General features: G+C 43.0%; 6 protein-coding genes, 1 long non-coding RNA gene and 1 pseudogene across 7 annotated transcripts; 5 read left to right on the top strand and 3 right to left on the bottom strand.

Annotated features, from left to right (window-relative positions):
* The first annotated feature begins 8448 nt into the window (after positions 1–8448).
* On the top strand, positions 8449–10991 carry LOC4340880 (BTB/POZ domain-containing protein At2g04740). Its single transcript, XM_015788803.3, has 5 exons — positions 8449–9009; positions 9351–10095; positions 10178–10214; positions 10311–10444; positions 10526–10991. The coding sequence occupies exons 1-5, from the start codon at positions 8496–8498 to the stop codon at positions 10851–10853; spliced, it is 1758 nt and encodes a 585-aa protein (XP_015644289.1). The 5' UTR covers positions 8449–8495; the 3' UTR covers positions 10854–10991.
* A 1894-nt stretch (positions 10992–12885) lies between these two features.
* Positions 12886–16062, bottom strand: LOC4340881 (rho GDP-dissociation inhibitor 1). Its single transcript, XM_015788804.3, has 5 exons — positions 15648–16062; positions 15418–15484; positions 13713–13934; positions 13421–13545; positions 12886–13313 (listed from the first exon to the last, which is right to left on the bottom strand). The coding sequence occupies exons 1-5, from the start codon at positions 15963–15965 to the stop codon at positions 13233–13235; spliced, it is 813 nt and encodes a 270-aa protein (XP_015644290.1). The 5' UTR covers positions 15966–16062; the 3' UTR covers positions 12886–13232.
* Positions 16063–19097: 3035 nt separating this feature from the next.
* On the bottom strand, positions 19098–22256 carry LOC107277278 (uncharacterized; annotated as a pseudogene).
* Positions 22257–23241: 985 nt separating this feature from the next.
* Positions 23242–27575, top strand: LOC9270505 (sodium/hydrogen exchanger 4). Its single transcript, XM_015786289.3, has 14 exons — positions 23242–23463; positions 24469–24587; positions 24740–24837; positions 25036–25095; positions 25169–25215; positions 25307–25501; positions 25620–25666; positions 25757–25823; positions 25914–26014; positions 26239–26340; positions 26407–26548; positions 26657–26719; positions 26803–26886; positions 26985–27575. The coding sequence occupies exons 1-14, from the start codon at positions 23284–23286 to the stop codon at positions 27303–27305; spliced, it is 1626 nt and encodes a 541-aa protein (XP_015641775.1). The 5' UTR covers positions 23242–23283; the 3' UTR covers positions 27306–27575.
* Positions 27576–36049: 8474 nt separating this feature from the next.
* LOC4340883 (carboxyl-terminal-processing peptidase 3, chloroplastic) lies at positions 36050–40269 on the top strand. The gene is made up of 12 exons (XM_015788098.3): positions 36050–36455; positions 36560–36641; positions 36766–36896; positions 36995–37081; positions 37163–37241; positions 37889–37977; positions 38134–38175; positions 38399–38518; positions 39017–39103; positions 39188–39337; positions 39435–39542; positions 39662–40269. Exons 1-12 carry the CDS (start codon positions 36108–36110, stop codon positions 39908–39910), a joined length of 1572 nt encoding a protein of 523 aa, XP_015643584.1. The 5' UTR covers positions 36050–36107; the 3' UTR covers positions 39911–40269.
* A 1444-nt stretch (positions 40270–41713) lies between these two features.
* LOC107281422 (uncharacterized) lies at positions 41714–42483 on the bottom strand. Its single transcript, XR_001546882.3, has 2 exons — positions 42149–42483; positions 41714–42042 (listed from the first exon to the last, which is right to left on the bottom strand). It is a non-coding gene; the product is annotated as an uncharacterized lncRNA (long non-coding RNA).
* Positions 42484–42505: 22 nt separating this feature from the next.
* LOC4340884 (E3 ubiquitin-protein ligase makorin-like) lies at positions 42506–48464 on the top strand. The gene is made up of 7 exons (NM_001421594.1): positions 42506–42804; positions 44079–44166; positions 44265–45076; positions 45310–45379; positions 46838–46926; positions 47002–47062; positions 47659–48464. The coding sequence occupies exons 1-6, from the start codon at positions 42791–42793 to the stop codon at positions 47033–47035; spliced, it is 1107 nt and encodes a 368-aa protein (NP_001408523.1). The 5' UTR covers positions 42506–42790; the 3' UTR covers positions 47036–47062; positions 47659–48464.
* Positions 48465–56621: 8157 nt separating this feature from the next.
* Positions 56622–57216, top strand: LOC9269432 (arabinogalactan protein 23). Its single transcript, XM_015786615.3, has one exon. It carries the CDS (start codon positions 56760–56762, stop codon positions 56937–56939), a length of 180 nt encoding a protein of 59 aa, XP_015642101.1. The 5' UTR covers positions 56622–56759; the 3' UTR covers positions 56940–57216.
* The last annotated feature ends 12885 nt before the right edge of the window (positions 57217–70101 follow it).

Consider the following 70101-nt stretch of genomic DNA (forward strand, 5'->3'; position numbering starts at 1 on the left):
TCTGCTCCTTCAGCCCCTCCTGCTCAAGATCGTCATGCACAATCTTACGATGTGCAGTTGCAGTACGACACGGATTTTGGGGAGGACCGAACGGAGGCCGACAGCAAGGCGATTCATGAACCCCCACCGATGAAGAAGAGCAGGAAGGCACACTCTTCCCCTCAGAGAATTACTCTCGATAAACCCGAAGCAAAGGGGAGAGGAAGAGGAGGAAAGGTGCGGGCCTCGCTTCTAGCTCCAAGAAAGCTAGATCTGGGCAAGGGCCAGAAAGAGACTAAGGGCAAAGAGGTCAAGAAGAAATACGTCGCTCCACAGGAGTTCCAATTAGGCATGCCATTGGTTGGAGATGACGTGCTTGCCGCAATGGGCACCGCTTGCAAGGACCTTCACTTATACTACATGGAGAAATCTAACGCCAGGAAGCCAAGTAAAGCTACCGATATCCTTGGACAGCACGATGGAAAGCCATTCCTTGGTCCAACAAATTATATCGTGGTCGACTTCAAGGATCTTTTCGACCTCTACAGGCTTCGAGCGGTGGACACAAGCCTCCTTAAGTGCTACTCCTTGTAAGTATTGTCGCCCAACTCATTCTGGTAATAACAATCGGTTTAACTTGCTTACAAGATCGTTGATCCTGTGTGTAGGTTAAGTTGGCAATGGTGTCAGAAGCATGCACCGGAAGTTGCCTTCCTTGATCCACAAGTGGTCACTGTCACAAATCTCCAAAATGACCGTCAAGGAATGGTCAACTACATCTACGACACCTTGTGGTCCCGCCGAGATAAGAAGTACATTATGTGTGCTTATAATCAATAGTAAGTGTGTTAACTAAATATACACAACAGCATGACACATTCCTTGAGTACTTAATTAACTTTCACTATATTAATGCCGCAGTGCCCATTGGATCCTTCTGGTCATAACACCTAAATGGAGTACATGTCATTACCTAAACTTCAGAATTGATAAGAACGCATATGATTGGACCCCAATTCAACTAGCGATAGATGAAGCATGGGCCCAATACGTGCAAAGAAGAGGCCTCAGGAAGACAGGACATGACACCCTCATCCACAAAAAAGACTTCCCGGTGAAGCAACAAATAGGTGACCAGTGCGGATTCCATGTGTGCCACAACATGCGACTTCTGTATAGAGAAAAGGTGAGACTTTGGCTGAGTTTGAGGTCGGTGGTCTCAATTGTGATAGACTAACTACATTTTAGTACTTATATATGATCGATCAACTAATCTGGAATTATGACAATGTAGAGCACAATAACCAAGTCTCTGACTACCAGCTTTGAGGAGGTTCACGAGGAGATAGCCAGCTTCATCCTCCGTGAAATAATTAACCCCAAAGGAATGTTTAGGCTTAAACTAAAATGATGAACAATGTTGAACTTCTATGTTTAGGCAATGATGAACACTTATTATGCAACTGTGGTGATGTAACTGTGATGCTTATATTTATGTATATATTTCATATGTTTATGTTAAGACTTGCTAAATAAATATTTGATCCAATTAACTCGGTTTTGCAGGTGAAATATGATAAATATTTGAATGGATGTGAAATATGTGAATGGATGTGAAATATGAGATGGCTGTGAATGTGTGGTTGTGTGAAATATGTTGATGTGTGTGTATGTGAATGCATATGTATGAATGGGTGATGCTGGGGAGCTGGGATATTGGATATCTGTGTTTGTTTCTGTCATTTTTGTAGCAGGCATGGCTAGCAAAGGCCTGAGGCTAGCCAAAAAATAAAATTTATTTCTTTTGTGGATTATAGTCATCTGTGACGGGCCATAACTAAATGCCCGATTGAGATGAGATCATCTGTGACGGGCTCTAGCTTAGGCCCGATTGAGGTCACTAGTCATCTGTGACGGGCTCTAGTTTAGACCCGATTAAGGTCAGCAGTCATCTGTGACGGGCTCTAGTTTAGGCCCGATTGAGGTCATCAGTCATCTATGACGGGCTATAGTTTAGGCCCGATTGAGATGAGTATCATCTGTGACGGGCTCTAGTTTAGGCCCGATAAAGGTTAGTAGTCATCTGTGATGGGCGCTAGTTGTGGCCCGATAGAGATAGGTCATCTGTGACGGGCTGTAGTTTAACTGGTCGTCTGGGTCAAAGCTATCGGTGACGGGCTTTACTTAGGGCCCGATTGAGATATATTCATTCGTGACGGCCGTTTGCCCGATTGAGATAACTCTTCACATCAGTGACTTCTAGCCTGTGACGGACGCTGTGCCCGATTGAGATGGGGCTTACCGCCCGATTGAGATGAGGGTATCCGTTCTAGTTTATTCAGATATCAGATATATATATATATGTATATATATATATATATGTATATATATATATATATATGGCTGTCAAGCTTCTGCTTGCTGTTGTCCTGGTCTCCCTGCTTCTTGTCTCTCAGGATGCAGCTGCTGCCAGAGATCAGTTTATCAATGACAATGGTTTGTTCTCTCTCTCTCTCTCTCTCTCTCTCGCCATACATCCATCGATATGTCACCTGCTTTCTGTGCTAATTAACAGGCAATCCCTAGCTTGTATATCGTTTTGATCGCACATACAAATATAGGTCAAAATGTGTGTCATTATTTGGCCAACATCTTGTGCTGATCTTCGACCAAAGTAAATAATGTTTGCCATTTTTTAGTCCTCGAGGTGTGATTTCGGCCATATTTTTTATTAGAATAATATTACAAAATCAATTAAGCTTACGAGATTACAAAATTACTTTTCATGACTAATCTACGTTCCGTTTTTATGCCTGAAGCTAAGTATTCTAAAATTTATTTGTAGTCAAAGTTTCAAAAGTTTGTTCAGCTCTTGTAAAAAAAGTGTCATATATTTATGAATAGAGGGAGTATAAGTTAAAATTATGGCTCCATATACAGGGGTATGACCCAATTTTTAACTTAAATATTTGTATGATTGTAATTTCTATGGATAAGTGGGTGAATTCAATGATAGAAGTTGACAAATGGGCTAGGCACTACACGGTCTTAAAAAAACTTGATTGCTAAAACTTGCTTGATTAATTACTTGCAGAGGTCCAGTTAAAGAACATGAAGTATGAAAATGGGGCTGGCTTCACGGATGAGAAATTGGGATATGGCGGCGGTGGTTATGGTGGTGGGTACGGTGGTGGATTTGGTGGTGGCTATGGCGGGTATGTACCTGGTCGTGGCTGGTAACGACCTGGTACGGGGGTGGATATGGCGGTTACCCTGGCTATGGTGGTGGGTATGGTCATGGTGGAGGTGCACGGTATGCTGGCGGATATGGTGTAGGTGCTGGCTATGGTGGTGGATATGGGGGATACGGCAATAATGGTGGTGGTGGTGGAGGTGGTGGTGATGGCTGGCACTAGGAAAAACAAATGTGATTTGTCTTCGCATAGCATACCATACATACATGGTAGTCATTAATGAGAAGAACTAGATATGTTTTATCACTTTCATGTATTAAAATGTTGTATATCCTCATGTTGCTACAACAGAAGAATCATTTCAGATCTTAATGTGACATATGAAAATAATTGAAGATTTCCTTAAGAAGATGTTATTTTATATCTCTTCATGCCACATTATCCAGTAAATAAGAACCGCTAGATTAAATATTGATCCAACATCAACTAATGCACAACCATTCAAATTGATATTTTGTTTCCTTAAGAAGTTTTAAAAATTATCTTACATACTCAGTTCTAATCATATCCTTGAGTTAATTTGTGTTTTGTCATCACTACCATATGATTAAAAAAATGCCATATAAACTTGTATAGGACAACTTTACTAAGTTTATCACAATACTTTTATTTTGCAAGTACCCCTTATCTTCCCTTAAAAATAACTTGTAATTTTTTTTCAATGCTTCTTAACAATTATTATCTAGTTTAGTTACTCTTGCCTACAGCTTTTCACAGGACTCAACTTTCGTTCTCTGAAACACCTAAGGTGCGGACAATTAATTTGTAATGGATCTACTGAAAATAGCCACCGTTCAAAAAACTTACATATAGACACCAGCAAACAAATCTTTTTGCATAATAAAAAGAACCTCTAAAAAGGTGAATTGGTTTTATAGCATCGAAAGTTTTTGTTTTGTTTTTGTTTCACTGAAAATTTATGGTTTATTTTAATGGCACCCAAAGTTAATTATCTCTGTTCTCTAATTTAGCATTCCATCCAACCTTCTGTTAGATTTCCTTTTCTTTAAATCCTTTTTCTTAATAAAATGAGATAATATACCAATACTACTCTATTCCTCCTCCTACCATCGTTCCCCTCCCTATGTGAGCTCAGACAATCGGCCATGCCACAGCCCTGGTGCACCTCCATTCTTGAGCCTGAAAACCAGCCACACCTCGAGTTCGCCTGGACGAGCCCGGGAACTCGTCAGCCGGTTCCGTCGAGCTTGCACACCGCACCGCCCTCGGAGCTCGCTGACTCTGCCGTCCTCAAGCTCAATGGCTCTACTGTCCTCCAGCTTGTCTGCCTGCGCCATTGAGCACGCATGCCGTGCAGCCATCGACCTCGTCCGCCGGCTCCATTTGAGTTTGCTCAGCATGCTGCCCTAGATCCCATCCGCCGACACCGTCGAGCCTTCCTACTTCATCACAATGGGTCCGCCGGCACCGTCTAGCTCGCGAGCTCGCGCTGTCCTCGAGTTGTTCTGTCACGCAGCCTTTCAGTTCATCTGGATGTGTTGCTGTCAAGTAGGGGTGGACAGGAAGCTCGTGGCTCGTTAGCTCGCTCGGCTCATGACAAGCTCGGCTCATCTCGGCTCGTTTGATTTTCCTAACGAGCCGAGCTGGCATTTTAGCTCGTTAGAGATAACGAACCAGCTCGAGCTAGCTCGCGAGCTGCTTGCGAGCCTTAACGAGCCAGCAGTCCAACAGCCAACAGCAAAGGCCCAGCAGCCCAAGACAACACCAAGGCGGCAAGGCCCAAGCCCAAGACAATAGTCAACAACCGAACAACAAAACCCTAGGCGCACCGCGCACACACGGAGCCACGTTCACGCTGCATCTCTCTCTCTCGCGGTCTTCTCTCTCGCGAATCGTCACGCCGCATCCCCTTCTGCCCTTCCGCTATTTGCTTGTTCCGCATCCATCCCCCGCCACCAGCTAGGGACGCCGCCGCCGCCGCCAGCCGCTAGGGCCACCGCCGCCGCTAGGGCCGCCGCCGCCGCTAGCTAGGGACGCCGCCGGACCTCCCCTCCTCGGCTCCTCCTCTACAAGCTACGAGCCTGCGTCTACGATGGAGCGCGCGAGCATGACGCTGGCCTCGTCGAAAGCAGCGGCGGCGAAGGCGGGAGCAGCACGATCATCTTGTTGTCTTGTTGGTTTGGATCGCGAGCCTAACGAACTAGCTCGAGCTTTCAAACGAGCCGAGCCGAGCCGGGTTTCAAGCTCGTTAGGATAACGAGCCGAGCCAATCCAACTCGTTATCCTAATGAGCTAGACCGAGCCGAGCCGGCTCGCTATCCGCCCCTACTCTCGAGCTCATTGTCCAATGCGGCGATGTGTCAATCTCACTTGGAGGTCCGTTGCCTTGTTATGTTGGGTGTGGATCCGGAAGACGGGGAGTGGAAGAAGAAGACATTGGTAGGCTGGGGAGACATGTAACAACAATATTGATAGAATGCTGAAAGAAGTAACAGACGTAACTTTGGGGTTCTATTAGAGTGAACTGCGAATTTAAGGTGCTACAAAACCAAAAATGAGAACTTTCGATACTATAGAACCAATTTTGCCCTCAAAATAGTATTAACCTAATAGAGATCTGATCTAACCGACATTGCAAAACGGTTCCACCGCTAGTAAACAGTCAGTCTGATTACTGATAATATCTCACTTTGACCGCTTGTACACCTCTAGTCTGAACACAACTTAACATGTACAACTCTTCACAAGATGTCAACTTTAATGCATTAAGAGGTGTTTGCAAAGTGCATCCAAAGCATTCCTCACACAACTTTCAAACACAAATCAGAATGCAAGGCTAAACCCTAATTTTTCTCTCTAAAAAAACATTTCGCACCTAAGCTTCAACCTCTATCTATTTAAACCCATAGGTGGATGCTCGAAATTCAATAATCCTACTTGAATTAGGAGTTCTATCCCATAGGAAACCATCTAAACAAGGAATACAAATATCCCTTTACAAATTTAGGCGTAAATCCTACTCAACTTAGATACCCTCCAAATTTGACTCATTTTCCATACCCGCAGTACACTTCTCATGTATGCCATATGAAAACTTTACATCCAAGTGTACTGTTATTTAGCCCCGCGATCTCCTTAATTGACTAGACATCAACATCCCCCAATTCAACTGTCGATCCATTACTAACAACAATCCCATGACCTCAAACAACGCCTACACATGAACAAACAAGCAGTTTGAGCATAAGTTCTTTCCCAACTTAACTCACATTTGCATAAGCGCATCATATGATACACATATGAAACAATTAGAAGAGATAACCATTGAAGAATTAACGTGAAAACAAAATACACTTTGAAACCAACTCCCCTCAGTGTTGTGTCAGCCTAACCATCATGATGTCTGATTGTTCCCATGCCATAGATTAGACTGCAATGCACGCTGCGCCAACCCACCATGTACCGCCAGTTTGAATAGCAAAGCTCCTAGTCAAAATGCCAGTGCGCTGACACATAACCAACAAAAAAACGCCACACAGCGACAAACATATTAACAATCACCATAGCCAACTGTTCATCATAAAATAATAATCATGACAATGATTTTATAGAGACCTTATGAATTTTGTAAAATTTATTCTTCTAGATTCGATTCTTAACTGCCGAATATATTGTTATATAATAATCATCCATCCAGAAAACAAGAGTAAGAATACTCTCATAACATGGTTATAGTTTGAATTTTAAGTTTTCAATTACTTTAGACTATATTTGTAAGTGCGAAGGGAAGCTCGTATTTGCAATTTGGTTGGTCCACAGAAAATACTTTTTGAATAATTATCCTTAACAAAGCATTATAATAGGGCTTGCATAGTTCAACTATATTTAACTTTCTGAAGAAAATGTTCTCATATACATATAAAAGTCTATTACTATATATTTCATTAACAATTAGTCAAACTACATATTTCATTAATAAAGATCACACCAATGGGTCCATATTTCAAAATACTTTTGCACAATTTTGATTCCATAAATATTAAAAAATTGTGAAAAGTCGATGGTTGTATCACAGTGAATCAAAACCCTCGAACTTGCAAGGCCTTCTCTATAATGATACTCCAGTCTCCTTCCTCCTCCAACTCCAGTGTAGTGACGAGGGGATGGGGTCTATCTCTCATTCTATCAAGCATTTAGGGTATTAGACTTGTTAGGTATTATCTTTAATCTATGGAGTTAGTTTTGTTTATGTCTTTGTTAGTGACTAACTAACTACTTTGTTTGAGCTTATCAATAAAGCCCTAGAAAGGCATGTCTGTTGGGTTGCCAATGTTCCAATTGGTGTTGTCATCTTTGGGTTACCAACTTGTTTTGATGTTGGATTACTAGGAATGAAAAATGGTGTCTGATGTGTTTCTTCATATGATTTTGTGTATGCCGAGTTTGGTCAATGTTATAGTTGTGCTTGCCTGTTATATCTCTTGTATTACAACAATCTAATATGTGGGGATGTCTATGTATCATATTTTATATTCTTAAATTCATATAACAACAGGTTATAACATTTTCTCTTATATATTTAGCTCTATTTTAGAAAAAAGATCAGCGGTGACCATTTAATCTCAAACAAATTACACAAGGAAATTAATAGTTACATAAAAATCAACGTATACAATACAATTCAATTTAAATTTTTACTACCTTTGTCTCAAATATATAGGAAAAAATATGTTATGAGACTGAGAGTATTACAAAGAGCCATAGGGTGGCTTTGATACTCTCTCTTTCTAATCTCTATCATATCATCTTTTGTGAGCACGCTTTCCGAACAATTAAATGATGTGTTATATTTTAATTAAAACTATTATAATACACAATACGTCAATGAGCCACCTATTTTAATGTGCTTGAAGAAGTTCCCAACCCTAAACACAGCATTGGATGTGCTCAGTACCACTGGTCGAAAACTTTTCACCTCCGCACGGAAATGAGGCTTATTAACACATGGTGAATTAAGTATTAACTATTTTATTTTTTTTTACAACAACATACCTGTAGAAAAAATTTAGAAAAATCCAACAGTTCGGAAGCGTGCTAAGAGGCAATAAACGAGAAAAGTTGAGAAACTTCGAGTTCCGAACACTGGACCGGGGCCCGCGGACTCGTGGACTACCCAAGCCCCACGAAGCCCTGAACCCATCCAAATCCCGCACAGGGAGATATTTTCCGCGAACCCATTCCCATTCCCATTCCCACTCTCCCTCCCTCCGCCGCCAAATTCGCCGGAGAAACAAAAAAAAAATGGACCGCCCGCGGCAGCAGCACGAGCCGGAGCATCTCGGCGGCGGCGGCATCGACGTCGAGGTCGAGCTCGACCCGGAGGACCTCCAGCCGTCGGTGCCCCTCAAGAAGGTCCCCGCGGGGGACCTCTTCGAGGCGGCCCGCGCGGGGGACTGCGCCCGCCTCGCCCTCCTCCTCGGCGGCGGCGCCAACGTCAACGAGCGCGACCGCTGGGACTCCGTCGCGCTCTACTACGCCTGCCTCGCCGGCCACGCCGACGCCGCCCGGATGCTGCTCGAGGCCGGGGCCGTCTGCGCCGAGCGCACCTTCGACGGCGACCGCTGCCACTACGCCGCGCTCAACCTCCGCCTCCGGAGGCTGCTCAAGGCGTTCGAGGCCAGGCCCCCGCCGCTGCCGCCGCTCCCCGCCGCGCTCAGGGCCACGTTCCTCGCCTGCCCCGCCAACCGCGCCGCCTTCCTCGAGATGCTCCAGTGGACCGCCGGCTCCGAAGCCGCCGCCCTCGCCGCTGCTGCTGGTGAGTGCGTCTCCTTGGATCGCTTATGCTGATTGGATGTTTGGGTGCAATTTTTATCTATCGGTGACATGGGATTGAAAGTTGAAGCTCCTTGTGGAATGATTTATCATGAATGCCAGCATTGGATGATTGAGTGGTGAAAATACATGGAGTTTGGTAGCTATACTGTGATTTCAATCGAACCTATGAATTCACATATCGTACTAATATCGATTTAACATTTGAAATGCACAATCGCAATTGGTTCGTCCATCTATGTGATACATCAAGATACTATGATATACAAGCCAAAGGTTATTTGGTTGATAAGTGTTGTATTCCCATATTTTCTGACTAAGCAGGATTTGGGCCAACGGACAATCCATCAAGTACTAGCCTATTCCCTCCGGACATTACATTCTACGTGGATGGAAAACCAATTGAAGCTCATCGGGTCATTCTTTGTGCCCGGTCATCCTTCTTTCGGAGGAAATTCAATACAGACTGGAAAGACAGGAAGGAAGTGAGATTTTCTAGCCAGAAGTTATCTTTTGGTGCCTTGTACAGCCTTGTCCATTTCTTCTATTCTGATAGACTCGAAGTGGATGTGGATGATATGGAAAATTTGGCGCGGGCGTGCAAAGTTTGTAAGTGTGAGGGTTTGCAAAAGATATTGATTAAAGAAGCTACTCTCCAGAGATATGCAGAACACAAGTCACCGAGAGATTTGGACAGTTCACAGAAGAGGTTCATTTTACATGGGCAATCCTTGCCAGAGGAGGATCGCCTTCCATCAGCCCTGCGGCATATTTTTGAGGAATGTCTAGCTAACTCAAGAGAACAAGAATGTTATAACGATGAATCAAATGAAATGAGCAGAGACTCTGGTGTAGATGCTGCTGCTGATCTTTATATAAAAGTATGTGATAAGGTTTTCCATTGCCATCAGGTGATTTTAGCCTCAAGATCAGAGTACTTTAAAGCTAGGCTATCTAGAAACATGGATTTTCTTGAAGTCAAGAGTGGGCTTCAATCAACTCAGAGCCTTCCTTTTCTTGAAGAGCATGACATGAGTACAGAAGCATTTGAAAAGGTGCTTGAATACATGTAAGATCCCTTTCTCTACTTCTTTGACCATCATGTTACTATTATTATGCTCTTATTTGTTGCTTGCTTATGTCAACTTTAGGTATACTGATAACCTAGAGCATATGGATCCTAATCAGGTGAGATGTGCAAAAGAGAAATATATTATGTCTTGTAAAAAGGTTCAAGTGGGTTTGTTTTGTTATGAAACTGATTTTCATGTACAACTTTGCCAGGCTGAAGAACTATTTGATATTGCTTCGAGATACCTGCTATTCCCCCTTAAACGAGTTGTGGCAGATATACTTTTGCCTTATCTGGAGCATGTTTCACCTGCAGAACTATGCCACTGGCTAATGTTATCAGACATGTATGTGTGATTACCATTTCATCTATGCAAAGATTATTTACTGTATCATATAAGGTCAATACATTTGTTTTCCAAATGCAGTTATGATGTTGTGAAAATAAGGGAGTATTGCTTGGATATCATCGCTTGCAATTTTGAGATGTTTGCGGACACAAGAGAGTTCAGGGCATTGCTTTTGACACTTCCACCACCATCTGGAGATGACTCACTGCGAACAACTCGTCCCAGTGAACCTGGTACTGCAGGCAACACTGACCAAGGCAACCTTCTTGATGATTTGCGTGAGAAATGGTTAGAAGCAGAGGCTGCTGAGCTAGACGAGAGAGATGAGAGTGCAAAGCTGTTTGACAACCGATTGGAAATGCTTATGCTTGTAGCAGAACAAGAAGCCAATGATGGCAATGTTTGACTCCACTGAGAATTTGCACTGTACCTTCTCGTGTAGCTCTGTTTTTGAAGTCTTCACTGAAGGTGCTTTACTGTTTCTCAGTTTATGAACTTGCAGTCTTCACTAAAGGGTTATATAGTTGTTTTTGAATTATGAATCTATCTTTTGTCGCCCAACATGAAACTGACACTTCAACTGGTATGGGTAGAATAATGAATATTAGTGCAAATTTAGCATGCCTGCTCTTTGTTGCATAAAATCTCACTGCATATACACTGTAAAATACAAAGGAGTCCTTGATTGCTTAAAATGGTGCAATCCTGCTGTTGGAACCACCATGGCCCATGGGATGAGTATTGTTCATCTTTTTAAATATCTAATATTTTTCGCATAGGAAACTTAAATGGATAAATCCACACAAGAAGAAAGAAGTAAACCACATTTCTGGAAAAGAATAACCTTTTTAACATACACAATTCATGGCCCCTGTTATGACACTACAAATTCACCTTATGTAGTACATCATAAAGATCAAATTTAATGAACAGATATTAGATATCTATATATATATATATATATATATATATATATATATATATATATATATGTGTGTGTGTGTGTGTGTGTGTGTGTGTGTGTGTGTGTGTGTTTTCATCTCGTGCTTATTGTCAATTGAGACTTGTACTAGCATGGTAACCCTATGTAATGCTGGACACAGAGATACTAAATCCTATAAAAACTGGGCTTCTCCTTGGTTGTAATAACTTTATGTGTGAAAAGGTACTGATATCCTGAAACATCATACTGCAGCCATAATATCACCACTGTGTGCCTGATGTAGCATCATTTGTGTTTAAGTTGGACATACTGTCAGCCAAAGAATTCACAAATGAAGAATCCTAAGTAAATCATCTGTGGTCATCGGGAGGACACGCCATCAGGCAGCCTTGTTCCCCCTCTGAATTTTCTGCTGTTGAACCATGATCCTCTGAAGCGATTTCAGAGGCAACATGTGAAGCCATAGTTGATGATTCTGATGATTCAGAGGCTGTGGCTGTTTCTGCATACTCCAATACATGATGATGACTCTGGCTGTTTCTGCTGAATCCAATCCATGATGCCAGTCAGCGTTAGGATCGGACCTTTGGGCTAAGGTACAAGGCAAGAAAAAGTGTTCATTTATAGGATAATACTGTTGTGATACAATGAGTTCCAAGTAAAATAATTTGGTAGTATCTGAAATAATTTGGATGATACAGAGGGTAATAATTTGGTAAGGTCTGAAGTTAAGATTCTGGAAAAAAAAAATTGTAGGATCATGATCATAACATCCTTCCAAAATCTACTGGTTATGTATACTTGAGTATAAAGAGGAGGATAGCAAATGTCCTTTTATTATTAGGCTGCCTTGGAAACCCAATTTTAGCTTAGAAACCCTCGACATTATAATCTGTACACAAATTATGTCCATTGTATTGCTAGCCTGCGATAAACAACCTTAGAATAGGAGACTGTAACCAGTGTCAGATGATTAAGCAAAACTGCAACCAGGACAGAATCACAAATTCAGAAATGGACCAAAAACAACACTGTCTTCAGCCTTGGTTACAGCCTCCCAGTTCAGAGCCCTTGGCCCGTTGGCCGTACTCTACTTAAAAGTTCATGGAGATCACCTCATTTATTACACCTCATTAGCGCAATTTCTTAATCGATCAATGGCTTTCGCGTTTCAGATATGATGGGGCCGATGAGGATGTGGTGGCAACGGAAATCATGCCCATCTGAAACTCTTGAATTGGAAACTTGGGGACTGTTTAACCACGCTACTTACATGTGGTCACTGAATTTCAGAGGTATCCTTTGGATTGGCACAGGATGAAATGAGCGATTTCGTATGAACTTTGTGGATTCCAATTGCTAATTTCTGTTCTTTTCTTAGAAATTTCAACACTTTTTTAATGTTAAAAGTGTGCTCTTGTACAGATCCAATTTATAGCTTCCTTTTAATTCTTTTTATTCTGATATACCTGTTATTTTGTACCACATTTGCATGTACCTGATAATTTGGATTCAATTTTCTGAGAACTCAAAACCTGTAACGTTGCCATTTGCCTATCGTTGTACACAACGAGGCAATTCAACCTGCAACCGTTGCTTGAAAACGGAGCTAGTAGTACAATTCTCTGAACACCCAGCATTCCAAGTTTACAACTGAGCTCGAGCGACAGGCACAGATTAACAATGCTGACCTGACAAATGAATCTACTATGTGTCTACAAACAATCGCTGTAACCAATCATCCTTACACTCTGAAAAGATCAGAGCAGACAGGGACAGGGCAGCCTGAACATGCCTCTTTCACAGATGCCTGCCATCCTCTTCTGCTTGGTGTCCAGCTTCTCAGGACTTGCAGGGCCAGTCCCGGCGGATGTCGAAGGTGTAGTTGATCTCCAGGTAGCACTTCCGGTCATCATCGACGAACTGGTGATGGAGCGAAATCGAAACTTGATTCAGTTCAGTGGGCGCGGGAAGCAGTGATCGACATTCTGGTTTTCTCAGAGGTGTATCACGGTATCAGATTTCATTACCTTTGTTTTTGCAGAGTATGATCCCCGAGCAAATACTCCCGAGGGGGTCGTCTCCTCAGGCGTCACGTAAGTGTACGGCTCCAGCTGAGGGCTGAACGTGCCAAGCATCTCCTTGGTTTTGTCCACTGCAATGAGCAACATTAATTTCAAACAAATCAAACTCAGGAAATCTTGCAGGAAAGAAGAAAAGAACAGGAGTGAATTCAAAGGCCATATGTTGCAGGAACTCTACGACAACACAATGAAGCAGTTCTGCAGAAGAAAGCGGACAATGAGGATGGTGATGGTGCACCTCGGATGCCGGCCTTCCATACGGTGTTGGTGTAGCGGAGGCCAGAGACGATGTTGCTGCTGACAGAGAAGGTGAACTTGAGCCTGTACGTGCTGCCTTCCTTGAGGGTGAACCATGGTTCCTTGGAGTTGCTCGGCTCCACGGGCAGCGGCAGAAGGACGTCCGGCCGCCCCGGTGACAGGATGCACAGGCTTGTGATCCTCACGTCTGGCTCCAGTGACTCTGCCACATGAAAACTTCCCATTAAACTGCGTGCATTGCTTCATTTCCTTCTCTTGCACCTCCCATCAAGAATTCAAGATGATGCAGATTAATGTGCTCCCTTCATTCAGAGCACAAGACGACAGTTTACTACAGTCATACAGGCAAGAATCATCGTTTCTTTTCTTTCCTTTTTTTAGCAGGGAAGAATCACCCCATCATTTCTATATTAACTATAGGGATGCATCACCTCAGATTGTGCTTAGTGTTGCGTGCTCTGTTTTAGGAAGACACTGTATCATTGCCCTTATCAACTTTTTGACCACTGCTTTCTTTTGTGCATGAGAATCCTAGGCATATGCACTAGAATGGGAGACTGCACCAGCAAAGTGCCGACCAAAAGCATTTGCACAAGCTCAGACCTGCAATCTTCCGTTTTACAATTTAGAAATGATTTGTTCGCATGAAAAGATGGCAACTTCACTGCACACCATGCACCATGACTTTTTTTTCTCTTTTCTGGCAAAACGCACCTTTCCCTTGGCGGGGCCTAGATGTACAGACTGGAACATGTTCCAGGAACCCACCATGGAATTGTGGAGATTATTCCAAAAATCACATGCAACAGTTTCCAGAACTTCTCCCACAATCTCATATGTAGTATAGAGGAGATGATGCTATACAGCCATTTAAAATCTAGGGGCCAAACTGGATTTAATTCGTGCAAGATATGCATTTGACAAACTGCAAACAAATATCAGGATGAACAGTGTTTTGAACTAAAAAAATGTATTATTGTTCCTTGCATGTAATTTAATGCCTTTAATTTTGCATTGCAGCATCACCTCCTGTGCATATAAGATTTGTTTACGAACTTGTAAAACTTCACCAAATAGGTGAAGTTCCTATGGTAAATCTCTACTTCTAGAGTGCACCAGTGAGATTGTCATGCAGAAATTTAACGCAAAATTAGCTGGCACTAATTATAGAGTGCACAGTGAGCCCACTGAGCAACCTAATCAATGTGGTAAAAAATCGTGTGTCGCACTTAAAGTTGAAAACTATATAAATTGACAGTGATAGAACCAAATATAAATTGACACTACAGTGATAGAACCACATAATTTCTAACTCAATGAATGAGCTCCTTTACACCGCTGAAACATATCCAATCAAAGATTATTAAAAATTTACTCTCCAGAAAAGATGCTCCCTTTTTGACCGTGTGGTTGCTGGCATTGCAAGCACTGCAGTACAGTACAGCAGCATCAAACAACCACCACCCAGGATCACACAGTAAAACGGCGGAAACCAAACCAACAAAAGAATCCGATTGATTAAAATTGATTGGGCGCGGTTTTTGGAAAGGGAGCACAGAAGAGATCAAATCCAAAATCCTCAACCAGATTAAGATGGTGCGGGTACCTAAATTAAGGGGGCGAAATGGATGCGATTTGGTGTGGATTATAATTGGAAACCATCTACTGTTGATAAAAAAATTTACCTCCGACTGAGTTCAAATCGACGCTGCCAAGAAGCTGCTCCTTCCATCTCCGAAGGCTCTCATCCTCCTTCCAAGTTGCAATCAGCAGAGATCACCATGTGAGGAACAAATAATTATCGAGCACTAGTGGTAAATAATAATTAACTAAGCTACCAACAAGCAAAAAAAATCTTGAGAAGGGATAAGAAAAAAAGAAATTGGAGCGAGAAATCGGGGGAAGGAATGGAGACCTTGTCCATCTCGAGCTGCTCCTTGATGCTGACCCTGGGGCCGAGGTCGATGGCCTCCGCCACCTTCCCCTCATCTTCCTCGTCATCGTCCTCCTCATCCTCCACCACCTCCTCCTCCTCCTCAGCCTCAGCGGCGCGCGAGGACCCCTCCGTGAGCTTCTCGGGGCGCGCGGCGGCGGCGGGCTCCTCTTCCTCGACTCGCCGCAGCTCCTTCCCCTCCAGAGACGGCGGTGGCTTCTCGTCGTCGTTGGAGGAGGAGCAAGAGATGGCGGCGGCGGCGGCGGAGGAGGAGGAGGGTTCACCGGCCGCCGAAGACATTGGTGGCGGCGGAAGAGGGGGCGGGGGCGGAGGCGGAGGCGGTGGAGGTGGTGGCGACGGATGGAGATGCAGGAGCGTGCGAATGTGCGAGAAGAATAGGTGGTATAGTGTTAAACGAAAATGTTATACACACGACTGCGACGTACGACTCTTGTCCGACTAGCTTTTAAGCTGAGAAGCTGGTCTACGTGGAGCGAAACGCTTGGCAGGTGAGGTTGGGTCGGATGGGAGTCGAACGAGGGAGTCGGACGTATAGCAGTGCTGCGAAAATGCTATACACACGACTGTGACGTACGACTCTTATCCGACTAGCTCTTAGCTGCTAATTGCCCTGGCCCACATAGAGAGAAGCTGGTCTGCGTGGAGCGAAACGATTGGCAGATGAGGTTGGGTCGAATGGGAGTCGGACGAGGGAGTCGGACGTATAGCAGTGTTGTTAAATAAAGCGTGACGAGTGGCGAATCAAGGGGCGTTGTCAGCTGTGGACAAAGCAAGACGGAAGAGCAGTGTAGTAGGCTGTGTATGTTGGCTCCTTTCAAATTTTAAGGAGTTCTACGGCTTAGAGCAGGTACGATAGCCTGGCTTAGCCGGCTCCAAAATAGTATCACATCATACGTGGAGTAAGAAGAATGGTACGAGGATATATGTATAAGCCTTTCGATTGAAATATATAGAATTTTGTTCAGTAAATCAGCTAGGGATTGAAAATATTATATTGGAGGGGTAGGAAATTTTCCTTTCGATAGATTCCTTTAAAACGAATGGCGGTTTAGTGATGTTGCATCTTACTGTTCTCTTTTTTTACGATTCCTTTAAAACGAATGGGCATCTTATAAACTGGATCAAACTTATAAATACAAAGTGATAGTAGATTGGGATAGGAAAGCTCCGCCTTTATGAAGCTCTATTATTATTTAGCAACATTCGGTTCGGTTCAACTCCAGCTCCAATAACCAAAGGATCTAGGAGCTCACATCCTGCCAAATACATGCCCTTAAAATTTTTCTCTCGCTCGGATTGGCTATCCAGCTTGGGCCGTTAGCATGTTCGCTTCTAAACTATAATAACTAATGGATTTATCATACAATTACATGGAGATGTCATATAAAACTATTGCTTTTAGGTAACTCACCATAGTCATCCTTCGTCGCTTGTAATTATATTTACTTGTAACTTTTATCGATTAATCTACACGGTTATATCTTAAATGACCCACCACAATTAAATAGTGCGCATCTTTCTCTCTTTTTCTTTTTCATTAATGAGGAGATATTTAAGTTTTCTAAGCTAATGTGATGGCTAGACTTTCCTTAATAATATACTCTGCAATAGACAAAAGTTCAAATAACCCATTAAACTTTACCTAACATACCATCTAACATATTGAACTACATATTAAACTAAGTATAGTGAGTCAGCGGCAAAGGCAGCTCCCGGGTAGGTCGGGCGACTCCCGGGCTTAGTCGCTGCCACCTTCACTATGGATTGCAGAATCGGTAGATCACTAAGAAACACCACTAGCTGCCTAGGTTCGACGGCGTGGCTGGCTCCGCCAAAATATTGAGCCCTTCAAACTTTATCATTTGGTACAAATAACCCCATGAGTGAATTTATAAAGTGGTTTTCATTGTGAAATACTACTCAACAATTTGTTTTTGCCAAGTCAACATACTTGTTAGGGTACGTGATAATGAATACATAATGAGCATGCGCACCTTAAAAAATAACTGTTAGTAAGTAAAATTGAAGCATCATCTCTACAATTTTTGCTACTAGTTTTTTTTATTTCGTAGTGGTATAAGCATATTGCCATGATGGTAAAACCATAAAGTTAAAATGTCAACATGGTGAAACCATTGAATCAACGCACAGGAGGTTGAGTAAACTAAAAAGTTTAGATAAATGGTTTAATAGTTTATGGCTCGTTCGATTTGCGGGATTTTTAACACGTATGAATAAGGAAAAGCATAGGGATAGTATGAGAATACTTGGGCAAACCTAAGGATTGAAAAATATAGGAAACTTTGTGCCGCAAACAATTCAATGGATTAAAAACAACTTGTATTAAGTTGCATGCACCAGCCAGTTGCACCTAAAAGCCTAAGCTGATAGGGAAAGGCGGGCAATTCACTTTATACACTCCAACACTCTCCCTCATGTGAGACCCCCTCAAGTCTCAAGCGTGGAATATTGGAGTGGGCTGCAATTATTTTATTTAATTGCGTGCCAGCCAGGATTCGAACTCGAGACCTCTGGCTCTGATACCATATTAATTGCATGCACCAGCCAGTTACACTTAAAAACCTAAACTGATATGGAAAGGCGGGCAATTCACTTTATACACTCCAATAACTTGGACTGTTTTTTTCCTTCGTTTCTCCCCAAAAGTAGAGGGGTAGGAATATTTCCTTCGATGGATTCCTTTCAAACGAATCACAGTTTAGTGACCATTTGAAAGGATTACATATTATTGTACTTTTCCTTTACAATTCTTTTGAAAAGCCCTTAGGTGTTAGGCGGACTGAGGTAAAGTTCAGACTACACAGCTTGTGGCCTCTTGATAAGAGACCTAAGTCTTTCCATAACTAGTATCTCTAGTATACAAGTATGCAACAATAAGAAAAGATACTCCTAATAACTAAACTTTAAATAAACTTTTCTTTCAAATTACATCTCCGATCTATAATCTGATTATACCATTTAATTCGTTGTAATTAAATCTTTAAAATTAACAAGATCTTACACGATTATATTCTGACGAAAAAATATATATGTTGTAAATTACTTTTATTATATATGTAAGTTACTTTTATCATATATATAAATTACTTTTAGATTTGATTAAATTACTTTTTTACATTCAGTGAACAATTTACTTTATGGTTAATTCTATAATATGTTGATTAAATTTAATTTGGCAAAATTTGCCGTGGGACATCCAAAAAACGTGTAATTAGCTGGGAGACACCATAAAAACGCTTATTTGCTATAGGACACCACAAAAAACTGGTAATTAGCTGTTGGACACCCGCGAGATTATTTTATTATATCCGGAGAAATTGGAGAGAGAAACAGCTGTGTAAGTACGATTCTACCCTTTGAATTCTTTTTCTTTTTTTTCTCTATCCTTCTCTACTCCTCCTTATTATTCTCTCTCTCATTCTTTCTCTCTTTAGCCCGAGGGAGCGCCGGTGACCGGCGCGGGCCAGTGCGGACACCTCGGTTGGGGCGGCGTTGCGCGGGCACCTTGGTCCACCGGAACGTCGCCGAGTTGTAGATGAAGACGGTGGAGCGCTTCGCGTACGACAGCCTGAAACGCGACCGCGTGCTACGGAGGTCACCGGCACCGGCGCTGGAGTCGGGCCCCGTGAACATCCACATCACGGCGGTCAGCGGCGGCCCAATGAGCAGCCCATCGGCGCCGAACTGCGGCCCGCGCGTAATTGAACAGCGTCGCCCGCTCCCGCCCACCTTTGGCAGCACCACCACCGCCGTCGCTGCGGCGTCCGTGTCCGTGTCCGGCCAGTAGAAGAGGAAGGCGTCGAGCGTGTCGTAGTAGTCGTCCGTGCTTCGGTACCCCTGTAGGCTGAACCCACCGAACATGACCCCGCCGGTGGCAGCGGCGGTGGCCGTGCGGCCAATGACAGTGGAAGTCCGTCGCGCTGAAGCCGTCCACGTTGGCCTTGTAGTAGCATCTCAGCTCACGACCTGCACACGGAAATTAATAATTAACCAAGAATTACTTACTAATCAGTAATTGAGCAAGAATTAAATCATCATCAAGAAAAGATGATTTTGGTTTTGCCTCTGAGGTGGGTGTTGGCGACGAGGGACATGGGGAACGGCGGAGCGACGTCGTGGTACTGGAACTCCGGTGGCGGCGGCGCACTTCTGCCGCAGTTGAAGAGGCTGCGCGGGGTGACGAATCTCGCCCCCGGCCAGCAGCTGCAGGTCGGACTCGAACTTGGAGAAACCACCGTTTGGATTCCTTTGAGCCAAGGGCAAACTTGTCTTTAATGATTTTTTTCTCTCCCCAATTTCTCCAGATATAATAAAATAATCCCGCGGTGTCCAGCAGCTAATTACCAGTTTTTTGTGATGTCCTATAGCAAATAAGCATTTTTGCGGTGTCTCCCAGCTAATTACACGTTTTTTGGATGTCCCGTAGCAAATTTTGCCATTTAATTTCTAGACAAACTTATGTTTTTTCTCCTACAATAGATTTGCTTTTAATGACGTGACAAGTTAATTTCCTTTTAAGTTACTTCTATAATATATGTAAATTACTTTTAGAATTTATTGAATTTAATTTTTATATGTCTAAAAAGTAATCTAATGAAGTCTAAAAGTAATTTAGATATGTTATAAAAGTAATTTATAATTTTAAAAATAATATATAATTATGTGAGATCTTGTTATAATAGTTTAATTGTTACGAACACAACGGTGTAATTAAATCGTAGATCGGATGAGTAGTTTAAGAGAAAATTTTATTTAAAACATAGGTGGTAGGAATATTTCTCTACTTGCTTCATGGACTATTACTATAGTTAGATACCAGATAAGTGTTGAGGTGTCTCTCGTTAGCACTAAAATAAGAGGCCTCGTGATTTAGATTTTGTCATTTGAATTCTTTTTCCTAATATAATACATATAGATGTGATGAAAAATTTAAATAGGTAATTTTAAACAAAACTCAATACCTGGTATATCTTGTAGAGTTATAAGCCTGACACCAACTCTACCATGATCTTTTTTTTTCCTGTAATTCAAGTATAGGCGGGACTGTACTTTGAGTAACAATAATAACTTGACTGTATTTACTCATTTATCGTCAACACTCGTTTAATTTATAGATATGCATAGGTACGCATATATGATGGAAAATACAGAGAAACCTTGATTCTCTATATGGATGGAGCCACGGACGGGAGAACGCGCGTGAGTCAATCCACTATACTTCCCACGTTCGCTCCAAAGGATTTATATAGAAAAATAAGCATCCAAGGCATAAGCCAAACTCTAAACTTAATAATAATACTAGCTTACTTTGCCAGGGTGATATTAAAAAAACTCATTATCCCGAATGATTAGGTCGACTGATTAGTTTAAACATAGTTTGGCCCGTATATATGGACTAGCACACGAGAGTGTCATTGTTTCACAGCACTCTCTAGGAACTCTGACAGGCGAGAGCGGCCGGCCATATTTCAATTCGGCTGGGCATGCGTTGTACTGCATAGTAGGTGATTTCTCGTGCTTTGCTGTGGAAATTACTAAGGAATTCTCAATATATATTCTTTTACAATTAAACTAGGAGTAAAAAGAAAAAATAATAAAACATTAGGGTTTATTTATCAAATGATACATGTGTTTTAGTGTGAAACATATTGATATGTTAAATATTATAAAAGTGTGAGATAGATTTATTAAAATATTGTGCAAATGATATGAATGGTGATGATTGGATATGCATGCATTTTAATTTGTAGAATTAAATAAAGTGTAGATCATGTTGTATGCTTACATGAGATTAAATATGCTAGTGGGTGATGATGTGGCATGGTTGCATGTTGAGCTTTAGATTTAGTGGGCTTTAATTTTATAGAAATCATAGATTTGAAATACTACCTCCGTACGATATCATACAAATGACTTTTTTATATAATAGATGAAGAAATTCCATTATATTCCTAGACAAAGGTAGTAGTGACAACTATAACGTAAAGAGGATCTGAAGAAGCAAATTATGGTTCTCGATGTGCCTGACTACCACGGGTAGAACGTTGGTACCTTTTGTGCCCTCAAAAATTAATGAAAGGTCATGCTTCAAAAGAACTTTACATCTAACTAAACAAACAAAATCCAGTAACTCAATAGACACAGTCAACCAAACAACACGATTGTATCTCCCTATAGCGTAGAGCTAAATTTAGCTTGCTAAGACACAAGTTTTTACAGTTAGGATAAATACGTGCAGGCAAGGGTAAACCTACTTATTAGACAGGGTGGATCAACCGGCCTAGCTATCACCTGTATGATCCCATACCCTAGAACCCTTATAGTATCGGGCCATCCATATAGTCATCACCCATCAACCTATAAACAACCCAAATAAGACATATTAGGCGGTCAATCATTGTTTCATCTTCTAACTTGTGATCACATGCCCCTTCACCCTAAGCCTTTGACCATTCATCTTCATTGCCTCCCGCTCGAGGTTTATCCTCTTCATCACGTCGTTGACTATGTCAACCGCCGGTGCTACTCTACGTACCGTCGACGAGCCATGCGCAGTGGCCCTGAGGACGCGTCCGGCACTTTGCTAGTCTACCTTGCAGCTTGCAATGTGGTGTCCGACTATGGATGTCCCTAGCCAGTAGCCGGCTAGGGTTAGGTGATTTTAGAATTGTACTCCATTTTAAATGTTTGGATGTTCTTTTTTTGTCTTTACTTATTGATTGTGCTATTTTTTATGTGATTAAAATATAAATAAGGTACGATACATGATACGTTATCTTTTCCTGAGCATCCTGCTCCATCTTTATTTTAGAGTCGCATCCGTCGAGGTATATAGATAATCAAATATACATCCCAAGTTAGTATAGAAAAGAACATACGTTATAAGGCTGTGTTCGGTTTGGAGAGTTGGAAACTCTCCCCCTACACGTAAAATAGAGCGATCCATTATTGCATGATTAATTAAGTATTATTTTTTAGAAAAACAAAAGATCAATATGATTTTCATAAAGCAACTCTCGTATATAAATCTTTTACAAAAGTCATACCATTTAAGCAGTTTGGGAGACGGGCGCATTTGATTCGAAAAAGATAAATCGGGAAAGCTACTAATAATCAGTTAAAAACGAGTAATTAAATTAATAATAATTTACCTCTACCTACCTGGTAGAACCGAAAATTCTCCGCCGAAAGCAGAGTCCGTAGTTCTTAAAAAAAAAAAGAAAAAGCAGAGTCCGTGAAGCATTTACGCGTGGTCTCTGAAGTATATAACGGTCTGTCAAATGTGCACTGCAAGTCTGCAACACGTCTGCGCGTTGCGCACCGAGCATGAATACCAAAATAAGCATGCCAGCATCAGCATATATCCCGTGCATACCCATATACGTGGCACCATCTGACGCCGCCAGCTCACCCTGACACGCACGCCACGTGCGCCACCGCCGTCCCCGAGGCGCCCCCCTCCCCCCCCCCCCCCCCCCCCCCCCCCCCGGCCCCCGGCCTCGCGCCAAAATCCCCCGTCACGCCGCTTCACCGCAGCGATACACGCAGCAGAGAGAACAGAGAGGGGAATGCGAGGATGGCGTGGTGGTGGTGGTGGTCGGAGGCGGTGGTGGTGGGCGGAGGGACGGGCGGCGGGAGCAGCGGCACGGTGGTGTCCATCTGCGTGTTCACGGCGGTGCTGTGCGTGTGCCTCGTCGCCGGCCACCTCCTCGAGGAGAACAAGTGGGTCAACGAGTCCATCACCGCCCTCCTCATCGTACGTCCTAGTACCTCATCACCCCTCCTGATAATTACCCCCAACCACACGTACACAACACATGCATATATATATATATGCATATTGCATAACCTGTCTACGACTCCCTCATCAAGCAATTAATTAAGCCGTTCGAGCTCTCTCTTTTGATCATTCATAACCTCAACTCAACCGCGCCGTACGCGCGCGTTGCTAGCTGTTTGTTCCACAGATACTCTCTATCCTAAAAGAAACCAACATAGGTGAGGATGATATGACCATATCCAGATTCATTGTATAAAGCTAGCTACATCGTATTTTCATCTAGGTTGGTCTTTTGCCAACTTCGCGTGGCGATTCACAGATACGATTCAATAATTGTGGTTTCTTTATCTTGTAGTGTTGGTATTCATTAGTGTGTGTTTGCTTAATGTATGGTTAGAGTGTGGTTGTGAACTCGCTCTTCTGAGAACATTTTTGGGCGTTTTTGGGTGATTTTTTGTAATAATTGGCTATACCTCTTTCAATAAAAGCCGGAATGATATTACATTATCTAAAAAAAATTAGGATGGATTGAGCGGTCCGTTGTCGCATGTTCAGACTTCGGAACGACTTTTCTTTTTCTGGGGATTCTACTTGATTTTCCAGCTAGCTAAATGTGCTTCACTGAAACTGCAGTTTTGTTTAACTAATGTTTAATTAATACGATATATTTCTAAGAACTTGGTAGCACATCAGAGGTGACAAAAAAAGTGGAGTGCTCTTCCTTAATTAAGAAAACAAACAGTATTTACTCCAAGGACTGCTGGTGAGAACATTTATTCAGTGCCTTCCTTTTTATTATGCTTGCAAAGGTATCAACAGCTACTACTACTGGTACTATTTATAATTTGCGCAGGACCAGTTCCAATTATTTTAGTACTATTTCATTCAATTCCTAGTAGCTTATTAGCTCCTGTTACATTCCAATGATGGTACGATTAAGGACTCCAGTTATTAAAAAGTGTGTGTGGAATACTCTTGCAGGGTTGTGTTGTAGGTGCTATCATATTTCTGTTGAGTGAAGGCAAGAACTCGCGAATCCTGAGGTTCGACGAGCAGCTCTTCTTCATCTATGTACTTCCTCCCATAATCTTCAATGCAGGGTATGTGTGCGAGTATGACATAGTACTAGAAATCAAATTCTTGCTTTTGGGTTTACAGGTAGTCAACACTCAACAAGAGATAGTTCTTTCAGATTTCTCCCATTGAGTGTTCATGCATGCATGACATATTGACATTACTTTTGCCTTTTCAGCTTCCAGGTCAAGAAGAAGCAGTTCTTTCACAATTTTCTCACCATAATGTCCTTTGGGATATTCGGCGTGTTCATCTCAGTTGCGATAGTTTCAACAGGTAGTTTGTTAATTTATAAACCTTTATGCATGTACACACTGCTAAAAATAACCATTTTTTTATCTTTAAGATATGTCAACTGTAATTTTGAGTCTAACTGCCTAAATAATTTTATTTCACCATTTGTCAATTTTATTTGTAAATGATGGAATACTTTCAATTAAAAAGAAATAATGATGGGATACTTCTTGATACCAGGTTGCTACTGGCTCTTCCCAAAAGTTGGTTTTGGGGACCTTGGCGCGGTAGATTATCTAGGTGTGTCTTTATGTTTTGCAATTTGTTTACGTTCTCCTTTTTACTTCAGATCTAATCTTATTTACAACTACAGCTTTGGGAGCAATATTTTCCTCAACAGATACTGTCTGCACATTGCAGGTTCGTTATACAGTTGTGTTACAAATTTTGAATACATTTTGTTTATTCTAACTTAGCTGTTGCAAATAAAATCATCCGATCTCAAATTCAGGTCATCAGCCAGGATGAGACACCTAGATTGTACAGTTTGGTGTTTGGGGAAGGAGTGGTCAATGATGCAACCTCAGTTGTGCTTTTCAACGCTATAAAGAATCTGGATATCACTCAGCTCAAAGGCGGGGTTGCGCTAAAAGTCATTTCAGATTTTCTCTACCTGTTCTTCACTAGCACTATGCTTGGAGTTACAGTAAGCAAACATCTTTCAGATATCAGGTTTTTCAGTATAACAATGCTGTTACTCTGTTTTTCTCAGAATTAAGGTGACCAATAACTTTTATTACTTCTGTTTTACTACTAATTATCAGATTGGGCTATCAACTGCTTATGCTCTCAAAGCTCTGTATTTTGGTAGGTAAGTATAGCAAGCCATTGGATCATGATCCAACTTTGAAGTCATCTTGTTGCACTGTTTAAATTTGAATATCTCCTCTTATTTCTGTAGGCACTCCACTGATAGGGAAGTAGCTTTGATGGCTCTCATGGCTTATTTGTCATATATGCTGGCAGAGGTAAGGGTGCCTTGAGATAATTGTTGGCATTTTAACATTTGCTCTGATAATGTGCCTGAAGGGTAAGGTGTGTACTATCTTTTTGAGCAGTTTCTTGATCTGAGTGGGATTTTGATGGTGTTCTTTTGTGGAATTGTTATGTCCCATTACGCATGGCATAATGTGACGGAAAGCTCAAGAATCACAACCAGGTATTATGAAGTCAGTACCACATTTGTGAAAGACTAGTATTAATTTTTAGAGAAATTTATAGCTGTGTTAAGCATTATATTTGAGCAATTTTACGGTCGTTGAGAAGGTACTATGAGGTACCAAAAATTTAGTGTAAAATTTGTTACCTCATAGTACCTAGGTTGTAAATTAAGATTATGAAGTAAATTAAATGACTCATTTGGTGTAATGGATGCAATCATAGGCACATATTTGCAACGCTGTCATTTATCGCCGAGACATTCATCTTTCTTTATGTTGGAATGGATGCACTTGACATTGATAAGTGGAAAACATCAGAGACAAGGTAATCACCGAAATGCACATTTGTTACAAAATGGAAGGAGTAAACATCATATTATCATTTTGGCAGCTTTAAAACATCACTCGGTATCTTTGGAATCATCATATCGCTCGTTTTATTGGGAAGAGCTGCATTCGTTTTCCCTCTATCCATTATGTCAAATTACATGAGTGGGAGTTCTGAAAAAGCGCCAATCACATTCAATCACCAGGTTTCTTCTCAGCCGTTGGTTTCAATTTCATACAGTAACTCTTGAATTGACTTGTAGGGAATTCACAACGAATTAAAATATGTACTCTAAATTCCTCAAACATTCAAGGTAGTGATTTGGTGGGCGGGCCTCATGAGAGGAGCTGTTTCGATCGCACTAGCATATAATCAGGTACGATTCATATTCAGTGTCAGGATATACATATCTGACAAGAAGTTGATATACATTGATTTGTCAAACTTGCATGCTTTCAGTTCACCTTTTCAGGTGTAACTTTGGATCCAGTTCATGCAACCATCATCACCAGTACAATCATTGTAGTATTTTTCACCACTCTGGTATAAACCTTTAACACTGACGGCTCTGCATATGATGTAATCTAATCCATAAAATGTTCAGACATGAGGCATCTGAGACATCTCCATAATTTCATCAGGTGTTTGGCTTCTTGACAAGGCCACTCATAAGTGCCATACTCCCGCATCAACACCGGCAATCAACGACACCGGGGACCGGAGGAGGAGGCCGTAGCACGGGCAGCAACTCCCCGAAGGACGACTTCATCATGCCGTTCCTCTCGCCTGATGAAGAGGCGTCAGGGAGCGGCAGTGGGTTCCTCCAGGCCAAGAGGAGCATCTCCATGCTCCTGGAGAGGCCAGTCCACACGGTGCACATCTACTGGAGGAAGTTCGACGACAGGTTCATGAGGCCCATCTTCGGTGGACCGATGGAGCGCGATCGCGGTAACTGTTACTGATCGAGCAGAAATAGTTGGCACATTGCCACTGGAGGTGGAAGATCAAGTGCAGGAAGAATGGGTGTTTTGTTCATGTTCAGTTCTTCAATAGCTCCAGTGAGCATATATACCTAAGAGATTCTACTGATAAGACCTGTGAGACAATCTCTGAAAATCTGAAATTCTGAATTCTTCTGTCGTTTAAGCTTTGTTACCGTAAGTGTAAAAATGGTATGGTTGGAACAATTTCAAGCAATTTCAGGCCACTCTTTATCCTGATACTTAACATCAGCTAATATCGCAGTTCCAGAGTGAACTGATGGAAGTAGAAGTGGAAGAACCAGACAAAGTGCGTTTTGTTGTGGGTTGAAAAATACTAGTACAAATGCTCCAGCCGTCGTGATCACTTGAGCTGTATTCCTTGAATTACTCTCTGATTTGAGCGGTTGTTTCACACCATACTTATTCCCAAAGACGAGCTGCAGCAAGTGATCATAGCCGGCAAGCAAGGGTCTCTGCCTGACGGTAGTCTCCCAAAATCTCTATTTTCCTTAAACAGTGCAGATTGTTATTCATGTAAAATCAAAAGTGTTTTTAATTATTATTCTGTGATGAACAATTGGCATCGGAGATTATTAGTTCTGTTATTTCGAATTTATTTGCGAAGTGGTTTTGGAGATGATTGGTTTTCACAGGTAATCTACAGATACTGTTGTCTGTTGGACCGGTCAGACCGGGCAGGTGTTGCCGGTCAGACCGGCGTGTATCGCGTGGTCAGACCGGCGCAGCTCGCGGTCTGATCGGTTGACTCTGTGTCGGTTTCGGTTTCGGATTGTTTGTTTGGATATCCGTGATTGTTCATGATTATGGCTTCTAGATGGATACTATGCGTATGTAATACTGTTGTTTGCTACTAATGAGTCAAGTTAGGGATAGCTTAGTCTCGGAATATGGTTTCTTTGTTTGTTTTATGTGTAGGTGACTCGAGATGCCGGGAGAGTATTTGCGGTGATGGACTGGGAGTCGGCTTGGGGATAAGACGACGTCCGTGGTGGTCAGAGATCATGCGGGATACTAAGGCCAGAGTTCAATACACGTGGTTGGTGAAGATTCCATATGGCATACGATGGAGGTATTGTGTGCGTATGGGATGCAGAGTCGAATTTGGAAGGAGTCCAAATTTGGTATGAATGGTTATGTAAAGTTTGTTTCTTGTACTAGATGGTTTCCTAGGGGGATTAGGACTTCTAGTATGAGTTTGGTTCGTGGCTTTAGGCTGCCTACCTTGGGTATAAATAGAGAGGGAGCGTGAGGCTTCCCGGTATCGCTTTTGAGAGCAATTGAGTTGATGGTTGAGTTAAGGTTTCGAGTTTAGTCGAGATTTTTGTAAGGAGTATTGTTGGTGCACTTTGTAAACACATAGAGAATCAGTAAAGTCGTCATCCACTTTAAGAGTTCTTCGATTTGTGTTTTACCGGGTTTCGGCGGTCTAACCGGAGACACACTGGCAGTCAGACCGGCGGCATCGCAACAATCAGACCGGCGGCGTAAGGGCGGTCAGACCGTCGGCGGCGACAGGCGCAGGCAGGCGATTTCGGTGGTTCGACCGATCGATCTACAACGATCAGACCGACGTGTTCCAGGCGGTCAGACCGGCGTAGCTACTTCGGTCAGACCGCGATCCGTCGAATTTGAGGGTAACTTTTATTTTCGCTAAAAGTTTTGGTTTTTGGCATACCAAGCATTCACCTCCCCCTCTGGTTGGCTTAGTTGTTGTGTTTCGATCCTACAATTCAGATTATAAAACTAGATTGTTATTCAGATTATAAAATTAAATTCGGTGGTAGTAGCTAACTAGAAGCTAGAAACTTTCTAAAACAGATCTTTTTTTAGAACAAACTGAGGCTACAGCCTCAGATTAGAAATTTATTAAGCAAGTTGAGAGTACAGCAAGTCTTACAGGGAGACCCCTGACAGATGGCCAAATTACATTTTAACCCTGAAATATGCAAGGAAGGACCTAGAAAGAAACAGAAAAAGCAATCGGGTCCTTCTCTTTGCCATGTCCACAACAACGAAGGCCAGATCGACGCATTGAACGACGACAGGAGCTGATAATCCATGGCTAGCTGCATATAATGATGCCTGGATGTGAACCCAAAAGGGGCCTCTCTATGGAGGTTGAAGCATCTAAGGCAAACGGAGAAACACATCAGCCGCACCTTGTAAAGCTAACGCCAAAGACGAGTAAGAAGACCAACATAGATGCAGAAAGCTCGCCGGAGAAGAAGCAAGTGGCCAGCGCTACCTTCTTTTGGGCAAACCCATCGTGCTCTTAGCTTCGGGCGTTAATGGTGAACCTGGAAAATGATTGATAGGGAATCTTCACCGGAGAAAAAGCCGACGAGGACATCCATGGCAGAAGCAACCAAGACGAAGGAGCCGGACGCCGACGACCCCTTCGAGCTGTACAAAAAGGGATTAACCCAACAACGGGAGATACCCGAGAAGTCTAAACCTAAGCTTACTAGTGAAGGAAGGAACTAGACCCCCTCCCACCCCCCCCCCCCTACCCCCTTGCCGACGGCTGGGAAGCCGCCGGGGATGGAAGGGAAGGGGCCGGAAAGGAGGGGATAATTTTTTCGCCTGAGAAGTTCCTCGAGACTTTGAGAGACGAAGGAAGCTCCTAAAACAGTTCAGATTCTCACCCAAATTCTAATAATTAGTAGTTAGTAACTATGGAATCTAGAATGTGAAAGTTTCTAGATTCTAGTTCAAATTCTTGATATCGACGATCGAACCAACAACACCAGGATCCGGTAGGGGTGGCAAGGGGATCAGAGACGGAGGCATCACGGACAACTGGAGCCAAAGCCGATCGACGTAGTCCCTGCCTGATTGCTACTCCATTGAGGTTGAGCGGATCCGGCAACTTCCACTGCCCCGGCCAACTCCACCGGCTCAACTGCTCCCTCAACCGTCCCCCACTTTCATCTCTGTTGAATAGTAGAGGAGGAGAATACTGCGTGTAACCGGATGATTGTATTGAGTTTCAGAGGCGGTGTATATAGAGAGTACAAGAGATAAGGAAGAGGATCTACAGATAATTAAGAAAAGACTCTAAACAAATCAATCCTATCATAATAATCATCTAACTACCATATACTCTAACATTCCCCCATAGTCCAAGAGTGAGCAGAGCGGACGCTTGGTCTAAAGAAGACACCGATAAAAGAACTCAACAATGATAGCCCTTTGTGTCGTTATTGAGGTAGCCAAAGCATGGGACACGATGGTGATCAAGGTAATCGTACGTAGAGTAGCCATGGTCGATGTAGCCGAAGTCACGGTACTAGTGTCGAGGTAGCCAAGCCACATGGCGTGCAAGGGGCGGCAAGGAGTGGTCATGGACGCACTGAAGGGCATCATGGACCGAGGTGCACAGCGATACGCTGAAGACGAAGATGGTGACGCAATCGTGGCAGTCGTTGGAGAAGATGGCATCGAATAGCTGATGTTGTCGAATCGTGGAGGACGAGACATCACACCGGGTTTGTCAAGCTTGAGGACGACTTGGGACGAATGTGCGTAGTGATGTTACCAATACCTCACAAGGCGAAGGTAAACGAAGACGAGGCAGCGGGACCAACGGCCTGGAACGATGACATCAGTAACCCACGCAGGGTCGGCTGGACCACTGGCCTGGGGCAGCAATAGTGATAGCTTGGAGATGTGGTGGTGATGCTCGAAGTAGACGAAGAAGACCTTGACGGTTGATGACGACAAGTGCAGATGACGAGGGTGTCGATGCACGAACGGCGATGAAAACAACGAGAGCGGTGATGTTGCGGCCCGAGGAAGGCGACACAATGGCAACTCCAAGCCAATGCAGCGGCAAGTGACCATGAGCAACGACATTGTGGTCCAGGGGAAATGACAGAGTGGCAATCCAAAGTTTGGAGTGGTAGACATGCTCCATCCCATAAAGGCTTGTCGCAGACGGGCGCTCGATCGAGTGATCAGGCCAATCGTGCGTAGTGTGACGCAACAGTGAATGATGTTGCGTAGATCGGAGTCGAGGACAACGATGTTTGGGAAGATCGGAGCAGTGTAGATGACGACGAACGACGATGGGCGATGCAAACCTGTTCTCTAATGGGAAAAAAATACAATCAGCAACAGTACGTAGCAGTCTTGATCCCGATTCTCCACGGGAATGAACAGCAGTGACCAAGTCAACAACTAGCTTGTAGCACCCATCTCATCTCTGTCTACTCCCTTGCATGTTTGAGGATGCTGTTTTTAGTTCTGGTTTTCTCAACAAACAAAGTTTTCATGAAGTATTGCGATACAAATGACATCTATGGTATGCTATCGTTTAAATGTTAGTTTTGAACTGTAGAGTAGAATAACTTAAAATCATAGCTGGAAGGGGTTTATTCCGATGAAGGGATGGGAAAAATCTATGTGCTTTTGAGAAGGCATCGAGTTCTCTTCTCCTAGCTGAATTCTTTTCTTTCATCCAGAGGGGTTTTGGCTACTAGTTTGAAATCCTGTTTACGCTCACTTAACGGTGAGTACACATGTTTCTTTTGCCTACTTAATCCTTTTTTTAACTCTTTTTTTATGTAAATCATGACCAGGGCTTTGCCCAGTATTTATACATTAAAATAAAAAGAGTTATTTACAAAGGGAGGGAGGAGAGAGAGGGCGGAGGGGGCGGCGGCTGAGGGCGGCAGAGGACGGCAGGAAGCACTGCAACCGCGAGCTCGCCAACGCGCAGCTCCGCACCGAGGCTGAGGATGGCACGCCGCCCGTGGCCGTGCAGGCCTCGTCCGCCTCACCAACGCGCAGCTCCGCGCCGAGGCCGCCGCCCTCAGCCGCCGCCCCCGCCGCCTCCGCCTCCACATCGTCGTCCGCCGCCGCCGTAGCTCCGCGCCGAGGCTGCCGCCCTCAGCCACCGCCCTCAGCCGCCGCCTCCGCGTCACCGTCCGACGTCGCCGCAGCTCCGTGCCGAGGCTGCCGCCCTCAGCCACCGCCCTCAGCCGCCGCCTCCGCGTCACCGTCCGACGTCGCCGCAGCTCCGCGCCGAGGCCGCCGCCCCCGCCTGCCGATGACCATGAGAGAGAGAGGGGAAGAGTGAGAGATAGAGGAAGGGTGTATGACAGGTGGGTCCCACAATTTTATATATATATATATATATATATATATATATATATATATATATATATATATATATATATATATATATATATATATATATATATATATATATATATATATATATATATATATATATATATATATATATATATATATATATATATATATATATATATATATATATATATATATATATATATAATGCTGACTGGACTGCCACGCGTACGCCACGTAGACCAAAACCACCGCGGATTGGATCGAGGGGGGTAATTCGTCCGGTTTGTATAGTTGGGGTGAAGAATGTCCGGTTTTATGGTTCAGAGGGGTAATTCGGACGACCGCGATAGTTTAGGAGGGTAATTTGTACTTTTTCCTAACTTAAAATCATAGCTGGAAGGGGTTTATTCCGATGAAGGGATGGGAAAAATCTATGTGCTTTTGAGAAGGCATCGAGTTCTCTTCTCCTAGCTGAATTCTTTTCTTTCATCTAGAGGGGTTTTGGCTACTAGTTTGAAATCCTGTTTGTGCTCACTTAACGGTGAGTACACATGTTTCTTTTGCCTACTTAATCCTTTTTTAACTTTTTTTATGTAAATCATGACCAGGGCTTTGCCCAGTATTTATATATTAAAATAAAAAAGAGTTATTTACAAAGGAAAAAAGAAAAAAAAACAAAAAACCCCTTGAAAATTACAAGCCTTGAAACCAGCTAATTAAGAATGGATGAGCTAAGAGATACTTTTTTTTTAATTCTTACTTTAGGGCCCCTTTAAATCGCAGGATTAAGAAAACGTAGGAATAGGAAAAACGTAGGATTTTGATAGGAATGTAAGCGTAAAACGGAGGACTGCAAAACGCAGCAAAAACACATGAATGGCCGTTTGATTGAACCATAGGAAAAACACATGAATTGGATGAGAGAGAGACTCAAAAGAAAGTTACCAAGAGGTTGAAGCTCATGCTAAAATTTCCTCTAAAATCTCTATAGGATTGTCTATTCCATAGAAATTTCAAATGATTGGATAAGATTTAATATTTTGTTTCAAAGGGCTTTATAGGAAATTTTCCTATAGGATTGAAATCCTCCAAAATTCCTATGTTTTCTTGCACGATCAAATTAAATTAACAACAATGTTTATGCTTTTAAGATTAACCAATTATGTGTCCTGAGCTCACTGCTATATGTCTTAACCCTTTTCACCATCATTGTGGATATGTTGTTTATTTCTAGCTTCACCAGAAATCCATATATGGAATCCAATGTCGTTTACTTTGACTCTTGAAAAAGTATATGTCACTCCAATTTCAGATAATGCAGTTTCCCTAATTTGAGATGGGTTCCCTTTTTCAATCTAAAAGTGGATTAGAGTTTCCGTTCTTTCCTTGGGTGGAAGTCCATGTAAGACATTGATGGATGCCAATTCAATTGTAGGTCTATAATCTATGTATATTTTAACTATCTGGTCTTTTAAGATTAATATTGTGATCAATGAAAAATATAAAGGTGGTTTTAATAACCTTCTGATCCAATGCACATCAAAACAATTTTTATTGGCTTATGTGCATATTTAACAAGTATCTCCCACTTAAGCGGTCAAATGACTTTCTAGATTTGACACTTAAAATTGCTAATAACGGAATAGCAAAGATGTAGGACTATTTAAACTAATCCTATATAAGCAGGAAAACAATTTGAACATGTTAACTGAATTTTACTCAATAAAGTCCGTACTTGATATTCATAGTTTCACTTAACGCTTCCAGCCTTTTCACACTTGTCATCACATTTTTTACTTCAATTAAGGCAACTACTTCCTCCGATTCATATTATAAGACTTTATATAGCATTGCCCACATTCATATATATGTTAATGAATTTAGACATATATGTGTGCCTAGATTTATTAGCATCTATATAAATGTGGACAATGCTATAAAGTTTTATAACCTGAAACAGAAGTAGTATATGTTTAGGATTATTCTAAAATATTATTGTGAGACGATCTTCTGGAAGTGAACGAGATTATAAACTTCCATGGTTTGTAGACCATATAAACTTCTATGTATCAGATGACAGGAGATATAAATTCATTGCTGACCATGTAAATGCTTCTCTCTCCATCCCAAAATATTTAACGCCGTTGACTTTTTTAAAAATGTCATCCCAAAATATTTGACGCCGTTGACTTTTTTAAAAATGTTTGACCGTTCGTCTTATTCAAAAAATTTAAGTAATTATTAATTTTTTTCCTATCATTTGATTTATTGTGAAATATACTTTTATGTATACATATAGTTTTACATATTTTACAAAAGTTTTTTTTGAATAAGACGAACGGTCAAACATGTTTAAAAAAGTCAATGGCGTCAAACATTTAGGGAAGGAGGGAGTATTTTAATTGCAGATCAAAGGGACATATCTAATTAATTGTGCGTGAAGGAAAGCTATTATGTAATATTGATGTCTTGCATTCAGCTTTTCAAATATTTATCAAGATATGACAAAACTATATATTTGGTGCCGTTGGCTGTTTTGCTTATTCAAAGCAAGTGTGTAAAAGGGAGTTGTAAAGATAAGATTACGTCATATTGGATATAACGTGCTTTGTGATATACATTATGGGAAAATTGGTACAGTAATTTTTTTAAGCGTGTTTCATATAATTTGGAAAACGTCCATTACACATGAATGATTACTAAGTAGAATTTAAAAGTTAGAGTAGATGGAAAACTCATCTTTTCCATATTGTCACAAACTACAAACCAACCTACTAGCTAGGTTTCAAAACAGAATCTCATAGATCATTTAAAACCTAGGAATTTCAAAGGTTCTTTTTTACGTAAATTGGTTGAAGTCTTCAAAATCTCAACGAAAATTCCTCCGTTCCAAAAGAAGCTCAAGAGGAAAACTTCTAAAACTGAAGAGATAAAAGTAATCATCAACTACAATTCAACTTTAAAAGCTAATCTGTACAACTTCAATGAAAATGATTGGTAATCAATCAATTATTATCATATACTCGCACTGTCTTTTTAATAGATTAAGTCATTAACTTCTGAATTAACCATTTATCTTATTAAAAAATTATACAAATACATAAGATATAAATTATATTTAAAATACTTTTAGTAATAAAGCAAGCCCACGATAAAGTAAATAATAACTACTTCCTCCATTTCATATTATAAGACTTTCTAGTATTGTTAATATTCATATAAATGTTAATGAATGTAGACATATATGTGTATAGATTCATTAATATATATATATATATGAATGTGGGCAATGTTAGAAAGTTTTATAATATAAAACGGAAAAAGTATATAAAATTTTCAAATAAAATAAAGTAGTAACAACACCATCTATTAAAAACATTTTCAATAGAGTAAAAGAGAGAGCAAACTTTTGGGTGGACAGGGTGACCATGCAAATGCAGTGGAGTGTAGCCTACTCCGACATAACGGGGGATACGTGGACGAGCGCGCATCCGCGACGTGGACGCGCCAGGAGAAGATCCCTCCACACGGATCTCCTCCTGTCCACCAGCGCCATCGCCGCCAACCCCCACCAGGAGATTCCTCCCCTCGACTCGACTCGACTCGATTCCGCCCACTTGTATATCTCCCGCGCGCCACCACCACCATCGCGCCATCGCGTCCATGGAGATGGTGGAGTGCTCGCTGCCCGCCGCCCGGGCCCCGCGCCCACTGCCCCGCCGCCTCCCGCCGCTCCCCGGCGGCAGGCCGGCTCTTGGCGCCGCCGGGAGGAGCGGCAGCCGGCTCCGGGTGCGGTCGGAGCGGACGAGGAGGAGGGACAGCCCGACGATGCCGACGGCTGCGTCGGAGCGCGACGGCGGCGGCCGTGCCGCGCTGGGCAAGGCGGCAGCGGGGCTCGCCGCGGCGGCCGTGGTGTCGCTGACCGGGCTCGCCGCGGAGCCCCTCTCGCCGCCGCCGCCGGCGCGGGCCGAGTCGCTCACCGTCGCGTTCCCTGTCTCCAAGGCCCGCGAGGTGGGTGGGTCCCGACTCCCGGGGCCGCGGCCGCCGTGTTGTTCATGGTGATTTTGTTTTTTTCTCTTCCACCTCGTATGAATCTCTCTTCCTGTTCTTCGCAGGTGAACCGGGTGCAGAGGACGCTGGTGGAGGCGTGGGGGCTGATCCGTGAGACCTTCGTGGATCCCACCTTCAATCACCAAGGTACACACAATCTGGGACGAGTTGTTTTGAATCCATTCATAAAATTCTAATTTGGGGGGAAATGATTTTGAAATGCAGTGAAATTTGCTAACTTACTTACCCCTCAATATGTGAGATTATGCAGATTGGGACATGAGACTGCAGCAGACCATGGTGGAGATGTTCCCGCTGAAATCGGAGGATGCCGCCTATGGTAAGATCAGCGGGATGCTGTCCACACTCGGCGATCCGTTCACCAAGATCATCAGCCCCAAGGTGTGTGTATGCCTGAGGATTGTGTCATTCTGCCGGGATGGCGCATACGAACCCAATCTGCGTGTGCGCTGATGTATACTTGGTGAGAGCTGTTGCAGGAATATCAGAGTTTCAGGATTGGAAGCGATGGGAGTGTCCAAGGGGTTGGGGTGTTCATAAACAAGGAGCCTAGCTCTGGACGCTTGGTAAGTTAGAAATTCGCTGTCAAATAGGCAATCATATAAGGTAGTGTCACTATTGTTTATATAGCTCCATGACTCTTCCAGCTTGTTATGGACTGCATTGAAGGTGGCCCAGCAGATCGAGCAGGCCTGCATGGAGGCGATGAACTAGTTGAGATCGATGGTATTTTACTCGTTTTCTGTTGTAATATTATGTCTTTGTGAAATATACGGTGCAAACGTTACGGTCTTCTTATGAATTCAACTTTATCTAAAGCACACCTGTAGTGTAACCTTTTGTTTTACCTGTTTGCTGCACAACAATTTTCAGCATTAGTGCATTTGTCCCCAACAGAAGTTCTTTGGGGGCTACCGCACGAATTTAAGAGCTTTTCTGCGGTCCTTGAATGATACTGCACCTTTTAGTTTTCTTTTGTACTTCTTTAATACTAGGAAAAGCGATGGCTCTTCGAAAATTGAGAAGGAACTTCAAAATTTAAAGGTCATGAAAAGCTAGTCAGCTAGACTTCAAGGTTTTTTTCTATTCCCTTTGTATCAGCCAACGTTTCTGAAGCTAACAGAGGTGTGATATGGACATTGGACAAGCCATATGATCCAAATGTGTGCTTCATAAAATTTGAAGCCACAACCAAGAATCTGTTTAAAAATTATCACAAGCAAGTTCCCCTTATTCTATCATAACTGATAGTGTGTAAACTTTGCATCATTGAATCTTCATGAGCTCTTCTTCCGTCTTTGGAAAATGAAGTCATTGAGGAATCAGATTTCATGCCCAAGAGGCATTGATCATCGTATGTTCTGTTTGTGTAGGGAAGAGTGTTTCTGGGTTGGATGGAGAAGCTGCAGCTCAGAGACTTAGAGGTCGTGTTGGAACAACTGTGAAAGTGAAAGTGTTGGATGTATGCACTCATCCTCTGCTTCAATTTGAAGTATTATTTAGAGTTTTTGACATATTACAATTACAACCCCGTGATTTTATTTTGTCATTCAAAAGAAAACATGTTCATATCCTTTTATTGTATTTTCTTTTCTAACTGACACCACAATATCTCCAGGGCACTGAAAACGAAAGGAATGGTAGGATAAGACAAAAGGAGGTACAATTTTTCTCTGAATAACATGCAATGCCAACCTTTTCCCTCTATGCTGCTTGGAGAGTAATGTCTAACTTATGTCTGTCTGATTTGAATAAGCTTGTTACATTCGGTTAAATGCCTAAAAAGCATAATGGTTCACATTAACCAGAAGGAGAATTGTTGTCCTCTTAAGAATATGATCTTCTTTGTATCTAATGACAACTACAACTTTTCTTTTCAAAAGGTCCAGCTATCTCGTGAGGTTATCAATCTTTCACCTCTATCAACAGCAATTATCTCTCATAGGTCGGACGATGGCCGTGAGTGCAAAACTGGGTATGTTAGGCTAGCTGCATTCTCTCAGGTAAATACCAGTATTTTATATGTTTTGGTTCTCAATTTTGCAGGCGAGTTTCATGGTACTAAGAAAAGTTGGAATAATTGATCTCAGTAACAAACTGTGTTATTCAATATTGCTTTCTGTACGAATTGATTAAATTGAATGTTTACAAGTATTTTGAGGATTCCAGCATTCAGTAATACTGAAAATGGAAGAATATTCTAAGTGAAGATATTTCCTGTTCAATATTGTTTTTACCAAAGGATCGGCCATCTAAATAATTTGATCGTTTACCATGTGTCCATATACAACTGCAATATACTGCTAAAACCACCAAGAGCACAAAGCAATAATATTTCAACTTCAGATTTCAAGGTAGGATTGAAAAAACTGCCTAATTTTCCCTCGAATAAATTTGCCTACTTGCTTTTTCTTGTTTCAAAGAAGGTGAAAAATTATCGATATAACACGTATGAGTTATTTTGGTTCTTCATATCATTCTCCTTTCTCCTTTCAAACCAGACTGCTGCAGCTGAAATGGAAAGTGCCATTAAGAAGATGGAGGATGAGGGTGTCCAGTCATATATTTTAGATCTGCGAAATAATCCTGTCAGTGTACTTTTCTGACAATTGGTCTGTATAACTTCAACAAAAAAAATATTTTCTTGTAGTGATCTTGTTATTTTGCTACAGGGTGGTCTAGTAAAAGCAGGTCTTGACGTGGCTCAAATGTGGTTGGATGGAAATGAAACTCTTGTCAACACTGTTGACCGTGAGGGAAATGTCCTACCAATAAATATGGCCCGGGGCCATTCTTTAACACATGATCCCCTTGTCGTACTTGTGAGTCTCAACTCTACATCTACTATGTGCTTGATTTTGATTCTTTATAGGTACAATTTTTCCTAGACAATCATAATTATGTTGTATGCACATATAGGTCAATGAAGGAAGTGCAAGTGCAAGTGAAATCTTGGCAGGAGCATTACATGACAATGGTCGTGCTATTTTGGTCGGCCACAGAACTTTTGGAAAAGGAAAAATACAGGCATGGACAATTTCTCTATACGCACATTCTGCTTTTTGGTGTAAAATGCTTGACTTTTTGCATGCTTCTGAAATATTTAAATTAGTACTAAATATGATCCCCAATATTCCCTGGAACAGAGTGTGACTGAATTGGATGATGGATCTGCTCTGTTTATCACGGTCGCAAAATATCTCTCTCCAGCACTGCATGAAATCGACCAAGTAGGCATCCAACCTGACATACAATGCACCCCTGAAATGTTATCTTTGCCAAGAGCACCTTCGCTAAAAGAGGACGACAAAGCCACAAATCTGGAGATGGATTCATGTATCATGGTGGCAGAGCAAGCATTGGAAATTGAGAAATCAAAGGGATCTGCTTCGTAGGTACTTCTGTAAGCCAGAATCCTTTGTATGTCCACATTTAGTTGGTCAGGTTCATAGTGGCATCTGCAGATGAAATTCAGCATAGCTCCATGTATAATATTGTAATCTACCGTAGGTTGTATAGTTAGTATAGGCTGTAATGATAATATATATAGGCTGATAACTGTGATGTTAGATTGTAGGCAAAGAAGCACCAGAAATTAGTTATCTCGTCTTCAGGGGCCAAATGCCCTTGTCATTGATTCGAGATGTGTCAATAGGAATTTGTAATTGTCACTTGTTAATCATTGCATATTGTCTACCAATGCCAGTACAACATATTGCTTCAACAGTTAATTGTAAGTGAGATTCCTCAAAAAGGCACTAGTCATTACATGCATGAGATGATCATACCCATTTGGAAGGCATTTGATGCCGCAGTTATATGTTTTTTTATGTTTTCTGAATTCCAGTGCAGATTTCATTTGTTTTCTTTGATGTGCCGATGCTCATGACCAGTGCAGATTGGCACTTTGCTGCCAGGATGATGTCAGATGTCGAAATGAAGTTGAACTTGAACCCCGAGAGTACGCAATTGAATCCACTGACCACTGTATTAGTTCCAGTATGGAAGTTTTCAGACAAATGAAGCTTTTAGTGCTAGTATGAAATATGGGAAAAAACTTCAAATATATCTATACTCCTTTAAAAAAAAACTCTTAATGATGATGGTGAATGATAAATTTGTCACCACTGCCATGAGGTCCCCAAACCTGTAAGGTAGGTGGACTTCTGCCCCTTCCAAATCCCAAACCATCAAACAGGAAAAAAAAATTAAATGTGGCATTGACAAAGTTTGAAAAGGTTCATTTTAGCAGCAATCTAAATAGGTCCATAGACCTTTCTATGATAGATGACAGATTTCAAAGGGATTACAAGAGTGAAAGACTCCTCACTCCTCTAGTGGCAGTGTGGCACCAGGGTCCTCCAAAGATGTAGTGATGCACGGGATCTAGCAAGAAATTGAGAGCTTGAGGTGAAGGCAACATAGTTAAGAAGTTTGAGGTGGTGGAGGCAATGGCAAACGGAGTTTGAGGTGAGGTTGCAACGGTGAAGAGCTCAAGATGGTGATAGTGATAAAAATTACAAAAGCTTAAGATAGAGGATGACAACAACTAGAGCTCGAGGTGGAGGCCATGAAGAGCCCAGGTGGGAGATAATCTCAACAAGCTTAAAAATGTGAGAATGACTTGGATATAGCGGTGGTGCCTCAAGGAGCTTATGGTGGATGCAGGAGATCGTGCTCACGTTGGTGGCGCTATCAAGCGAGCCAAGTAGTTGAGATAATTAATAAGCAAATGTGGATCTTTTTTTCTTTATGGAAGTTGTAGAGAATTAGAAACATCTCTACTTTTCATAACAAATTAGTTTTTTTTTCCTTAAAGGTTAGGTTTGCCTACTTTCTTTATTCCAAGCTAGCTAAATTATATCAAATGAGCAAATATCTTCATAGATAACATAAGTCATCAAAGTTCTCGGGTCGATGGATTGAAATTCTCGAGTTGATGGGTAGAAACCTAAATAGTTCAATAAGTCACAAACAAGATTATCATCCTATCCCCAATATTGACAAAAACAAATTAACAACTAACGCATGATCAGTGGTGGAGCCAGGATTTTCACCATAGGTGTGCTCACACAATTGTAAAGAGTCGGCCAAATCAAGAACATCAAACACAAAAACACAATAAAGTCTTAATTTATTCAAGTACAATATAAGTACTTCAAATTTTAGTTTTATCAAACCATTTAATTGCACCGTCATTTAATTGAACTCACTCCATTTTTCAACTTTTCAATCGAATACTCAAAGTGAAATACTGAATCTGAACTGTTGTACATAGAGACTGGAATGCTGGGCATTGAATGCCTGGAGATGGATACTTGGAGTGCTCGTTGCCCATGGTTGCCTTGCGGTTGCTTGAACTGGATCAACCATGGCGGTGTGCTGCACCTCCGTCCGGCGCACCTAAGTGCCAGCTCCTCCGCCGACTATATGGCTACCACTGTGGCCTTGCCATCTCGAGGACAATGCGCCATGCTCATGCCGCCGCGGTGCCGCCTTGCCATGACATCACGAGAAAGGAGAAAACCTATATGTGTAAGAGCGAGACACAGATGACAAATGAACTCATTGCACTTGCACACATATTTTACTCGTTTGGTGGGGGTGTGTAGAGCCAGGATGGATTCTCGGACCTTAGTATTTATTCAACAAGGCACCCATATATTGTTTTCATATTTTCTGGGTAAGCCGGTACCCACCTGGCACCCCGTGTCGTCCCTACGCATGATAAAAATAAGATATAATTATATACTCCATTTGACAGTTTTGTAAACGTAAATCACAATATACAAAATAAAAATAGTATAGAGAAAATGTCTAACTGTCAACCGCCAATTTACTATATCAACACGAATTACCCCCCAATACCCACATCTCTTCAACATGCGTTCACCCTGGGGAGGCAATCCCGTCATTTCCTGCGCTGCCGTTTTTAGGAATCATTCCCGGATACGATACCCCCCGCAAAGGCAGAGAGAGAGAGAGAGAGAGAGAGAGAGCGCTTCCCGTTTTTCCCCCAAAAAGCGAGACGACGACGCGCGACGGGACAGGACAGGGGTGGGAGACGCATGCGACGCGGGCGGAGAGGAGACACGACCCACCCCCGCCACCGCCCGGAGGAGCCACGAGCGAGCAAGCCCTAGCCCCCGGGCGCGAGGGCGGCGGCCGCTGCTGCGTCGACCGTCTCTCTCTCGTGCTCCGGCGCTGCTCGTCGTCTCCTTGGCCGAATCCAATCCGGGAGGTGCGGGGGCCGTTCCGATCGAGTCGGTCCTGCCATGTCGACCAAGAGGTAATCTCGATTCGATTCGATTCCTGTTGGGTCCGCTGTTTTTTGGACGATTTGGAGCCAAAGTTCGGTGAGAGGCCTGGCGTGTGAGCCACGAGCTTTTCAATTTTGTTTTTGTGCGGGGCGGTGGTGGAGCCGCGTGTGGGATTCGGGCGCGGTGGTGGTGGGTTTGAGCTTGCCTAAGACCTAGGGTTAACCTCCTCCGGTGATTTGGATTTTGCTGAAGGGCAGAATGGTGGTAAGGCGGGCTTTGAGCTAACGCGCTGCTCGTTTTGGGGCAATTTGGGCATAGGGTGTAGCTTAGTTGATGTACGCTAATCTGCCACATTAGCTGTAATTTTTCGCTTTCGTGGAGTTTCACTATCTTCGTAATTTAGCATGGAGGAAGAATCCGGATGGCGGTTCAGTTGCTTTTGCGCTTCCATTACCTCTGGTTGCTTCGAGTCAAATATGTTGCGTTTGCGCCTCCATTAACTCTGGTTGCTTAGCCAAATGTGTTATACCTGCTAAACGCGTTGAAGGCCCAAACGTCGCCCTCCTTTTAGGGCTTTAGGTATGGTTTGGATTATGAATTTGTGATGTGTCCGCGTTTCGTTTGATTGTTGTGCTGGTAGGTTGAATAAGGGGAGTGCTGGAGTGGCTTGTGTTTACTTCGCTTTTCTGCATATTTTGGTTCTCCGCACTTTACAGGTCAAATGAGAGTATCAATTTTGACTCTGGTGCCCCATTTTATGCCAGCAACTGATAAGCACACTGGTTTGGCAGCGCCTTAGGGTGGTCCTTGACTTGCCTGTTTTACTACGAATTTTGAATATTACAGCATCGTGTAAATGAAAGTAGTTAGATTGGGCTCAGTTTAATGGTGGCATATATGCTGCTTGTTCAATTCTATAAACACAACAATTGCGCTAGGGGATCTGGTCTGTGGATTTCAACAAAGGTTATATATTCGAGTTGCTTAAAGCTCTACATTATACGAAAGAATTAGAACTACTGCTATTGTTGATATATAAGATGTTAAAAGTATTGAAGTAAGCAAAGCAAGATGCTCAATAGTAACCTCATTAGTATGAGATGCAATCCCTTCAGACTGGTCATTTAATTTGGTTGCCCTGGCATCAGTCCTAAGATGATTGTTTTCACATTTGATTTGCTTATGGAAAGGCTCCACAAAAACTTGTTATGTTATCCTGATTCAGATCATTCCCTTCCTGGGATTGAACGGAAAGTTCTGGTAGTTTGCTTACAGTTCTTTTGGTTATGTTTTGATCTATCAGGGTTCTTTGCAAGTTCTTCATGCATGGAGCTTGCTTGAAAGGAGAGTACTGTGAGTTCTCCCATGATTGGAATGATCAACCAAACAATGTAATGTATTAGTAAATGATTGATGTGCTCTGATTTCATTGCCATACTTAACAGTGCAAATCTTCTACTGTTCCTTACTTTGATTCTTACTTGCTCAGGTTTGCACGTTCTACCAGAAAGGTTCATGCTCGTATGGTAGCCGTTGCCGATATGACCATGTCAAAGTTTCTCGTAACCCCACAGTGGCTCCACCACCAAGCTCAAGTACTACAACACGTGCATCTAGTTCTCTTCAGCCTTTGAGTTTCGGGCGCCCTCACCATGTGGGGTACCAAGCAGATTCAAGCAACCCAAGGCAACAGATATCTATGGATGTGCTGGCACATTCTGGAAGTAAGCCTGTATGGAGAAATGATTTTCAACATGAAAGTGTACTTGAGGATGGGATTGACTGGTCAATAAGTCCAACTGTGCAAAACCAGACAACCTTGAGTCCTGCTGATCTGCCAATCTGTTCTTTTGCTGCTGGTGGTAATTGTCCTTATGGGGAAGAGTGCCCTCAGATGCATGGAGATCTGTGCACAACCTGTGGGAAAATGTGCTTACATCCTTATCGTCCTGATGAGAGGGAGGAACATACCAAGCTATGTGAGAAAAACCACAAGCGTCTTGAGTCTTTGAAACGTAGCCAAGAGATAGAATGCAGTGTCTGCCTGGACCGTGTGCTCTCAAAGCCTACTGCTGCTGAAAGGAAGTTTGGACTCTTATCTGAGTGTGATCATCCCTTCTGTATTTCATGTATTAGAAATTGGCGTAACAATTCTCCTACGTCTGGAATGGATGTGAACTCAGCACTGAGGGCTTGTCCAATATGTCGCAAACTTTCATACTATGTCATTCCAAGTGTTCTTTGGTACTTTTCGAAGGAGGAAAAGCTGGAGATTATTGACAACTATAAAGCCAAACTCAAGTAAGTTTGACAATTTTTATATCATTTTTTTCTGTGGCATGTTCTCTTATGTGCAAGATTGTTGGCATATTCTTTATAATTTATTGAATGAGCATAGTCATCAATTTATTTGAAAATGACATTTCTTATGCATGCCCTTTTCTGAAATATCCAAGCTGATATATTTCGTGAGGAGTGATTTATGTTTAATACTATTATGTCCCTGAATATTCGAGGAATGTTTACTATTGCAGGTCTATTGACTGCAAGTACTTCGATTTTGGAACTGGTACTTGTCCCTTTGGGTCAAGCTGTTTCTACAAGGTAGAAAGCTATATCTTTACATGCTATAAACATGTGAATTCAGTGCTACTAATGTACTTTTGTGGCTTGTCATCAACATAAATCTCACTAGCTATCCAGATAACTAGAGAGCCCTATAAACAATCGCCCGCCTGTCTATTGGCATTTGGCACTAAGTCAAGCACCTGGTCTAAACAAATCAGTTGCTTGGCACCTTTTTACTCAATCAGTTGCTCTGATGGAAACTGCCCAACTTATGTTCTTACATCAGATTACACCATCTGCAAATCCCTAAAGACCTTTTGTGTTACTGGAATTTATGAGTGTCTGCAAGCGTGGCTTAATATTTTCTCTCTTTTTTTTTCTTTTAAATGCTGCTCCTTGGGCATCCTAGGTCCTACCTTCACCACAGTCCACAGCCTTTATGTCGGTTTAAGGAGTTGCCAAAAATATGATGATGTCTATACTATACAATACAATTAACTCAAGACAAGACTTATTAGTAATGCTTATGGACCCTGTTAGATAATTCTTGAAAAATAATGGTATAATTTTTCCCCTCAATATTTGGTGTTCATTGCTAGCTTGTTACCATCTAGTGAATTTTTAACCAATAGTGTGGACTCCAACGTTTTTTTAATCAATGATTATATTTACATAGTGTAATTTTACATTAGCTCAAATGGTTCAAGTTGATTAGCAGTATCTATCACACTCTGGCAAGTGTAATTGGTAGGTATGCTAGGTAGGCCTCTTGGGCTCAGAGGTTTGTGTCCAGGAGGTGCTGTGATTAGTTGGTGTGCAGTTTTTAGCATTAATGGATGTAGAAAGAATCGAGATGCAAAACAGAGAAACTGGACGAGGCATTATGTTTATAGAGAATGAGACTGGCGCCTTTTTTATACAGAGAAGTCCCTGACAGCACTAGATTGCACCATATAAAGTGTCCTAATATTACATTGAAGTATTTCACTGCTTAATAAATCATAACATTGTACTAACATAGTGCACTTCCTAATAATCCATATCAGGAGAAAACCAACTAAATCAGTTCCTGGCAAAAATCATATCAGCTAAACATATATAGCATCTTAATGTTGTGTTCGTCTTGAACTCTGTCGCACACGTTGCATCTCGTCATGTTTGCCCAGCTGCTGCCATACCACTGTCGCTCCTTAGTAATTTCTCCACATGAGAACATACTTAAAAGAACCCTAGACAACGCTTATGTTGTGGCTTTTCCACTTTTATTCTACATTCAAGCTTGTATCTTGTATGTGATTTTCATACTGGTCCAGTATGAGTAGAGTGTATTGTGCATTCTGTTAATATTTGGGGAAACTGATCTCTTGTTCTCTCTTTTTAGTTTTTACTATCACCTTGTTGAATAGCATTAGGTACTATTGCTGTAAACTGTGCACTTTACTGGACAGTCTTTTCATGTCATTGAAACTAAACATTGTACCTCATGTTTGACAGCATGCCTACAGAGACGGACGCTTGGAAGAGGTCATACTGCGACATCTTGATGCTGACGATGGAAGTACAGTGATTGCCAAAAATATTAGGTATGTGCTCTCTTTTAGGTGTCTATTTAATATATTTTCTCATTTTAATGTATTATCATCCTTTACGTGTTCCAGGTTGTCGGACTTCCTCAGTCGGTTACATCTTTAGGGACCAGTGACTGTATATATGTCAAATGTAAGATTTATCTTTTTGGTAATCAATATAGAATCAACTCAATGTTGCATTGTTGCTCTTATTTTTCGCCAGCTCACTTAAAAAGCATTGTGCATCTGGAAATGGTGCTACATGTCATGTATTTGCTGTTGTTGGAGATGGTTTCTATGATGTCTCCCTATAGATCAAAATTATAACATTTATGGTCTTTTAAGATGTGCATTGTTCAAAGTTTCATTCTGGTGGATTTAAAATATAACAGATCCTGCAATTAGATTTCTTGTCAACATTTCATTAGTTTTTCGTCCGTTATGCTATTCATTTTATTGTTATATCCCTATCAAATCTTTTTCTCTTCATATTTTGACCAAGTGATGAAGTGGACCATCTGTATCCAGGAATTCTGGGGTTTCGCTGTCTACCAAATATTAGTATTACTTGGATACTGTTTAAACCCAGGGTCAGGGAGCATCTTGTAGTGGTCGTACAAAGTCAGTCCTTGTACTAAAAACTGTCGTTCTTTTTCCTGCCATGCATAACTTGTCACTAACTGCCTAGGATCCTTACCAAAGATGTGTATGATCTTAAGCTAACAAGAGTCGCATTCTTCAATGCAGAATTATTGAAGTTCGCAGCAGGCCTCCTGGAGGAAGCAATCGTGATCTGAGGACAAGGAAAACAGAAGTTTTGTCGCAAATACGCTCAATAGTCCAAACGTTAGAACTAAACTGTTGAAAAACTTTGCCATATCCACTCATCTTGCCTCCTGGCCAGCAGTGATTCAGTAAACATTCACTGGCCATCGTGCCAAAGCACAGGTGTATAATACTATTCCTTCCTCAATGCTCTCTACTGAGGGAAGGCTGCCTGCACCCAACCACAGGCCACCTGATGCCGTGTGATTGTACTTGTATGAAAAGAAGGAACTAGAAAAAAAGAAAGAGAGGATGAAACAAAGATTACTCTTCAGACTACACATTGATGAATCCGCATTAGGACGAGGTCCAGATGCTTAAAGCCGTTTGGTTGTCTTGGTCTGAGGGAGAGAAGGAAAACAAGAAAGGAAACAAATCACATTCTTTATAAACATCAGTGTTGAATGTGGCATGTGCTAATGTGCTATATATATCTGATGTTGATATGCCCTGTACATGTTCCTGGAACAGGTTGGCGCTTTTGCTCAGGAAACAGGAACGTCTGCCTATTTGTGGTGGCTTTCTTCTGTGTGATTCGATTTGTGCCCCTGTCTATTCTCTCGAGCGAAGTAGCGCAGGCTGTGTTTCCTCTGTGAATCGTAAAGGCCTTACGACGTATACGGGCCTGTTTACATACCCTGTCACATTAAATCGTCAAATGTTTGATATATGTATGGAGTATTAAATATAAACGAAAAAAATAACTAATTATACAGATTACGTGTAAATTACGAGCGAATCTTTTAAGTCTAATTGCACAATGATTTAACAATGTGGTGCTACAGTAAACATTTGCTAATGATGGATTAATTAGGCTTGATAAATTCGTCCTGCGGTTTACAGGCGGATTCTGTAATTTGTTTTCTTATTAGACTACGTTTAATATTTTAAATATGTGTCCGTATATCCGATGTGACACGCCAAAACTTTACACTCCTGAATCTAAACATAGCCGTAAATGCAAAGCATAGCCAGTCTCTCGAGATTAACAAAATTCACTATTGGTTCTTCCTTTGCAAGATAAGTATATATACATTGCGTCATGTTTATTAAAAACAGAGAACCTTAGCCCTGTTGCAGGGTGAAACTTGGAAGCAATATATACAAGTCGGAACTTGGAAGTGTAATTTACTCTTCCTAAACTATACTATCCTTCAGCGTACCTTTTAACCCATAGTGGCTTACACACTGAGCTTCAACGATGCAGATGTGGTAACCAACCACACGCACAAAAGAATGAAGTTTAACCGTTTGAGGTTTCTAGTTCGTTTATCGTGTTGTGGGGAAGTGTTAATCTTCGATGCTGATTGGCTCGACGACCAGAAGCACAGTTCAGTGATTTTGCCACAATGGAAGCATTCGCAGCCGGCTAATCGTATTTGACGGTTTGTTTAGTTGGAATTGACAGCGTGCACGTTACTGTAAGCCTGAACTGGTGTCCATTGGGATAGCGTACAATTCGTGTATCGGGGTTTTGATCTCGAACCATGTCGATCGAACCTTAAATTGGATTAGAGTCAGTCTAAACATATGTATATTGCGCAATCAGATGTGGACATGCATACGGTAGTAAAATACAAGCATCACTGCATCAGGCCAATAGCCTGACAGTGCGTGGTCGTCATATCATTCTCTCGACAAAAGAAATTTTATTGGGGAAATCGCTTGTTTGTCATGAAGTTGAGTGGCCTCCTCTGCTTTTTTTTTAATTTAATTTTATTTTGTAGGTGGCCTCTGCTTTTGTTACAGAGTTTCTTGCCTTTGCTTATCTGCACCATACAAGGCACTCAACTACGTGAGGTAACAAGTTTTTATGGCAAAAGGTGCCATTCAACTTCATGACCGACGAGCAAATAAGATTTGCACCAACTGAGATCACCTGCATGCATCCTATTCTCATTTGATATAAAAAAATTGAAGCAATATTGAAGTTGCTGGTGCAAAAGGATCATTTCAGAAGATGAAATGATCCGGATTTATTCATACGAATGAAGGCACATAGTAGTAGTAGTAATTAATGAGGTACAGAAATGGTACACAGAAAAGAATGTCCATCAGCGAGATCAAGAGCACAAGAACCACTCAACATCAAACTACCCTCACTCAATAATCTCTCTCTCTCTCCCCCAAAGAAGAAGGAATTATAATAAAGAAGAAAGAAACCAACTATGCATGATTTGATCGCAGCTCGATCGACGCAACCAAATCCGGAGCCACGCGCGCGGGAGAAGCCGGAGTCGTCGCGTCGTCGTCTACTGCATGAGCGCCGCCGCGAGCAGGGTGACGAGCGCGGAGGACGCGACGGCGAGCGGGGACGCGCTCCCGGGCGCCGCCCCGGCCATCGGCGACGGCGCCGGCGAGGAGGCCGGCGCGTTGAATTCCTGCGCCGACGCCATCACGAGGAGCGATGAGGCCACGGCCATCAGCAGCACCGCCACGCGGGGAGCCATCGTAAACCCGACGAAGAAGAAGAAGAAAAACGTAGCACGTAGCCCGACGCGAGCGAGAGGAGACTCAAATCACAAAGCGTCGTGGTGGTGGTGGTGGAAATGTGGAATGGAATATGGGCGGAATATATAGCGAGGGCGAGGCAGCGCGCGTTTGGGTGGATGGAGGACAGGCTGGGCCTGGGCCGCCGGTTTCGCGGGCGGTCGCCGTCACGCGTTTTTTTGTGTGGTTTTCCCCAAGCGCAGAGCCGTAGACCGACTGATCGATCGACCCGTCTCCGGCACGGCAAGGGGCGAGATGACGCGTCTCGCTCGCCTCGCGTTGGTCGCGGGCGCGGGGGTGGGAACGCGCGCGAGGCGAGTCGGTGACTCGGTTCGGTGCTCGGCTTTCCGCGTGCGTGGGGTGGGGGGTTGGCGCCCACGGCTCGCGGTCCGCGGCTGTCACGCTGGTTGGCGGGGCTCCACCGCCGACCAGACCGCGGGCTAAGGGCACGTTAGCGCAGCGCGCGGGCGGTCGCGTGCGGGATGGCGGGGGAAAAGGGCGACGAAAAATGCCCGGTTTGAGATGGTGGCGGCACGCGAACGCGGGTCGGGGTAAACCGCACTAGCACGATCGATCGCTCGATCGCTTTTTTTTTTTGTTGTTGTTGTAGCTTTTGATGCAAAAGGCGGGGGAGGTAAGTGGTAAAAGTCGCGGGCGCGTTTACTGGCTGCGGAAAAGTGGAAGACTAGAGAGGGACTAGAGTATGCTTTGCTTAGGTTGGGTTGTGGGGGGAAAGGTATTTAGCACTTGCCGTGGGAGGTAAGCAGAGTATCGTGCATCTCGCGTATTACTTTGTGTCGTGTACTCGTGTGCGTGGACGTGTTGCCGTCCCGTGACCGGTCGGGTTCATGTGTACAACTGACAACTCTACATGTGTGTGGCGCACACAGCAAGTATGCTCTTCAGGATATATTCACGAGTCGACGTGTCTCCTCCCCGTAAAAGATAAGGGAAAAAAAAAAGAAGCATACAAGGGAGGGAATCGAACAGAGAGGAGTGGTTCGCGTAGCTTTTTGTCAGGCGATAGCAAAGGCACGGTATGGAGCTGGCAAGACCGAGAACACCCCCAGTTCGGTACTCTGATCCTGTGCACGCACCGTTGTAGGAGTATACTAGTATACGACGACTTATACCGCAACAGTGGAAGCAACGCTAGCTTGACCGTACCCTGTCTGGTCAACTAATAACAAACAAATCATCTGGAAGTAGTAGTAGCTTAATTGTTTTGCTTGTACTACTACCTAAGAATTAGTTTGCCTTAACCACATGTTTGTTACAAAAGTCTCCGTGGAATTCTGGAATAATTACCAGCTGCACAATCAAAGGCGCGACCAGCGTACCCAATTAATCGTAGTCTAGAACACACCAACTTTGACACGAGGTTTTTCCCAAATTCGTGCATTGCCTGTGCCCAGGCATGATCCAGAGGCTTTACTTATTAATTCTATTATTACTATTAACAACGATTTAAACCATTGATTTTGATTTATACTAAGTTTTACGGGATTATCGCGGGTACGGTTCCCTAATCGTATGATTTGTACTAAACGATTGTTCGTCAGCACATTTCTTAGAAATTTTCTTTAAAATAATCTATCAATCTCCTAATTTTTATTTATTTGCACTCTTAAATAGTGGTTATAAACTCAGTTCCATCATCCCCAACATTCACTCTCTATTACCATTTTTTTAAAAAATGATAATTGAGACGGTAATATTAATATATATGGTAGTTTATCGAGAGAAAAAAATCATTTTGGGCATGTTCACTTTGATGAAAAAAAAAATCCTTACCAAATTTAGTTGCCAAAATTTTGATAACTTGCCAAAATTTTGATAACTTGCTAAAATTTTAGCAGGATTTCTTATATAGTTACCAAAATTTGACAGCAAACTAAATGTAGACACTTTTTGGCAACTTTACCAAATTTTGGTAAGGTTAAAAATGTTGGGCCTATTTACTTTGATGAAAAAAAAACCTTACCAAATTTAGGCATATTTGCTAAAATTTTGGCAGGATTTCTTATATAGTTACCAAAATTTAGTAGCAATCTAAATGTAGCCATTTTTAGCAACTTTACTAAAATTTGGTAAGGTTAAAAATGACATCAAAGTGAACAGACCTGTCATCAAAGTGAACAGGCCCTTTATTCCCCCACACCGAAGCACTTAACCCCCCTGAATTATTTTTGGTTCATATTACACTAAACCATTGAAAACAGTTCACTCCACTCACCTAACACTATTTATCTTTTTTCTCTTTATATAAGTCATATTTTGTACTAAAAATTTGGTAAAATATACATGCATTCACAACTTACGTCTTAATATTTTTTTTAAAGCACTCAACGCTAATTTAAACATCAAAATTTTAAAGTTTAACCAAATAAAATGAAAAAAAATTAAAAATATGTTTGAACTTTGATAACGGTGTCATCTACGCTCTATCAAATTTTAACTTTAAATACAACTAATACAAAGAGTAAAAAAAACATAGATGTCAGTAACACATGGAATTAGTTGGGGGAGTAAAATTTATTTTTTTTCTAGTGCATTAGACGATAAAAAATGGAAGTAGTAATAATAAGGACTATCATAAAGACTGTGTAATTTGTAACGACCTAATTAAATTCTCTCGCAAAATAAAAGATGGCCTTGACTACATTAATGCTCGCGAAAATGGCTTCCTTTGCTACCAACCTACCTGGCTACCTTTACGAGAGCCAGCAGAAACGGTGAGCACGTACGCACGCTGGATAGCCTCGCCGTGGCTGGTAAAACCCACACGACGACACGACGTGATGGACAACGAACGCATCATATCGCCGCCGAACAGCAAGGCAACCCCATCTGTATTCGCCGCCGCTTTCACCGACGGCGACTCGCCACCGTGGGCTGTGCAACTGTACATAAAACTACAGGTATCAATGTACATGACAGATGGATCGACATATGCGTCTCCTCGATCTCTGTCTCTTGTGTTCCAGGATTTGGCAGGACCGAAGACACCTGAAAAATCTGAAATGAAACCAGGAAAAACACACAAACACACACACACACACAAGAGAGAGGAATGAAGAAGAAAATCTCCGTTTGGATGTAGCCGAGGAACGAGGACAAAGGAGGCGAAAACTCTGGCGCCATACCATGCATACATGTTTCAGTGTTCGGTCGATGGTTCAGAGTGCTACATGCAGCTCAGACAGACAGACAGCCAAGCCAGCAGGATGAGAGAGACCACACCACACGCAGCCACAGCTAGCTGGACTACTGGACATGTGTTAGCTCACACAACTGTACAAGCAATTTGCAAGATTGCTAAGGCATCATTCTCTAAAAGAAAAGATTGCAACGCATGGGTCTCTCTGCTTTTCGGATAAATACCAGAGTTCGACTCCTGCAAGTGCAAAAACATGTCAAGTACTACTGTCTTTGCATTCACAAGTAAGGAAATATCAATGTCAGTTAATAAATGTTTTTAAATTTTACTACGTTCTTGATTAATGTTGCCTCCATGATGGTGATTATGTAACTTCTCGAAGATGTCTGAACTCTCTGAACTGAATGCCAGGAAATATCTGTGAGTTGCACGGGAGGAAGCCACATGTATAAAACAAAGGAAAATCTCTCCTACAGTGAAATACTTCAGAAATGCTCAGATTTCTGAATCTTGATCGAGAAAATATCTAAAAAAGGATTCAAAGCAGAGCTCACCACAAAAAGTGGCCTTCACCACTGGCTGTCCATGGCATGATCCACTCTGGGATCATGAACTAATACACCTGGGACGACACGGACAGCCTGAAAACCATACTAATCCCAACTGAAAAAGGCTGATTAGGTTGCCCCTTTAAACTCTCATTGCCCCCATCCTGTGCTGTGCACGCTGCAAATCTGCAACCGCTTTTGCTCATTTCTTTATCTTACAAGTGCATTCTGACTAATTATTTTCTCCCATAGATGATGTAGCATATGCAGGGAGTATCTTGGTTGTCTGCTCTCTGGCTTGCATGGACAAAGAACATGTATATATTTATCTTGTACTTCCCATCACTAATAGCTGTCATCATGATAAATTTGATACACTAATCAGTTCATCAACCAAACGTAATCAGGTATGTTTCTGAGTTCATATGAGGGCCACCTGTGCTTTGGGAAACGACAATCATTAGAAACCATCACACGCACATGCTTGAATGGAGTCATGGACCCACAGAATATTAAGCTAGCTCCTACAGGTTACCAGCCTTAAGCAAACACAACCTTCTTTTTCTTTTCACAGAACAAAAAAAAAAAAAACTCATGCTGTGCTCAAGTGCAACTAGGCCAAGGATTTGTGGTTTGTTTTCTTGAGACAAGTTTTCAATTGTTGGTAAGTACTATGTTCATTCTAAAAACTTTATTTGTAAATATATTTAATTCTAATGAAATGCAAGTGAATTGCCCATCTTTTTATATAACATGTGTTAATTTGGATGGTATTTAACTCATTATTCTACCATGCAAAGCATTTTTTTTCAAAAAAAAAAAAGATTACCCAGCCTCTACAATTATTCTACCAGAGCTAGAGGTCTGGAAAACAAATCCCGACTGACTCAATTAAATAAAGATAGTTGCATGCAGTTCACTTCTATTCTATATTAAGGAAAGAGAGCTTCAATTAATGGGAGGGGCAAGTGTTGAAATATAAGTAAATCTCCCATCCTTCTTTATGGTTTTTGGGTTTTAAAATGGCTATCAGATGTAACTCAACAATACTTTCAACTAGGAATATAGAGACTTAATACAAATTTAGACTAGGAGTTTCTTTTATTTCCATTTTATTCTTTTGGGACTAGCAATCTCTGTATGATTATATATGTTGATATTATTTTTTCAGTCAGGAAACATAACGGAAAAATCATCCGACAATGTTGTCATCGATTTAATTGGCTGGCTTGCTCGTTGTGGGCCCCATGTCGACACATACTTCATGGATGACATTGAACTAGCAATATATATATAATGTTTTGCGCTTTGCAGGCCTGCTTCATAAACAATTACGAACGCCACAAGTTGCCGAGATCTTTTTGCCAGCTTAGAACATGAGTCTCCAATAGTTTAATTAAACAATAAAAACTAGGCTAATTATGGTGAATATGTTTTGATGATTATCTGAACACCAAATTGCCCCATTAATAATGGGTAAGTAGTGGACCAACATAAGTTTATGCTAGGCATTTTACTACGATTAGAAATAATGTGCCAACGATTTTTTTTTATATATATACTCCACTATTAGTACGTACATCTCTAGTTTTCGCTTGTGCAGTGCTGTGGATGTCTACATTTTAGTTGAGTATAGTGCATGGGTGTTAGTGCAAGCTATCAAGTGTTTGCAATTTAGTCACTTACTGCAAAATAATCAGAGTAAATGTAGGATATATGTATCAGTGTTATTGATATCAAGTGGATGCAATTTATTAGTCATGCACCTTCATTGCAAAATGCTCAAGCTGCCACCTAAATGACTAGAATGATGTCCATAGTATTAAATAAGCTGCCACCTAAAATGAAAAATGAGGTGACAAGTGAATAAATGAAAAAAGAGAAGGAAACCATGCTTTGCATGAGACATAGTTTCTACACAACATCCAAGACATCATGTGGAATAAGTAGCATTAAAGTTAAGTATGAAATAGTGATGTTTGTATTGAAAGAGTAGTGTCTAGTACTAGTTTCTTGATGATGTGGAGTTCATAAAAACTATATACAGTGTCTTTGGTTGGGAATGGATGTCGTAGTTAATTTTTGGCATGACGTTGACCATTTATCTAGTTTTTTTTAAAAAATAATATATCAGTAATATGTTTCTCAGATATTTAGTCACTATTCACTCACAAAATTTGTTGCATTTTTGTTTTTTTTACGTGCACGATGACTAGTATCAGATAATAGCAGATAAATAGGTGATTTTGGTGAACCAACATTGCATTGCCGAAATATGCAAAGCCTACACCATTATTCCACAATTATTCTCAATCTAGTAGGATGCTCTCTTAGTCTCTTATTAGGAGGAAACAGTAATTCAGAATCCTTGCATCTTACGTTACAACAAAATATAAAAAATAAAACTGCAATGCATATGCATTTACTAAAATTTTTAATTTATAGCTGGCTTCAATCTGAACCATTCATTTTAACAGCTAACCAACTTAGAATTTTTCTACAAATTCAAACATAGCCAAGCAAGAGACTCGTTCTACCAGTCAGCCCTAACAAACTTCCCGCCCACTCATCTCACCCCACATGCACGCACGTAGCTAGCCAAACCCACATGGGCTAGCTAGTGCGCCTTGAAAACAAAAGCTCACAAATAAATTAACCAAAATTAGCCTCCTAATCCAGCTATAAGAACCCCCTTACACCACCCTTCCTCCTCACGCAAGCAGCAAGAAGGGCAACATTAACCCCAATCCTATCCTGCCAATAAAGCCCTTCCTTTCTTCCTCGTCTCCAGCGGCCGCTTCCTCGACCGTACCCTCCTCAGGATCATGGAGATGAAGAAGATTGCCTGCGCCGTCCTTGTCGCTGCCTCGGCCACCGTGGCCCTCGCCGTCGAGGCGCCCGCCCCTGCCCCCACCAGCGCCGCCGCCACCTCGGCCGCCTTCCCGGCGGTCGGCGCGGTGATCGGCGCCTCCATGCTGTCCTTCTTCGCCTACTACCTACAGTAAGGAAGGGAGGAATGATGAAGGTGTTGCGTGAGTGTGGGTGTGGAGGGGAGGAGAGGACATTTGGTTTGATATGTGTTCGTTATCGTTCATGTTATAATTAAGTGTCTAAATGTGGTTTTTGTTTGGATTTGATTGACAATGTTGATCCATTAGTCCATTCATTTAATTTGCTCGCCTTTTCTTCCCCTCGTGTGTTCATTTGCTAATTACATTTGTAAAGAGGGGAAAATGAGGTGGCATTACTATTATTTTTTATAATATGATAATTGGATATTAATCTGTGTTCATTTCTTTGGCTTGTGTTATAGTTTACCAGACATAATTTTGTCTTTTCATCATGTCGGATGAAAAGCTTTTCTATGTGGAAATAAGAAGATCACTACAAGAAACTTGTTAATCCATGACGGATTCTTGGTGACGGATTCATAAACCGTCACTGACAGAGGCAATCCGTGACAATAATTTGTTTTCCGTCATGGACGTGCACTAGTGGATATTCTTGGCCCGTTAACTCGTGACGGTTTTATCCAGATCGTCGCAGTGTGTGATTTTAAAATCGTCACAGTGTGACGATAATCAAAAGGCATTTCATCCGTGGCGATAATTTGTTTTCTGTCATGGACGTGCACTAGTGGATATTCTTGGCCCGTTAACTCATGACGGTTTTATCCAGATCGTCACAGTGTGTGATTTTAAAATCGTCAAAGTGTGACGATAATCAAAAGGCATTTCAAAACTTGTTTTGCTTGAAAAGGATTTGAATTTGAGGTTCAAATGAATTTTAAAAAAATGAAAAGCTACACTCTCTCTTGGACCATTTCTGGCTCACTCTCTCCTTCTCTTGGGCTCGGGCCAGCCTCCCTCTCGCGCTCTGCCCCTTCAGCTGGGCCAGCGGTCCATTTTCCACATGGGCAGCAAAGACAGGCTAAACCGCAGGCCACCCTGCGCCTTGTAAAAAAACAAGAAACAAAAACGTTGCCCTCTAGGGGCCTCGAACCCACGACCACATGCACAGTATTCATGAGGAAACACCACTGAGCCAGTGAAGTGTTTTGCCAAAGGACGTGCATTGTGTTATATATATATAACAGTTAGCAGGTAATGGACCTGCGCCACCTGCTCGTGGTGTTCATCATAAAATTTACGAGAATAGCTGCAGATTTTTACTTTTTAATGCGTGTATAAAAATTTAAATTAGTTTATCTCCCTCATACTAACTTCAAATTTAATTATTCTTTTTTTATAAAATTTTCTAAATTCACGATCTATCCATTTATTGTGCTATTACAACTATTATTTTTGTCATACTTTCATGTGACTTTGTTTTATCAATTAAAGATTTAAATTTCAAAAAGTGACAACTTCAAACAATATTTTGAAGCAGTAAATGATTGCAAAACAAATCAAACCCAAAAGACAATTTGTTTTTGAACTAAATTATTTTGTTACTAATTTGTTACTTGTATATGTTGCATATGGTAAAACTGAAAATATTTGCATATATATATGTAGTGTGCGAACAAAAAATATTTGGAGCTTGTAGGAATTTAACCTAACACCTATAGTTATCCAGCAACATTCATAGCTACTTCTTTTAGTTGATTAGGTATGCACTCACTTATACTTTTCACTACAAGAAATATATTAAAAGTTAAAGCAATTTAATCAAGTGAATTAATGAGGAAACTAAAATTTTCCTTTAAAAATCATGGCTGGAAATATTTTTGTAAAATTCTAAGTGGTCTAAATTATGCTCTAAAATTTTCCGTGAATTTTGGGAGCTCAATAACTAGTTTTAATAACACAAAGTTCATTTAACCTATTAAAATAAATGGAAAACAAATTAAAATATCTCTCTGTCCTTGGGCCTTTTTTGGCCCACGCAGCCTCTCTCTCCCTCCTGGGCCGGCTTCCCATTCCCCTCATCCTTCTTCGGGCTGCCAGCCTAGCCCATTTGCTCCTCCCTCACCGAGAAGTCCATTTTGCCTCCCTCTTCTCAATTAATTTTAAAATATAAAAACTCCGAGTCGAATTTTATCATACTAAATAAACTTATGTGAAAAATTTATCAAAAATAAAGTTGTATAACTTAATGAGATCTATCAATTTTATTTTGGTTATTTCTCCATCTGACTTTGATTGACCTATATAAAATTTGAATTTTAAATATAAGAAAAATCAAATAATTTTTCGGGTAGTAAATAATTTTAAATGAAAAAAATTGTCAACAACAAAGTTGTATAACTTATCAATATCTACAACTTTTGTTTTGGTCATTTTGCTATATGACTTCATTTCAATAATTTGAATTTGAATTTCAAATTATGACAACTTCAAACAACAGTTTCAAATACTAAATGATTTCAACTGAAAAAGTCATCAATAACAAAGTTGTATAAATCATCAATATCTATAACTTTTATTTTGGTCATTTCTTCATCCGACAAAGTAATAGTAACATTATTTACAAAATTTACATCTCTCTCTTATAGTTTATAAACTATATAAGAGATATGTATATTTTGTGAACAATGTTATAATTCGCTTTGTCGGATGAAGAAATGACCCAAATAAAAGTTATAGATCTTGATGAGTTATACCACTTTGTTATTGATGACTTTTTTAATTGAAATCATTTAGTATTTGAAAATGTTGTTTGAAGTTGTTATAATTTGAAATTCAAATTCATATTGTTCAAACCAAGTCATATAGAAAAATGACCAAAACAAAAGTTGTAAATATTGATGAGTTGTACAACTTTACTGTTGATGACTTTTTCATTTGAAATCATTTATTATTTGAAAATATTGTTTAAAGTTGTCATAATTTGAAATTCAAATTCAAATTTTGAAACAAAGTCATATAGCAAAATGACCAAAACAAAAGTTGTAGATCTCATTAAGTTATATAACTTTGTTTTTGACAACTTTTTCACATAAATTTATTTAGTATGATAAAATTCGATTTGAAGTTTTAATATTTTGAAATTAATTGAGAGGAGGGAGGAAAAACAGACGCTGGGCCGGCGGCCCGAAGGAGCAGCGGGCGCCACACTTTCAGTGCGGCGGGATGTTGATCAAAATTTCAACGTGAAATGACCATTTTGTCCAGATATTTTAGTGGTAACTTCGGATGCACCATGGGTATTTTAGTAAAATCGCATTGGTTCCTCAGCCCTAGCCGATCCAAATCAGATAAGCCGCCACCACACGCGAGGCACTACTGCAGATGAGACCGCCGGCCTCTGTCTCCGCCGCTGCTGGGCGCCGGCCTCCGTCTCCGCCGCCGCCGGGCGCCGCTCACTGCGCCGGCTTCCTCCCCCTTCGCTGCTTGCCGTGCCGGCATCCGTCTCCACCGCTGCCAGGCGCGGGAGCGGTGGATCCGCTGCCGCCGGCGCCTCTCGGGCCCGGAGGGGGCGTGCAGCGCAGCATCCGGAGCAGCCACCGGAGACGTGGATCGAGGTGGAAGAAGCACCGGCGAGGGAGAGCTCCGACGAGTCCTCCTCCTCCTCCTTCTCCGGCAGCAGGTCAGGGGCTCAGGGCGCAGATCCCCTCCCAGCAGCGCGCCTACTTCCTACATCTCGCGAGCTCCGTCCATCGAGAGGCTGCTCGAGGAGGACGCCGCACTGCTGCACGCGTGAGCATAGGGAGCACGGCAGGCGATCATGGTGGGCGAGGACGGTTTGACACGGATGAAAAAGAAGAGGAGAGGCGCCAGTCTTCAATTCTTGCTTCATGCCTTTCTTTCTTTGTTTCTTGCATTAGTTTTCTTGGTGAGTTTTGACGCATGTGCCTCACCCATGTGCAGGAGGGCGGAGGCGGGATCTGCTACTGTGAGAGGGGCTGGTGATTGGTGAAGCGCCCCAACTTCGACTGCGAGCGACCGCATCCCAACTGTAACCAATCTCTCTCTTTCCGCTGATGCTAGTTGCTTATCAAAGTTCCTGAATCTGATGAATGCAGAAACCTCTAATTTAGTTAAGCAAGTCAATTCATGCTGTAACAATATGATCTCTGACAAAAAACTGAATTCCTTGTTTCTGCAAATGCAAGTGCAGTCATAAATAAGAATATTCGTGAAAGTTTCATAGAAACTAGATAAAAAAAAGAAAGTGTTTTAGATAAAAAAAAGAAAGTGTTTTAGAAATCTACAGAAAGTGTTTACTTTCAGAAATCCACAGTTGCTATTTTCAGATATCTTCAAAACTGAATAGTGTTTTAATCCATTTGCCAACAAAAAGAAAAAGAGGTGCAGAAAACAGCTTACTTGGGGGATACCATGGATCATACTTGATTTGATCAGCTCAACGGTGATTTGATGCTATCTAGATTCATCCTTTTTTTTTAAGTTCAACACTGTACACATTTGCTGGACATAATGCATATATGTTGTTTTCAGCGTGACAAATACAATGAAGAAGAACCTAATGCATTTGATTTGTTCAAGGAGTTCCACTACAGCAAGAAAAAAAAATGCTACACCACTGCTGTACAGGAGGCTATTGTAAGATAAGTTTCAAACTTTGCTCTTTGTAATGCTTATTTTTAATTCTCTCATCAACAACAATGTTTGCTCCTTGCTTGCTAGACTCAAATGGAAAACAAGCTGTCTGCAAGTTCGATGAAGAGGACTCAATCTGAGATGGAAGCGAAACTTAATCTTTTGCTCAGTCAAGTTCGATCAAGTTAATTCATGCATGATGCTATATCTTTTGCTACTACATGCATTTTGCTGCTGCTGCTAACTTGTGTCAAGTCAATTTTGACTAAGCTAAGCTATACATGCTTGCATTTTGCTGCCGCAGCATTCATTAAGCTCCTAGACTTGTATGCATTGCTTGGAATCTCTATTTGTTGTTGGTTTGAGCCATGGTAAACTGCAAGGTTGTATGCACTTTGAATGTTGTAATCTGATGTTGGATGAAAAATCATGTGATATGATATTGAATGGAAAAATGATATTTCTATTTGATTTGCTGCTGCAACTATTATTTGCATGGGCTGTGTATATGGGCTTTAGTTGTGAAATTAAGCTGTATATATGGGCTGTAAGTGATGTAGTAGTGGGCTGAAAAGGGCACCAAAAAATGGTGACAAAATTGGGCTGCAAAGCTGCTGAAATGGGTTGTAAAGCTATTGAAAATGGGCTGCCAAAATGGCTGAAAAGGAGCTGCGAAAATGGATGAAATTGGGCTAAAAATTGGCCCATCTTTGATTTTGGCCTGTTAATAAATAGGTTGAGGTAGTGTCTACGTCATCATCCATGTAAGCATCCATGATGACGTGGCATTCAATCCGTGACGGTTATTTTTCGTCATAGAAATGAACTTGGGCTGGGCTAACTAGGCCTCGGGCTCTATCGTGATGGTTTAAAACCGTCACCGATTCCATTAATCTGTGATGGTTTTTGATAAACCGTCATAGAGGTTAATCCATGACGCTCAATCCGTGACCATCTCTGAAACCATCACAGATGCTGCATAGTGACGGTTTTTTGATGATCCGTGACGGAAATTTTTCATCATGGATTAACAGATTCCTTGTAGTTCGATGAGTCTTAGTTTTGTGAAACAAAATGGGACTGCCAAAAAATTAAAAAATCATGAATTTTTCAAAGTAATTCAAACAAGATTTTTTTAAGGCATTTGTTGTAGTAAAACTGAAATATTTTTACACAATAAAAGGTGCTGCAAAATTTCAAGAAAAATAGGCAGGAAAGGGAATAGAAACAGTAAAATATAATATTTCAGCTCGAACTTGTAGACCCTATAGAATTCTTTTGATAATATTTGTTTAATCAAATATCTCGTTCAAATTATTTATTTGGTTGTAATTGATACTATAAAGTCAAAAGAAACATATGTACTACTCCGTCCCAAAAAGAATCTAATGCTAGCAATGAATCTAGACATATGTGTGCCTAGTTTAATTGGGTTTTTTTGGATGGAGGGGATACGTGTTAGTTTGATAAATTTTTTAGCCGGTATAACCAGGGGCGGAGCCACATGTGGAGCAGCTTGGACTTGAGCCCCACACGTGGCAAACATTTTGTGGAGATTATGGGTACCCCATACCCACACGGCATGGTTATCCGACTAGTTATAGGGGATAACTTATATATATGAAATATGTAACAGATCATGACTTGGGTATTACGTTTCCCTGTATATTATGGAACGGCCTAAAGTCCTGGTTTGATAAGATTGTAAAGTAGATTTAGGAAACCGATACCGTCTTGGTTAAGGTTTCTATCTTGTAACCCTGCCCCCCAACCTATATAAGGAGGGCAGGGAGCCCCCTTTAGGGGCATGAGACAACCTGATCGTCAGATCTATACTACACCTGGCGGATTCAAATCCCCAAACAGGAGTAGGGTATTACCTCTCATTGAGAGGGCCTGAACCTGTCTAAATCCTTTGTCTCTGCATCCATCCACTTTTAGGTCTCGTGCGCTACCCCCTTTTATTATTGCCGAAATCATGTTTCGACAGTTGGCGCGCCAGGTAGGGGTTGCATCGAGTTTCCTATCAACAAGCGCGATGGAATCAATTTCATGAGTCGCCGACTTCGTTTTCGCTTTGGGAGTTTTCACTTCCTTTCCGTCGACCACTTCTTCAAGCTCCTCTTCTCTGACTTGATCCAAATCAGTCAGGGGGAAACTCAATCTGATTTTTATCATTATTTATCGTATTGATTTTTAATCCCAGATTAATCTCTTGCTATTTTTTGTTGTTGTTCGCATATAATTACGCGGCACTATTGAGGCGATTGATGCTGGTCATGGACTCGAGGCGTCTCAGCTTTCCGGTCGATCGGCCGCGAGTCCACTCTGCCGGCTTGTCTTCGCCACCGCCATTGCTGATAACAACAACGACTTCACCGCCGGCCTGCCTCCGTCGCCGCCGATTGGTGCCTCCGCCTACACGGCTGGCCTATTATGCCGCCGCTGTTGGGCGTCTACGACTTCACCGCCGGCCTGCCTCCGTCGCCGCCGATTGGTGCCTCCGCCTACACGGCTGGCCTATTATGCCACCGCTGTTGGGCGTCTACGACTTCACCGCCGGCCTGCCTCCGTCGCCGCCGATTGGTGCCTCCGCCTACACGGCTGGCCTATTATGCCGCCGCTGTTGGGCGTCTACGACTTCACCGCCGGCCTGCCTCCGTCGCCGCCGATTGGTGCCTCCGCCTACACGGCTGGCCTATTATGCCGCCGCTGTTGGGCGTCTACGACTTCACCGCCGGCCTGCCTTCGTCGCCGCCGATTGGTGCCTCCGCCTACACGGCTAGCCTATTATGCCGCTGCTGTTGGGCGTCTACGACTTCACCACCGGCCTGCCTCCGTCGCCGCCGACTGGTGCCTCCGCCTACACGGCTAGCCTATTATGCCGCTGCTGTTGGGCGTCTACGACTTCACCGCCGGCCTGCCTCCGTCGCCGCCGACTGGTGTCCTCGCCTATACGGTTGGTTGGTCACACCACCGTTCATGGGCGTCCATGCCTCCGCCTACACGGCTGGCCTATTATGCCGCCGCTGTTGGGCGTCTACGACTTCACCACCGGCCTGCCTCCGTCGCCGCCGACTGGTGTCCCCGCCTATACGGTCGGTTGGTCACACCACCGTTGATGGGCATCGTCATCTTCACCGCCGGCCTGCCTCCGTCGCCGCCGACTGGTGCCTCCGCCTACACGGCTGGCCTATTATGCCGCCGCTGTTGGGCGTCTTCGCTTTCACCGTCGACCGCCTTCGTCGCCGCCGACTGGTGTCTTCATTGTTATTGATGGACGACTTTGTTCCCACATTGGCCACTTCTGCCATCACCAAGGGGAATATTACAAAGCTAAGTCATCATTTATTTTATTCTTTATATGATATTTTTCCTTTTCCTCTGCCTCACTACACCAATTGGTCTTCCATTGAGTAGTGAGTCGGGGGCTACAGATGTTATATCATATTTTTCATAATATTTATCTTGATTGCTTGCGACATAATCTGAGTACAAAAGTACCTATCGAGTTATGGAGTTCTATCTTCCTATGCTTTCCGTTTGGTTTGCCAATGGATGCTTGCCTTTGGGCCGATTCCTAGCACCCGGGGGCTCGTTGGATGGACCGAGTAACGCAAGGTGCTAAGTATTATTCGGAATAAATCAAAAGCATAGAGATGAGATAAATTTATTTTCTGCTCTTAATAATTGCAAAAGTACCTGAGTAGTAAATTCTGATCCGTGAAACTTTGTTCCGCCTGCACGGCTGGCCTATTATGCCGCCGTTGTTGGGCGTCTACGTCTTCACCGACCGGCTTGCCTTCGCCGCTGCCGACTGGTGTTTCCGCCTGCACGGCTGGCCTTTATGCCGCCGTTATTGGGCGTCTACGTCTCCACCGACCGGCTTGCCTTCGCCGCTGCCGACTGGTGTTTCCGCCTGCACGGCTGGCCTTTATGCCGCCGTTGTTGGGCGTCTACGTCTTCACCGACCGGCTTGCCTTCGCCGCTGCTGACTGGTGTTTCCGCCTGCACGGCTGGCCTTTATGCCGCCGTTGTTGGGCGTCTACGTCTTCACCGACCGGCCGCCTCGTCCGCCGCCGACTGGTGCTTCCGCCTGCACGGCTGGCCTATTATGCCGCCGTTGTTGGGCGTCTACGTCTTCACCGACCGGCTTGCCTTCGCCGCTGCCGACTGGTGCTTCCGCCTGCACGGCTGGCCTATTATGCCGCCGTTGTTGGGCGTCTACGTCTTCACCGACCGGCCGCCTCGTCCGCCGCCGACTGGTGCTTCCGCCTGCACGGCTGGCCTATTATGCTGCCGTTGTTGGGCGTCTACGTCTTCACCAACCGGCCGCCGCATCCGCCACTGCCGACTGGTGTTTCCGCCTGCACGGCTGGCCTTTATGCCGCCGTTGTTGGGCGTCTACGTCTTCACCGACCGGCTTGCCTTCGCCGCTGCTGACTGGTGTTTCCGCCTGCACGGCTGGCCTTTATGCCGCCGTTGTTGGGCGTCTACGTCTTCACCGACCGGCCGCCTCGTCCGCCGCCGACTGGTGCTTCCGCCTGCACGGCTGGCCTATTATGCCGCCGTTGTTGGGCGTCTACGTCTTCACCGACCGGCTTGCCTTCGCCGCTGCTGACTGGTGTTTCCGCCTGCACGGCTGGCCTTTATGCCGCCGTTGTTGGGCGTCTACGTCTTCACCGACCGGCCGCCTCGTCCGCCGCCGACTGGTGCTTCCGCCTGCACGGCTGGCCTATTATGCCGCCGTTGTTGGGCGTCTACGTCTTCACCGACCGGCTTGCCTTCACCGCTGCCGACTGGTGTTTCCGCCTGCACGGCTGGCCTTTATGCCGCCGTTGTTGGGCGTCTACGTCTTCACCGACCGGCTTGCCTTCGCCGCTGCCGACTGGTGTTTCCGCCTGCACGGCTGGCCTTTATGCCGCCGTTGTTGGGCGTCTACGTCGTCACCGACCGGCCGCCTCGTCCGCCGCCGACTGGTGCTTCCGCCTACACGGCTGGCCTATTATGCTGCCGTTGTTGGGCGTCTACGTCTTCACCGACCGGCCGCCTCGTCCGCCGCCGACTGGTGGTTCCGCCTGCACGGCTGGCCTATTATGCCGCCGTTGTTGGGCGTCTACGTCTTCACCGACCGGCTTGCCTTCGCCGCTGCCGACTGGTGTTTCCGCCTGCACGGCTGGCCTTTATGCCGCCGTTGTTGGGCGTCTACGTCTTCACCGACCGGCTTGCCTTCGCCGCTGCCGACTGGTGTTTCCGCCTGCACGGCTGGCCTTTATGCCGCCGTTGTTGGGCGTCTACGTCTTCACCGACCGGCTTGCCTTCGCCGCTGCCGACTGGTGTTTCCGCCTGCACGGCTGGCCTTTATGCCGCCGTTGTTGGGCGTCTACGTCTTCACCGACCGGCTTGCCTTCGCCGCTGCCGACTGGTGTTTCCGCCTGCACGGCTGGCCTTTATGCCGCCGTTGTTGGGCGTCTACGTCTTCACCGACCGGCTTGCCTTCGCCGCTGCCGACTGGTGTTTCCGCCTGCACGGCTGGCCTTTATGCCGCCGTTGTTGGGCGTCTACGTCGTCACCGACCGGCCGCCTCGTCCGCCGCCGACTGGTGCTTCCGCCTACACGGCTGGCCTATTATGCTGCCGTTGTTGGGCGTCTACGTCTTCACCGACCGGCCGCCTCGTCCGCCGCCGACTGGTGCTTCCGCCTGCACGGCTGGCCTATTATGCCGCCGTTGTTGGGCGTCTACGTCTTCACCGACCGGCTTGCCTTCGCCGCTGCCGACTGGTGTTTCCGCCTGCACGGCTGGCCTTTATGCCGCCGTTGTTGGGCGTCTACGTCTTCACCGACCGGCTTGCCTTCGTCGCTGCCGACTGGTGTTTCCGCCTGCACGGCTGGCCTTTATGCCGCCGTTGTTGGGCGTCTACGTCGTCACCGACCGGCCGCCTCGTCCGCCGCCGACTGGTGCTTCCGCCTACACGGCTGGCCTATTATGCTGCCGTTGTTGGGCGTCTACGTCTTCACCGACCGGCCGCCTCGTCCGCCGCCGACTGGTGCTTCCGCCTGCACGGCTGGCCTATTATGCCGCCGTTGTTGGGCGTCTACGTCGTGACCGACCGGCTTGCCTTCGCCGCTGCCGACTGGTGTTTCCGCCTGCACGGCTGGCCTTTATGCCGCCGTTGTTGGGCGTCTACGTCTTCACCGACCGGCTTGCCTTCGCCGCTGCCGACTGGTGTTTCCGCCTGCACGGCTGGCCTTTATGCCGCCGTTGTTGGGCGTCTACGTCTTCACCGACCGGCTTGCCTTCGCCGCTGCCGACTGGTGTTTCCGCCTGCACGGCTGGCCTTTATGCCGCCGTTATTGGGCGTCTACGTCTTCACCGACCGGCTTGCCTTCGCCGCTGCCGACTGGTGTTTCCGCCTGCACGGCTGGCCTTTATGCCGCCGTTGTTGGGCGTCTACGTCTTCACCGACCGGCCGCCTCGTCCGCCGCCGACTGGTGCTTCCGCCTGCACGGCTGGCCTATTATGCTGCCGTTGTTGGGCGTCTACGTCTTCCCCAACCGGCCGCCGCATCCGCCGCTGACTGGTGTCACCGCCTGCACGGCTGGCCTGTTATAACGCCAACTGATGCTATCTTCTTCACGGCTGGCTACATCGCTGTCACTACTAATAGGCATCAGTATCTTCAACACAAGCTGCCTACGTTTGCCATGGCTGCCGACTGGTTTCTTCACTTCTATGGCTGCATGATTCTGCTAGTGTTGATTGGCCTTACCATCTTCATCGCCGGTCGTCTCGTCTGCTGCTGACTAGTGCCCTTGCCTCTACATTTGGTTTATACAGCTACCACTACTGATGGACATCATCGTCTTCCGCCGTCGACTCGTGTTCACTTCATCACGGCAACACAACTTTGTCATCATGGTGGAGCGACTTCATCTTTATTATCTTCGGATTTCTACTTGGACATCTTCAACACATATCTTCAATCAAGCAATGACTACTCGACGACAAGAAGCTATAATTCTCGACTCTATGTTCAGTTGTTTCCCAACTAACCAAAGAGTCGGGGGCTACACAAATATAAGTCTCAAAATTTGACAAATTTTATATAAGCCAATGAGTCAACTCCAGGAGTCATTATCTTCATCTTTGCTTCGGAACAGACATTCTACTCCAACAACTTCAAATATTTCGGTTTGGACGAGTTGGACAACAACATCAACTCTCCTCCAAGTGAAGCATCTACAACAGCTATAACATTAATTTGATGGATTATTGTCACTGACATCATCTCCAGCACCTCTGCTTCATCGACCCTGACATCTCCGCTGTTGCTAATGGATGATTATGTTTTCGCCGACTTATTATTTCACCTTGACGGTTGACCTACTACGCAACTGCCGATAGAGGATCTCATCGTTATCATCGGCTGCTACATCGCTATTGACTGGATCACCGACATCGTCATCTTCATCAACATCTTGTTAAGCCTCTTCAACATAGCCTACTCTGCTGCCGTTGATGGGAAACTTCGTCATCATAGTCGGCTATCTCTGTTGCCGCTAATCATCATTACCGTCGGATGCGTTTGTCGCCGCCGATTATTTTCTTCATCTTCATGATTGGTGGATTTCGCCATCACCGTTGATGCGCGTCTACGTCTTCATCGTCGGTTTGCTTTTGTCACCACCGACTGTTCTTTTGTTGTTGTTGGGCGCCTACATCTTCACTGCTAGCTGACCTGACTGTTGCCGACTGGTTTCTTCGCCTCCATGGTTATGCAACTTCATTACCTTTGATTGGTGTCACTGTTTTTACTACCACTGACATCTTCCGTTACTTCTGATGAGCAATTTCGTCTTCATGTTGGTCATTTCATCTCCATGCCGACTGCGTCAGCTATTGCCAATAGACAATTTTGACTATGACAGAAGGACAAGCTATATGCTCAGGGGCTCATCAACTCAAGCGTGAGGATTATATCTCCAATTTGGACTTGTTCCGGATACATTCCACATGGATTCATAGTCATGAGTCTATTTTCTATGCTCAAAGACTGGACCAATTATTATTCCCCGTAAGGGCTATCAACCGAATACTTGCGCCAGTCGGGATTCAATTATTATATTTATTTTGGAGTATCCCATAAGGGATAATCATTCAGGTCAGAAGCTATTCATATGAGCTACACTTGGTCTATATTACCCGGAAGATTTATTACTCGGGAGCATGTTACATGCGTCATCCTTTAAAGGGTGTCGAAGGCATATTTTTTGGCCTAGGCCTAATATGTCTGCAGCCCATATTTTCAGGTGTGGCCTGTCACGTTCTTTTAGGGACTTAGGCACTTTTCGCTTAGGCCAAAGTGCGCGTGATCAAGTGCCCAATACCTTAAAATCCTTTTATACCGCAGTTACTCGACTTTTTAGGAGTTGGTACGATGCATCTTAAAAGGTGTCAAACAGTAAAGCTTTATATAGCTGCCCCGCTGACTTTTTTATATAGTCAAGGTGCTGTTTGGGTTTATCAAGCAATTGATTGGATACAATATCATTGCTTTTTGCCACGTAAGTGTGCATTTTTATTGACCAATATTATGGCTTAGGCTGATTATATATTATGGTCATTTTTCAGGCGGTTGGTAAATCCTTTATGAGTTTACTT

This window comes from Oryza sativa, chromosome 6, assembly GCF_034140825.1.
Source record: "Oryza sativa Japonica Group chromosome 6, ASM3414082v1".
Taxonomy (NCBI): domain Eukaryota; kingdom Viridiplantae; phylum Streptophyta; class Magnoliopsida; order Poales; family Poaceae; genus Oryza; species Oryza sativa.

What these genes read in the sequence shown, in the direction of transcription:
- LOC9270505 (XM_015786289.3), top strand. Translation starts at nt 23,284, where the DNA reads ATGGCGTGGTGGTGGTGGTGGTCGGAGGCGGTGGTGGTGGGCGGAGGG. An exon ending in TGGCGCGGTAGATTATCTAG is followed by an intron (nt 25,096 to 25,168) that starts GTGTGTCTTTAT and finishes TTACAACTACAG; the next exon opens with CTTTGGGAGCAATATTTTCC. An exon ending in AGCTCAAGAATCACAACCAG is followed by an intron (nt 26,015 to 26,238) that starts GTATTATGAAGT and finishes ATGCAATCATAG; the next exon opens with GCACATATTTGCAACGCTGT.
- LOC4340880 (XM_015788803.3), top strand. Translation starts at nt 8,496, where the DNA reads ATGGACCGCCCGCGGCAGCAGCACGAGCCGGAGCATCTCGGCGGCGGC. An exon ending in CGCCCTCGCCGCTGCTGCTG is followed by an intron (nt 9,010 to 9,350) that starts GTGAGTGCGTCT and finishes CTGACTAAGCAG; the next exon opens with GATTTGGGCCAACGGACAAT. An exon ending in TGGCTAATGTTATCAGACAT is followed by an intron (nt 10,445 to 10,525) that starts GTATGTGTGATT and finishes TTCCAAATGCAG; the next exon opens with TTATGATGTTGTGAAAATAA.
- LOC9269432 (XM_015786615.3), top strand. Translation starts at nt 56,760, where the DNA reads ATGGAGATGAAGAAGATTGCCTGCGCCGTCCTTGTCGCTGCCTCGGCC.
- LOC4340881 (XM_015788804.3), bottom strand. Translation starts at nt 15,965, where the DNA reads ATGTCTTCGGCGGCCGGTGAACCCTCCTCCTCCTCCGCCGCCGCCGCC. An exon ending in CGATTTGAACTCAGTCGGAG is followed by an intron (nt 13,935 to 15,417) that starts GTAAATTTTTTT and finishes TTCATGTGGCAG; the next exon opens with AGTCACTGGAGCCAGACGTG. An exon ending in CATACTCTGCAAAAACAAAG is followed by an intron (nt 13,314 to 13,420) that starts GTAATGAAATCT and finishes CTCCATCACCAG; the next exon opens with TTCGTCGATGATGACCGGAA.
- LOC4340884 (NM_001421594.1), top strand. An exon ending in GGTCAAGCTGTTTCTACAAG is followed by an intron (nt 45,380 to 46,837) that starts GTAGAAAGCTAT and finishes CATGTTTGACAG; the next exon opens with CATGCCTACAGAGACGGACG. An exon ending in GTGATTGCCAAAAATATTAG is followed by an intron (nt 46,927 to 47,001) that starts GTATGTGCTCTC and finishes TACGTGTTCCAG; the next exon opens with GTTGTCGGACTTCCTCAGTC.
- LOC4340883 (XM_015788098.3), top strand. Translation starts at nt 36,108, where the DNA reads ATGGAGATGGTGGAGTGCTCGCTGCCCGCCGCCCGGGCCCCGCGCCCA. An exon ending in TCCCACCTTCAATCACCAAG is followed by an intron (nt 36,642 to 36,765) that starts GTACACACAATC and finishes GAGATTATGCAG; the next exon opens with ATTGGGACATGAGACTGCAG. An exon ending in TGAACTAGTTGAGATCGATG is followed by an intron (nt 37,242 to 37,888) that starts GTATTTTACTCG and finishes CTGTTTGTGTAG; the next exon opens with GGAAGAGTGTTTCTGGGTTG.